Source organism: Bacillus rossius (genome assembly GCF_032445375.1).
Source record: "Bacillus rossius redtenbacheri isolate Brsri chromosome 4 unlocalized genomic scaffold, Brsri_v3 Brsri_v3_scf4_1, whole genome shotgun sequence".
NCBI lineage: Eukaryota > Metazoa > Arthropoda > Insecta > Phasmatodea > Bacillidae > Bacillus > Bacillus rossius.
In genome coordinates this window covers 14,957,968-15,030,056 of record NW_026962010.1, presented here as the reverse complement: position 1 = coordinate 15,030,056, position 72,089 = coordinate 14,957,968, and positions in this window count along the sequence as shown.

The following is a 72,089-nucleotide window of genomic DNA, read 5'->3' as shown; positions in this document are numbered from 1 at the left end:
TTCACCTATTGCTTTGAAATATTAACACAACGTTGCATTCGAAAACGCGCAAGATTTTATATACCTATGTCACACCTGAGGCCGGTAAAAACATATTTAAATGTATAGATATGTAAAAATAGATATGAATTAATGTTTGTGTGTTCGTCTACTGTTTCGTAAAGATAAATCTATAGGTAGAAAGATGTAGACGTAGAGAGATAGAGAGGTAGATATAAGGATATATAGATGTACTAGCTACAGTACCCGGCTTTGCCCGGGCTGAACACCGGGTGATATATTGTCCGCGAGTTACAGCAAAATGGATAGCGATATGTCCAGTGTGGTGGACATTAAGAAATTACACATAATTACTGTTTGTGTATCTGTGACCAATGGTTTTCTGTTTACCCATGGCGATCGGTTGAAAGGTTTAGAAGTTGATGCGCTACAGCGCCATCTAGCGGCGAGTTACAAAAAAAAATTGTTAGCATAAAAACCTTCTCCATGATAAAAACACTTCGATGTGCCAACTTTCATGGCGATCGGTCAAACGGTGTAAGAGTTTATCGACGACATACATGCGAACATCCAATTTATATATATTCTTATATTTCGAAATTTTAGGGCTTTCACTTTTGCGGAAAATGGATGTTCAGGACCTCGAATGGTTTGGAACACTCCATCTCGAAAGAATAGATATTTGAAATTCCTGAAATTGTCGAAATTTTGGGGCTTTGTTCCCAGAGGGGGCCGGGGAGTTCGAGGACCCTGAATGGCTCGAAAACACTTAAAATCGAAAGAGATAGATTTTTCAATTTTTTTAAACTTTCGAAATTTTGGGGCTTTAACCACCTGGGGGGGGGGGGGGGGTTAGACGTTGAGGACCCCGAATGGCTCGGAAACACTCCATATCGAAAGAGATATAAAGGAATATAAGAATGTAAACATTTACTGTACTCCTATCTACCATAATAACAATATTGACAAATAGAAAGCTTATTACCTACCTATTAATAATTATCTAAATAAATTAATAAATAACTCTATGTTTAAGTATTTACGTACATACATAATATTAAACTTCAAACTATACACACCAAAAAAAACTAAGGATGTTTGTGACACTATATTTATTTGTCGTAAAGTTTAAAACATTTGTAGGATTTCTTTATATGTAAAACTGTGGTGTCAATATTCCGCTTATACAAAGGAGTATAGAAATTAATAGAGACATCACTTCCTGTACACACCACAAATCTTTGAATTAAGTATAAAAAACATAGTCCAAAATGAAACAAAAAGTATAAATAACAACTAATTTGACAAAAAAATTATACAACTGGAATGACAATGTTAACATCCGCCTGAAATTTAATAGAAGTAGGTAGGTAATAATATATATATACAAGAAATTAAATGAAATTGAAACATGCATAAATATAATTATCTCACACTCAACTAAACATAATGTTTAATATGAAATAAAGGAAGATGGCAATTACACGTAACTATTCTAATTAATAAAAAAAATCAACTTTCCTGTAATAGTTAAATTCAAATTTTTCAACAATATATAACATACCCTATTGATAAATATTTCTGGTCTTCGGTCTCAGCAGCCCTAAGACTCTTGACGCTGAGCAGATAAATTATAAACACTAAACCAAACTCCTTGCAAATAAGAGGTAATTTAAAAAAAAATAATAATATTGACAAATAGAAAATATTAGTAGGCCCTACCAACCTATGAATAAATTTCAAAGAAATTTATAAGTTTAAGAATTTATGTACCTACATAATATTAAACTTGAAACTATCCACACAATAAAAACCTAAGAATGTTAGTGAAACTAATTTTTTTTATTTGTCATAATAACTAAAATACGTATGTTTACAAAATGAAACAATGTATAAATATTGACCAATTTGACAAAAAAAAATTGTACAACTCGAATGACATTGAAAACAAACATGTGAAATTTAAAAGAATTAGGAGTGCCCTAGGTAAGGAGGAAAAATATATATAGAAGAAATTAAATTTAAAAAATGTGTGCGTGTACTTAGGTACGCGCATGTGAAGTTATACTTCTTTGGCATCATTAAAAAATAGTTTTTAATTGCATGCAAAAATATTGCGTGGACTCCCTCCGCGTGGAAGAAGTGAAACTTCGTAATGTGGAAATGAAAATAGGAAGGGGTAGAAATTGATTTTTAGTGAAATCATATTGTATCAAATCAAACTAAATAAATAAAGAAAATAAATTTGTAACGATTCATAGATTGATCTTCAGAGAGAGAGAGAGAGAGAGACACCTATTCAATGTCTATAAAACTAACTTTTTTATGAGAGCAGATTTTCATGAAATAAATCATGAAATCATTCAACGATAAAAGCTGTTTATTTAAGTAAGCGGACGGGTTCGCCCGAAGGAGAAAATTGACGCGGCGAGACCTCGTGGACATAGAGAAATGACACACACTCACTATTTATGTGTCTATGAAACATTTTTTTTTTCTGCAATTTAAATTGTAATATACAAAAACGGTACTAAAAATTGAAACAAATATGGCGACACTACAAACTGTCAAGATCTTAATTTTTTTCTTACTCTCTACTTAGTTCCTTACAATAGCAAAACGTAACGTAATGGCTTAAAACCTATTGCTCGGCAGTCATAGAGGAATGACACTAACAGTTTGTATATCTATGACACACGTTACATTTTTTAGTTTTTTCTTAACTCATAATCGAGATAAAATATCCAATTGTAAATATAAACCATCCTCGAATCCCCGTGAACTCACACAAAAAATTTCATCAAAATCGGTCCAGCCGTCTAGGAGGAGTTCAGTGACATACACACGCACACAAGAAATATATATAAAGACTAGCTGCAGTACCCGGCTTTGCCCGGGCTGAACACCGGGTGATATATTGTCCGCGAGTTACAGCAAAATGGATAGCGATATGTCCAGTGTGGTGGACATTAAGAATTGACACATAATTACTGTTTGTGTATCTGTGACATATGGTTTTCTGTTTACCCATGGCGATCGGTTGAAAGGTTTAGAAGTTGATGCGCTACAGTGTCATCTCGCGGCGAGTTACAAAAAAATTGTTAGCATAAAAACCTTCTCCATGATAAAAACACTTCGATGTGCCAACTTTCATGGCGATCGGTCAAACGGTGTAAGAGTTTATCGACGACATACATGCCAAAATCCAATTTATAGATATTCTTATATTTCGAAATTTTGGGGCTTTCACTTTTGCGGAAAGTGGATGTTCAGGACCTCGAATGGTTTGGAACACTCCATCTCGAAAGAATAGATATTTGAAATTCCTGAAATTGTCGAAATTTTGGGGCTTTGAACCAAGAGGGGGGGGGGGGGGATGTTGGGCGTGGGGTTCGAGGACCCTGAATGGCTCGAAAACACTTAAAATCGAAAGAGATAGATTTTTCAAATTTTTTAAACTTTCGAAATTTTGGGGCTTTAACCACCTGGGGGGGGGGGGGGTTGACGTTGAGACCCCGAATGGCTCGGAAACACTCCAAATCGAAAGAGATATAAAAGAATATAAGAATGTAGGCATTTACTGTACTCATATCTACCATAATAATATAGAAAGCTTATTACCTACCTATTAATAATTATCTAAATCAATTAATAAATAACTCTATGTTTAAGAATTTTCGTACATACATAATATTTAACTTTAAACTATACACACCAAAAAAAAACTAAGGATGTTTGTGAAACTGTATTTATTTGTCATAATGTTTAAAACATTTGTAGGATTTCTTTATATGTAAAACTGTGGTGTCAATATTCCGCTTATCCAAAGGAGTATAGAAATTAATAGAGACATCACTCCCTGTACACACCACAAATCTTTATAAAACATAGTCCAAAATGAAACAAACGAATAGATAACAACTAATTTGACAAAAAAATTATACATCTGGAATGACAATGTTAATATCCGCTTGAAATTTAATAGAAGTAGGTAGGTAAGAATATATATATAAGAAATTAAATGAAATTAAAACATACATAAATAAAATTATCTCACACTGAACCAAACATAATGTTTAATATGAAATAAAGGAGGATGGCAATTACACGTAACTATTCTAATTGATAAAAAAAATCAACTTTCCTGAAATAGTTAAATTCAAATTTTTCAACAATATATTACATAATTGATAAATATTTTTGGTCTTCGGTCTCAGCAGCCCTAAGACTCTTGACGCTCAGCAGATAAATTATAAACACTAAACCAAACTCCTTGAAAATAAGTAGGTAATATAAAAAAAATAACAATATTGAAAAATTGGAAATATTAGTAGGCCCTAACTACCTATGAATAAATTTCGAAGAAATTTATAAGTTTAATAAATTATAAATTTAGAAGAAATTTATAAGTTTAAAAAATTATGTACCTACATAATATTCAACTTGAAACTATCCACACAATAAAAACCTTAGAATGTTAGTGAAACTAATTTTTTTTATTTGTCATAATACCTAAAATACGTATGTTTCCAAAATGAAACAAAGTATAAATAATGACCAATTTGACACAAAAAAATTTGTACAACTCGAATGACATTGAAAACATACACGTGAAATTTAAAAGAATTACGAGTGCCCTAGGTAGGAAGGAAAAATATATATAGAAGAAATTAAATTTAAAAAATGGGTGCGTGTACTTAGGTACGCGCATGTGAAGTTATACTTCTTTGGCATCATTAAAAAATAGTTTTTAATTGCATGCAAAAATATTGCGTGGAGTCCCTCCGCGTGGAAGAAGTGAAACTTCGTAATGTGGAAATGAAAATAGGAAGGGGTAGAAATTGATTTTTAGTGAAATCATATTGTATCAAATCAAACTAAAAATTAAAGGAAATTAATTTGTAACGATTCATAGATTGATCTTCAGAGAGAAAGAGAGAGGACACCTATTCAATGTCTATAAAACTAACTTTTTTATGAGAGCAGATTTTCATGAAATATATCATGAAATCATTCAACGATAAAACCTGTTTATTTAATCAAGCGGACGGGTTCGCCCCAAGGAGAAAATAACGCGGCGAGACCTCGTGGACATAGAGAAATGACACACTCACTATTTATGTGTCTATGAAACATGATTTTTTTTTTTGCAATTTAAATTGTAATATACAAAAACGGTATTGAAAATTGAAACAAATATGGCGACACTACAAACTGTCAAGAGCTTTTTTTTCTTACTCTACTTAGTTCCTTACAATAGCAAAACTTAACGTAATGGCTTGAAAGCTATTGCTCGGCAGACATAGAGGAATGACACTAACAGTTTGTATATCTATGACACACGTTACATTTTTTAGTTTTTTCTTAACTCATAATCGAGATAAAATATCCAATTGTGAATCTAAACCATCTTCGAATCCCCGTGAACTCACACAAAAAATTTCATCAAAATCGGTCCAGCCGTCTAGGAGGAGTTCAGTGACATATACACGCACACAAGAAATATATATATACTAGATAATGCCCGGCATGCGTTGCAATGCCTCAATCAATTTTTTTTGTAATTTTTTAAACGTATACTAAGCATCTCTCTTTATCTCTTTAATTCTCTATCTCTCTATGTATATCTCTATAACTCTCTCTATCTTTCTATTTATATCTCTATCTCTCTATATATCTTTCTAGCGGACCCGACAGACATTGTCCTGCCCAAATGTACTTTTTGTGAGATATGGATATGGCGGTAAGTATTTCTACGCTGGACATTTTGTATCTTCTCATTATACATACCCCTCCTCTTGGGCACGCCACTGCCGTTACCAAAAACCTTTCCCATGCTTACGCAGAAGGCAACAACAATGCAAAAGCCCGTTGCCATGGAGGCTAATTATCTACAATGCTTAGTTTTTTTGCTGTTAAAGCGTGTATTTTTAGTTTTTCTTAACTCAGAATCGAGATAAAATATCCAATTGTGAATCTAAACCATCCTCGAATCCCAGTGAACTCACACACAAAATTTCATCAAAATCGCTTACAAACAGACAGACAGAAAAAGTACTGTTTTATTATAGTAAGATAGATAGATTATTCTTACATGTTCGCATCCATGCAGTATATGAAAAATCAGCATGCATAGCCCCACACCTATAACTATACGTATCTGCTGCCCATGACTTTTTCCGCATAGAATTTTGTATTATCTTGCACCATTTAGAAATTTAAACATTATAACATAACAGTTGATACAGTTGTAGTAGTTTTCTTATGTTCAAAATGATAATTTTTCTCACCTCTATTTCAGTCTTTGCAATAAAAATATTTTACTACCTAAATTTTGAGTAAATATGTTTCTACTTTCAAATGTAATGACGGGAAGACACTTCATAAAATGTCTTTGTAAACCACATTTACTGTTTTTTCCGTCTCGAGCTAGAATGTAAAGATTGTCTGCATTACTGACCCGCGAGCAAGCTACATACATTTCAGAGAGAGAGAGTGAGAGAAAGACACCTATTGAATGTCTATCTAACTAATTTTTTTATGAGAGCATATTTTCATTAAATAAATCATGAAATCATTCAACGATAAAAGCTGTTTATTTAATTAAGCGGACGGGTTTGCTCCAAGGAGAAAATTGACGCGGCGAGATATCGTGGACATAGAGAAATGACACACACTCACTATTTGTGTGGCTATGAAACATGATTTTTTTCTGCAATTTAAATTGTAATATACAAAAAGGGTATTTAAAATTGAAACAAATATGGCGACACTATAAACTGTCAGGATCTTTATTTTTTTCTTACTCTATACTTAGTTCCTTACAATAGCAAAACTTAATGGCTTCTAATAATGCGTTGCAATTTTTGCTTTTAAAGCGTGTTTTTTTAGTTTTTATTAACTCAGAATCGAGATAAAATATCCAATTGTGAATCTAAACCATCCTCACTATTTGTGTGGCTATGAAACATGATTTTTTTTCTGCAATTTAAATTGTAATATACAAAAAGGGTATTGAAAATTGAAACAAATATGGCGACGCTATAAACTGTCAGGATCTTTATTTTTTTCTTACTCTCTACTTAGTTCCTTACAATAGCAAAACTTAATGGCTTCTAATACTGCGTTGCAATTTTTGCTTTTAAAGCGTGTTTTTTTTTTTTTTTAGTTTTTCTTAACTCAGAATCGAGATAAAATATCCAATTGTGAATCTTAACCATCCTCGAATCCCCGTGAACTCACACACAAAATTTCATCAAAATCGGTCCAGCCGTCTAGGAGGAGTTCAGTGACATACACACGCACACAAGAAATATATATATAAAGATAGATATAAGGTATATATAGAGAGATGTAGAGAAATAAAAATAGGGAGATAAATTGAGATGTAGATTTAAACATAGATATATACTGATATAGAGAGATAAGGTGATGTGGATATTTATATACAGTGGCATAGAGGGGGATAAAGAGATATAGAGAGATGTTTTGTTTATGTGTACCTACTTTAAACAAATCACAAAAAAATTTAATGTGTTATAGTTTTGCATGCTGGGCATTAGCTATTTATTAAAAGTTTTAAAAAATTACGTACAACTTTCTCACCCCTTAGGGGTGGAATTTCGCAAAATATAAATTTTTGTTTGGTATTTTTTGTAGTTTAATTATTGGTACCCAAAAATAACTAAACGCTCAATTAAATTTGGTGTTATATTAATAATCCTGCAAAAATATTTACCACCTTTCGGAACGTAGGGAATTAATTTTGCAAAATATAAAAAAAATTCAATGGGAATTTTCTAATGCTTTTACCGTGACACAATATATTTTATAACATTTTTAATTATCTAATTACAAAAAAAAAATTGTTACTACGCTTGCTGATTTAAAGTGTGTTATATTTCCAAAGAAAAAAAAATCATAAATAAAATATTAAAGCCACTGAAATATTATATCTCAAGTTTTCAATAATTGAAACATTTATTGAAATGCCTTTAACAATAATAAATGGATACATAACTGTAAAACTACTGGACGTTACAAAACATTCTATATACAGTTCAAAAAACATTATATTAGCAATAACATATTTTATTACAAATTTGATTACCTTTAAAAATATTGATACGCTTTATAATGTTCGCAGGCTTTCAACGCCATTGTCTGAAGTAGCGACTGAAAATTTCGACCTAAACGTCGGTGAATTATTCGCCAAGGACGCAGCTGCAACCCAGAAAGTGAAGCTACTTTAGTATACGCTTTATTAAAGTCTACAAAAACATGGCTCATATAAATGTTTTTTTAAAGAAGACTTTACTAACATCCCGTGCAACAGACTGTCGTTGCACTGCACCTGTCCGACACAGTGGGTCGAATCAGAACAACACTCGCCTCGGCTCGCGGGCCTCGCGAATGTCGTCGTGCTCGGCGAGACGCGGACACTCCGGCCGCCTGCTCGCTGGCCGGCTCTCGAAGGGAAACGACCGTGGTGTGACGGGGACGCACCACAACGCCGAAATACCACAACGCCGAAATGCCAAATTGACCACAATGCCGAAATACCACAACGCCGAAATGCCATATTGACCACAACGCCGACAGCTAGAAAACTGCTGTGTACCACAACGCCGAACTACCACAACGCCGAAATACACTAACGCCCAAAAATGTCATTGCAGGACTGAAACATAGGTTAGGTTAGGTTAGACTAGGTTAGGTTTGACTAGGTTAGGTTAGACTAGGTTAGGTTAGACTAGGTTAGGTTAGGCTAGGTTAGGTTAGACTAGGCTAGGTTAGGTTAGACTAGGCTAGGATAGGCTAGGGTAAATTAGGTTAGGTTATATTACGCTAGGTTATGTTAGGTTAGGTAAGGTTAGGTTTGATTGTGGTAATTCGGCGTTGTGGTACACAGCAGTCGGCGTTGTGGTCAATTTTGAAATTTGGCGTTATGGTATTTCGGCGTTGTTGTAACGACCCCGCGGTAACTCGTCATCACACCCCGAGTCGAGCACCGTCCTCTCTCGCGCTGGCCTCGATGGACGTCCTCTGTTTCCTGCGCATCAAGCAAACTCCACACTGCGCAGATTGCTTATACCGTACGTAAACCGACAATACCAAGAACCTACGTTTTTCACGCAACACCGAAAAATAGTTCACCTGCTGACGTTCCTGTTAAGTTTTTCTTGAATAGTGTTATTTCCTCTCATAACACTGAGTACTGACAATTTTGCTGCCTGCCACTTTGCCCAAGCGATCTTACTTAGCCTCAGTTTTTCATTATTTCCTGACCAATTTGCGACGTTTTTCTGACCTCGCTATTGACAAGAAGACTTTCTTTTGGCACGAAGTTACCTCTACAACGCTATTCTGTTCTAACGGTTTTACTATGATACTCCGATTAAAATGTTCCTTACTTCATTTATTACGGAATAACTTCAATCACGGTAACCACCATTGTACATTTGTTTGGTAACTAGTATAACCCGCTCTTCATGACACTTATTACCTTTGACGTTGATCCGCTCTATGTCCTTGAAAAAGCAGTCCTCCGGTTTGGAGGTGGGTTAATTCTGTTTAGTAAATAATGCATCGATGCGTTACCAATAAAGAGGCCAAGACCAGCGGTGCTTGTTCCGGCGGCGTGGCCTAGCACGGCAGCGGGTCTGTGGCGGGCGGGGCAGCGTGAACGCAGCTTCGAAGACAAGGCAGCGCTATCTGCAAGTCACGGGGTGGTGTCCAGTAGCAGGTGTACAGCAGGAGGCAGGGCGGAGCAAGGTCGAGCGGGTGGGAGACACCATCCGCCCCTCAGAGCTCGGAGAGTTGGCCGCTCGGTCAAGTGGTCACTCGGACAAGTGGTCCTTCGGAGAAGTGGACACTCGGGCAAATGGTAGGCCCCCTCCAGGAGCTAGTAGACTCTCCCATTGGGATGATGAGGTCCGTGTTCATACCTCCAGCACGGGCAACGGACTTTAACTCCTGGACAGTTCTACATTGTTGACACCACATCATCACGGGATGATGACGTCAAGCCAAAAGCAGGCAGCCAACTTCGGAAACTAACGGCTGGTTTGCGGCGGCGCTGGTTTGATGTAACGGGAGGCCCACCAACAGGTGGCATAAGCAAGCAGGTAGCCTGCCACCAGGCGGTTGAAACAGGTTGGTAGCCTACAACCAGGTGGCAAAAACCAGGCGGGTAACCTGCTACCAGGCGGCAACACTCGGCTAAAAACGAAGTCTTGTCCAAAACATTTTATGAAGGAAGTTTCGCACGTAACACTCTTATAAATGTTTACATCCGTCCGAGCATTGCCACAGAACAGTCACATTACCAAAATTACATAAGGTACCACCAGTCAATATTGCGAAACCTTGATAGCTAAAGCTTACGATGCATTAACTTAACTCACATGTAATTATGTATTGCTCTTAATACGTTATCAGTAGTGCAAAATAGGGACAGCTGTGCGAATTTTATTCTTATGGGTCTATCCTCTTGAGATATGCTGTTTTGAATGTTAAGATTACACACAAACAATAAGTATTCATTCAATAGTAAACTGACTACAGTATTAAAAGTATATATAAAAATTACTGCTGTTCTAAGCTTATATATAGCTGATATGTTATTTTGATGTCAGTACTTAAAAAGAAAAAAAAATATTAATCGAAGCCTACACAATTTTTAAATTAAATATTATCTCTAACCACTTTGGGAAGGAAATTAATAAATGTTTTCGCATAGAACATAACTTTTTACAATACACTTTTATATTTTTTCAGATAACTTTTCTAAATTAAAGGTGGCGTTTAACAAAATATTATTTTAATACTCAAAATAATTTTTTTTCATGGAAAATTTACAATGCCATTTTACTTTTTAAGAAATATCCCCGTTAATTTATCGCTTGAAGTAAAGAACATTTTGCAACAATAATTACTGCACTATTGTTGATTATATTGATTTTTACAATGTAATTATTGTACCCGGTCAAAGTGAAATGTCAACGTTCTCTACATATTTATTTTTCAAATTGATTATATCAAAATAATAACAAACATTTTCTTTGGTGCACGCAAAAAATACAACTAAATATTGAAACATCAGTTTTTTTTGGGAAAAAACAATGGAATTAATTTTTTTTTAAAAAATAATTGGTTAGTTAACTCTGGAAGAGTTTATTCTCTCACTTTTATTCTTATTTTGTTTTTCTAAACAGGTGCAAATTCCTAGTCAAACTCAATAAGTCGGCAAGCATGAGAAATAATCTCGGATTTATTCAATGTGTGACTTTATATATATTTTCTTGGAAAATTACCATTGGAATATAACATGGAAATTAAATTTTCTACAAGACACAATTGCAATGCTCATTTTCTGGATAATGAGTATTAATTTTCGCAGATAAATTCCGGGACGGTAATGCTCAACTCTATTCAAGCTGAAGTGAATAAAGGTGACGGGGTGGAAGACCCGGAGGCTACGGTAGGCTCGGATGAATAAGGGGACTCGGGCATCGAAAGTTGGGCGATTAGCAGGGTTGATCAATAGCTTCGCGCGGAAAGTCGGACGGGGTGCGATCCTCCCCTGGTGAAGGAGGGGAGGGTGGGGGAAGGGACGAGGTTACGTCACCTCTGTCCCCGCGCTGTCAGGGAGAAGCGTTGCAGGAGAGTCGAAGCGCGTCGAGTTTTTTTTTTTTTTTTTTTTTTTGCCACTGGATACGAGACTGCGACAAGAGGGATGAAAAAAAAAACATTTGAAATGTAGATTTTTCTCGAAATGGGGAGGGGAACAAGTAGGTCACAGTTCAGAAGAGTTTTTTTTTTTCTTTTGGTTGGATTTTTCCATTCAGTGATGAGCAACGGAAAAAAAATAAAAACCTAACGCGGTGATGTTTCTTTTCAGACACAGCGAATGAATGCAGGTTACTTACTAATGCTTTCAGAAATATTATTTTAAATATTTGACATTTCATTTTAAATTCAAATGTTTTCCTTGGAATCGTGAAGCGAAAATAAAATACGTTTCATAAACAATTTCGAAAACAAAATAGTAGCATGAATCTTAATCAAAAGGTTTCGATTGTCAATTTTCATGAAAAAAACATGTATTCATTACATTCACTTAGCATAAATAAAAATCTCAGTTAAGAATTATTTTTATATTTATTACCTATTTATTTAAACAGAAGTATATTTGTAAATAAATTTTGTTTTTTCCAGAAAGTTTGCTAGTATTATATTAATATAAAAAATGGCACGAACTCAGCAGTTTGCATCCAACAAGTTTCTAAGTTATATAATGGAAGGCTCAAAATTTACTGAAGATTTTCATATAGGAAAATTTTAGAAGTAATATGAAAGTCGAAAATAAATTATATATAGCGTGATCACCAGAAATTTAAACGATCTTAAAAATATTTTTTAATCAAATTTCTTTACAGATTAGGCCACGCATTACTGAACAAAATATTAAACGACAAATAAGATCACATTTTTAGTAGCCGTCTCAGTGCTTTGCATTTATGTGTAGCTACATTGATGTTTTTACATATAACTACAAATCAAAAACAAAGATAATTTTTAAATCTCACATTAAAAATAATAAAGAACTTTCACAACATTAACATTTTTATTGCAGAAAATTAAGGATAGTTCATGACATATACCTTCCTTAATATTAAAAGTTCATCATAATTAAAAATGTGAGTGAAAAGTCAAAGTTAGGTCCGTGCAGTTCTGTTATTATTCTCAAAAAAACTCGGGAAAATTCTAACACAATTGGCATTAACAAACAGATCACAAAACTTTTCTTTAAAATCGTTTAGAGGCTGTTAGATCATAAGATTTCAATAGCAGTTATCAACAAAATTTTATTGAAAATTAGGATAAATTTTAAATGAAATCTTGAATGTGCCTACAAATAATATTACAGACAAACAAAATTGTAATATTAGTTACAAAAAATTCTTAGGAAAAAATTAATAAGCTTTATAATTAATAGTTCTTGTCACTGATTCGTCACGACTACTCAGTGAGTACTTCATGAATGAGCTCCAATAATAAAGAAACTGCAGAAACCTTGAAAAGTGTTATAGTTTAGAGAGGGCAAGTGCAAGGGGCAAAACACCGGCAAGGGAAGATCTCTGTCATGAGTCGTTCACGCTCGCTCTCTTCTAAGTCATTACTGAGAGCTATCAAAATAACTCATACCATAAGTTATTGCAATAGGAGATTTTCAAATTAAGTTGTTGGTAATGTGCTAATTTTTTTTTCTCGCAAAGAGATGTACGTACTCCATTTAATCTTAAATTCTGTACATACAGTATAGGAAGTTCATAAAACTGAGAGAAAAATATTTTTTTAATTTATGAATTTCTTTCTAAATATTCGCCATTTTTGGTGAAAAATATTCTTTAATATTTTACTATAAATTTGGTCATTAAATAGACTCCGGAGATATAAGTCATACAAAAAACCTCTGTATAATGTAGTTTTTTGTTGTTTTCAAAAATGTTTACCTTAAATTTTCAAATTAATTTTGTTGGCTATTAATCAAATTGAGTTTATTCAATATTTAATGTCAAACATCAATTGACCTTATTTTATGTTTCAGTTTTTTCTGCGAAAAAAAACTATTTTTATTTTCTTTAAAAGTATTAAGAGTTTTAACATGAATTTTTAAAATGTAATATTTTGACGGATAATCAATCATTTTTGATTATAGGGATTTTATAAAATGTAACGAGAGTTAAATAAAATAATAAATGTTTAAAGCCACGATTGCATTTATTTTACTGAACTCAATACTACTATTGAAACACCAATTTCATCGAACGTATCCAGAAATTATATTACAGAATTGTTTTGACATTTAAAACATTTTAATCATGGTGGTCAAATAAGTGCGTTGAGATGTAATGGGAAAATAACAAGCACTAAATAGGAACAAACGAATAATGCCATTTTAATTTAAAGAGCTATGACATCGAAGAGAGAGAAGTATCATTAATAACACGCAAGCAAAACGAATGCAAGTAATGAGACAAGATAACTGTGCGGAACCGATATCTGTATTCAAAGCACAAACGAAAAATTGCAGGGATTAAGGAAACTTTTTAATTAGAAGAATGTAAAATATATACGCCGACCAACAGCATGTCAGCGTATTGTAAAAAAAAATTGTTTTAATATGAGATTTCAGTTCGTCCTTTCAATGAACTGAACTACGATCCCAGAGCTCTATCAATAGCATTGCAACACCAGACGATCGTTGCAGCATTGAGTAGGCCAAGAACGACCATCTTGGCGAATTCCGCAACTGAGTTAAAAGAAAGCAGCAGGGAGGTTCTTAAAAGGAAAAAAAATACACTCGAAAATATTCCCTTATATTCTACGTGCCAAATAAAACTAAAAAAAAGAAGACCAAGAATAGGGAATTGAAAATTAACAGATACAAAATAATATACATATGTTGTTAATGTTAAAATATCAGCACTTACAAAAATTTGGAACTTTTATTTATTTAAATATCAAGACATTAAGTACAATCAACATTTATCGGTAATGTTTTAAAGTAGACCATGAAAGACACCAAAACATTAAAATTTCATTTTAAAAAATTTGAAGAATGATATATTAAATAAGGGTTAAACTACTTCTAAGTATTGCTGTTCCTTGTGAAAATAAAGTAAATGTGAAGAATCTTGTGCAAGCATGTCATAGAGGCGATATAACTTGTCCCTGTTAGTAGTCGGAAGTGTTTCATAGCCTGCAAATGGTCACGCGAACGAGATAAGGCGGCCACCGTTAAAGTGACCGTGCGTCACACCACTACACGCGAGGGCTATAGAGCGGGTAGTATCTCAAATTATTATTTATATTATAATATTTTGTGATTAAGGACATACAAGTCTATGTGGCTACGAAACTACTTGGCTCTAACTGTCTTGTACTCCATTCAGCTACGCAAGTTAATTTATTTCATGCAAAGGAACTTGTTCTAAGTAGACCCGATTCTTGCCAACAGGTGACGCAACGTGTTGCATGTAGGTAAATATTATTTATTTAATTTATGTGGGTTGCGGGATGCTCACTTACGATCGCAAACGAAGGAAGGCTTCGCTTGATACCAAGGAGAAGGAAATTCCTCGTTCATGATAGTTTTTCCCAGCTGTCTTAAAGCATATTATTTGACTAAATAATGGATGTTTTTTGATTGAATTACAACTGATTAAAAAATCGTAAGGACTGATTTAGTAAAAGGAACTCAGTAATTTATACAAATCTCTGAATAAAACTACATGCGTTATTAATTTAAACTTTTAATCATGCCAAAATTTATTTTTCAGAAATATCTAGAAGCACTCGCAGAACATCAGCAGATGTCTAGCCAGAATTAATAAGGATCACTCGGATAAATACATTAATATAGTGTCAGAAATAATCACGAGCACACGGCGAAAACTAAAGCACATTTTCCTTAATATCAAAAAATCACAGACAAAAAAAAAGTAATAATAAGAACGAGAACAGTAAAAAATAGCAGAAAATAAATAAAAAATTACAAAAATTTCTGGTTTATAACTTACTAGAATTCTATCCTTGCTCTACAAGGAGAAGTTCACTAGCTGACAGAAGCAGTTTTTTTAATTTTTCATTCGTTTTAAATTTTTTTATTATATTTATTTTTTATGGAGGGCGTGTAAAAGAGGAAAAGAATGTTTTAAATAAGAAATGTGTCTGATTAAAATTATATTGTATTTATAGAAAAAAGAAACTTAGGAAGAACAACGTGCATGCAAGAGTATTTACGTATTGCATTTTTTTTTTTTTTAATAAACGAAATTCTTCTCTTCCGGGGCTAAAGGGGGTGAGGTTTGTATAATTAAAAAAAATATATTGTCTAGGAAACTAATAAAGTACGATGAAAATTATAAATATAGCAGGCTATATGTGCACTACATGACACTAGCTCTCTTATTAGAAAGTACAGAAAATAATCATGTTTGCTTAGCTTCAAACAGGTAATGCTATTTTTCCATCAAATCAAAAATAATTAAAAGTCCAAATATGTGTGGTAGTTTTATATACTAAATTAAATTCTCGGTTGGTAAATGTCTCGAAGGTCGTGTGGTCAATGGCATATGATTTCCAACATGGAGGTATGTACTGTCATGGTTAAATAACCTTGCTTCCAATGTATTTTGTATCAAGAATTAAATTCAATATGTAGATAAATATTTGTAGGTAAATGGACATCGAACTTATGTGCGAGAGACAGATCGATACTAGTGCAATCTAGGAACGAAAAACATAAACGGAAATTTTGTAAACCAAGATGATAACCTCCAGTAGAACAAAAAAGATAATTGTGGCGCTGATTTAATACAAGATAACGGTCTCCAGCAGACGAAAACAAGAGGACGGACGTGACAACAGAATTGAAAACTGACATGTCATTCAAGATGAGCGATTATCAACATACTAAATCAAGATAGCGGCTGTGACGTCATAATCCAAAATTGCGACCTCCAGCAGAAGAAAAAAATATGGCGGACGTGTTTTCATAATCCAAGATGGTAGTGGTGAATTCATAATCCAATACGGCGAACGTGACATCATAATGCAAAATGGTGGAAGGTTCTACCGTAACGGAAAGTGCAACATTTGCGTGTGGGGTGCTTGATATCAAGATTTCGGAATTCATAATGATGTAAAACAAATTGTGGAAAATGGTATGTTGGAGTTTACTTACAAAATGCCGCGGGGTTTAAAGTCAAGTTATAAAGTCAATGTAAAGGTCATTCAAGAAGGCCACCGTGACATCAGATGGTGCTAGGTTATTGACCCAATCCACAATATAAATCCAGTACCCAGCGCCCGGAAATATTTCACTCTTCTAATTGCACTTTACATTTTGTTTTTCCTAACAAAATCAAACCTAATTTAATAAATTCACTAAATTTAATAAATAAACATAACTTAATCTTTCTTTTACTATGTAACGATTTCCGAAACATAATTTTTAAGTTACAATAGGAATGAATATTATTAATAAAATTGCAATAAATATATATTGTCCACTGAATCAGTGTTGGCTGGATATTATACATATATCTAATATTTTTGAAAGTTTACGGAAAAGTCTTGTATATTACATGTGCATTAAAAAAACTGTTTGGGATTCCGTTTTATTGTGATAATGTACACCGCCATATTTACTAAATCCATATTTCTGAATCTGCACATTGTCATCCCTGTGGAAAAAAAATAGAAATGAAAAATTGGGAAATTGATTTAATTATTACTAAGTATAAATAAGTAAAGAATTTAATAGTAATCAATTATTTAAAAAAAAGTTTTAAAATTCTCTAAACTTTGTAGTTATCTGTAGTAAGATGAAATTTTTGAAGTATTATAATAGCTTTAATCAAAATGAATGAAATTGTAAGTGTAAAAATGGTATAATAATAATTAAAGGAAAATAAGCACGTAGGTACTTCAATATTTTTTCCCCAACTTCATAAAAAAGAATGAAAGAAGTGTGATTTCATCAGTTTAAAATATAACCTCAAATACATGAAAGAAAAAGTTATAAATTGTGCTCTTTATCTACACTAAAAATTAAAAGTCTTACGCATAACCACTTAAAAAAAATTAACGGTTTAGTTATGACTTTATACATTAATACAACTGTCATTTTATTGTGTCTATTTCGTAAGTAAAAATTTGTGGAATTAATCACATACTTTCTTACAAAATTAAATATATGCATCACCCTGAACTGCGCGAGCTAAGCAGCGGGTTTGTATCTGGTTAAGTAAATAAAAAAAAATATATTTTCGTTTTTACCCAGAAAAAATTTTTCTCGATGTTTCTTGGGAAAATCATGATTTTGAAAGATGTAGTAAATTATGTACTAGAAATAAAGAGTTTAATTATAAAGGCTACATACGAATGGTAAATCGAAAATTGTATACAACTGAAATTATAGCTTTTAGTTTATACTATGATTGAAATAATTATTCGTACAGAAAAAAAACATTTTAACTTTTAAATAAGGACTTGTTTAGTAAAAATAAACAATTTATAAACAATTAAATATGGTAACATCAAGAATATATATAAATTTTATTTAAAACACTTTCTTGGACATACGCCAATGCAGTTGTTCACTGTTTGTCATGGGAAAAATTCATAATTAAAAATAAAAATAAAAATGAAAATATAAACCTACAGAAAAAAATGCGCTCATATGAAAGAGATAAACCCATCGATGGACCAAAACAGCTAATATGGATAACACAACGACGACAGCACAGACAAACACATTCATAGTTAAATATCAAACAGCACAAGTATTCAAATGAAGTTATTTAGTCATAAAAATAAATGAAACAGCCCAAACGAACACATAGGGGTAACAACGAGATAGTTTCAACATTAACGGTAAATGCAGACAGAAAACAAAACCTGTCAAAAGTATGTCTACTTCTACTGTTATTGAATTAAATATTAGGAAAACAGGTTTACTTTCATAAAATACAATGAAGAGCCCGTAAAATATATATGAAAAGTGTGTAGACAAAATTGGTATCAAATAAGTCTAGATTAAATATTCTATAAGTTATTTTCTTACGTATTTGATAGCTTTAAGACTAATTAATGGTAAAAAAACAAGTAAAAATACCCAAAGTTTTATCTTATATCTTTCATCGGAGTAAATATTTCCTTCAGAGATTAGGAAAGTGTCTTAACAGAACTAAGTTTATTGGTTTATGCCTTAAATATTGCACCATAAAACTAAAGGGTAACCGCCTAATGTCTCATTGAGGCCGGTTATCGACGCGAACACTATACGACAGTTTAGTGCCTAGAGCATAGAGATGAAGATGTACGTAATGCGTGAGTAATTATCTCTCTAAGCGTACCCTCTCGCAATAAGAGCTGGTGTTCTCAACCAGGCAGCACTCTTGAGGGCTTAAGGATACTCCATATTTGTAGAAATGTACGCTGTGCAGAGCTAGAAGAACGCACGCGAATTTAAAACTTCTCAAGATAAATCAATGTCATACTTAATAAAAAAACAATTTAAGAATATGTTGAGGTCAGAACTGTAATACTGTTTTCATATTTCATTTTTGTATGATATGTTCCAAAAACACTAAAATGTCTTGCAATAAAAATTTATCTTCATTTCTTCACCACTGAAATTATGGTTACCACTAAATGTCATAGCTACCCCTTATGTGACGTAAAGACTGTGTGCTAGTTCACTGTAATGCGCTTAGAGACGATACCGAACTGGAAACTTCAGAGATCGCTGAACTTATAACTCTGCAACACAAATACTCCGACTATATGCGTCTGGCCACCACCTGGATGCGCCTTGCCAACTACTGGAAATGCGTTCCTGGCCACTGAATAGACGAGCTTGGCCATCGTTCTGGGCGTACCTTGCCACAAACTGAACTTGCTAGCCTGACCAACTGACTGTTCGTGCGTGTCTGGCCAAACGACTGGTGTGCATGCCACCAACTTGACACGAACAGCTTGCATCAAGACGCGCCTGGATGTGTCTGGTCGCTAGCCTGACCAAACACTGGAACTGCCTAATCACCAACTGGACGTGCTTGGTTAATCGACGGTCATGCGGAACTGCCCTTAAAACACATGTAAAAGCATACAAACGACATACTTCGCCTTCTTAGAAGACTGCAGAAATTGAGAAACGTTAGTAATTTGACTTTTTTTTTTGTAGTTGTAGAATGTACGTAATCACTTTTTAATTTTTTTTAATTTGGTTGTTTTATTTCTGGAACCTGTTATTTGAATTGTAAATTTAAATAAATATTTATTTTCCTGAAATGAACTTTTTTTTACATTGTCTGAGGCTCGAACCAAGGACAGGAATAGATTAAATGAATTAATTCAGTAATTATTTTTGATTTTTAGAATTTTTACAAAATTTCAGCTAAATAATTACAGATTTTCAAGATTGTAGTCTAAATATCTTAATCGGCTTCCTGGAGGCTGCTATATAAGAAATTTAAGCCTCTTTGAAGATAACTCACCATATTTTATTGAATATTTTTTTTTACAAAAATAAACGTCTTTTAGCATCGATCAAGGATCAAACCAAAGACCGGAATAGATTTAATCAATCATTACTTTAATAAATGATTTTTTTATTATTTATAACATTTTAAAACATTTTTCGAATAATAATTACAGTTTTTTTCCTTCAAAATAGCGGAATAACAAAATAGTGGACCGAGCGTTTTCCAAGATGACAGCCAAGGTTCCGATTTTTTTTCTAACCTAGCTAAAAACTAACTGTATTTGTAGGAGGGGTCCGGGTTAGGGACTGAACTAAATGCGTCTCAGGCCGAAGCTTATATGCCTAGTGATGCTGGGATAAGCCAAGCAGGGAAGGGTCGCATGCGTCGTGTGCTTTTTTTGTGGATTGGCTAGGAATGGTATTGATTGGCGCCATGAGTATCCTCCCAAAACTAGCTAAAAACATGCTAAGTGGGCCCAGGTAAAACCTGCATAGACACAGGGAAAACCCTGGGGACATGCAAGGGCATGCATTAATAGCGTAGATGTACACAAGATGCAGAAGATGGCATGGATGAATAGTTGGACAGAGTAGAAAAGAGTCGACCATGTGTTGGGAGGGGGGATTTAAAGGCTAACTAAAATATTAAAACAAAAACTCTTTTATTTTTAACTTAACTCTAAATTGCAGTTTTGTCACGCATGATTGCAGTGAAGAAATGATAATAAGAAATTATATTAAATCTTTAAATTACTCAATAAATAAAATTGTATAATTCTAACAAAAATGGTGAAGAAAGACCCTTTTTAAATATTCGTATAGACGTTTAACTCTCTACTTTATTTGTTAAGCAGTATACTTGTTCTTCAAACGGTATATTTAGAGTTAAAAAAAACTCTAGGACAATGAAACAAAAAAACTTTAAGTAGCATATAAGACCCCCTGGAGAATTTTTACCAAATTTCACGGCTGTTGGGCGCTCGCCTGCGCTTTAAAACGTTGCTGACCATGAGCTTAGCTCCCGTAAAATGAACGCTCCAGCTAATTCATGCGAAGAGTTTTGGTAAACTACACTTAGTGAGCACCGAGGGCGCTACTGCTAACAGTTCTAGTGCGGCTCACGAGTCGTTGTCAGGAACCAACTGGTGACGAGCCAGGCCAATTCTTCTGCGTTACTTCGTTTCTGTTCGATTGGATTACATCCTAGAGACCTTTGAATCTCTTAGTAGAAATTTTTTTACTCAATACAATAATATTAATAACGAAGTAAAATAAATTAACGTGTATATTTAAATGCAAAAATTATATTCACGGTTAGTTATTTAATAATTTTCATAGTTTGATTTATATTTGAATTTTTATGTTGCATTTAATAAAAACCATATTATTATGGCAATGAGTTAAATAACTCTAGTAATATATAAGATCATGCAACCAAATTTGATTGTTCTTATATTTTTAAAATCTGTAAGGAAAAATAATAACTTTTGGTTTTGAAATATAATTATAATATTTATTTAATGTAGACAGACAACAATCAAAAACCATTTTCAATTATTTTGGTATCTAAAATAACTGAAAAATAAAGCTATTAATAAATAAGTTTTTAATGTTTATTTTAAACGGATGCCTTATTGGTTGTATTGATGATTTATACATCTTTTAAGTCATTTTTAAGTTAAATATTTCTATAATTTTGATATCACAGTAAAATCCAAACAATCTAGATAACATATTAGGCAGCTAGTAATTGATATATCAGCGTTTTTAATGTCAAAATTTATAATATTACTCCTCTAAATTTTTAGTAAAGTAATTGCTAATTGAATACTTTTACAGAACATTTCCGTGTTAATTAGTTCCACGCAAAGCCCTTAATAGAAGCTTTTGCTCACATAAACACGCACGCTAGTTCAACAAAACCGCGTCGTGAGATATGCCGTTGGCTGGCAGGGTGCGATGACCGTAACTCCCGCCACCTCTCCAGCATATTGTTTTCCCGGGAAAAAATAGGTCACGAGCTTTGGGCTCCATTCGTGCGCCGAGTGGCCCGCCGTAGATTAATATATGCAAGGATAAGACGCACTCGGGAGTTATCTCATGGCGAAGGGTGCGAACCTGGCGGCGCTGGGGAGAAGCGGGACTCGAGTGTCTCCCTCCTATTAATTCATCGCCTCGCACAGAGAGCACGGTGGAGGGAATAGTGCCCGGGTGGTTTTTAGAAAGAGGTAAGGGGGAGAGGTTTAACCCCGCGATGCACTCAGACATTAATCTCGCAGTTTGCCTGTCTTCGTAAATTGTTCCTCGGGGCGTGTTTACCTCCACGCTCTCTCTATTCTGAATGGACCACGCGCTAGCGGGTGGTCGCGACAGTTTGTCATACGCTCCGAGCCAACACCCCCTCCCCCCTCCTCCTTGACAAAAGCACACTGCGTTATGGAAGGCCAGGAATCTGGGCCGGAAGATCCAAGAGCACTGGAGATAAACGATGGGAAGGGGGAACGCCGGGAAGAAGATGCGGCTGCAAAAGGAAAGATAATGGAGGAGAATGAAACAATCCTAGCTCTGCTCTGGAGGAGGCATTTCGTCTTTCATGCACCGTCACAAAACAAGAGGTGCGTACAACGAACCAGCCTTCGGGGGAAAAAAAACTTACTAAGGACATTGCCGTTTACCGTACACGGTTGTACCTATATATATATCTACACATTGACATCAAAATATAAATATTAATAAACATACCAAGCAAGTATGTGATCGGGAGGTACATTTTTAACGCACTTAGATGTTTGAATTAAAATTTAGTTTCGTAATAATTTTACAGGTAAGAGTAATTTTAATAAATATGAAATCACCACAAAAAAAGAGTATCCCTCTTTTTGGTGTACAGACTAATATCATAGCCTAATTTAGTATCAAAGAACAACGAATGTAGAATAAATGTGACTAAGTGAAGTCACACGCAAAAGTCTAAAAACGCCAGCCGCACAGTTGACAGACTATTGGATGTCCTTAATAACAAAATTAGTTTTGAAATGGCGTCAGAACTTTAGTCTTCGCGGAATATCCATATTCAGACAGTGAATAACTTTCTCCCTTATTTTGTTTAACTTTAAGCGTATTAATGCCAATGTGCTTTTTATCGTGGAAAAAATTATTCTATGGGCAATGTAATTGGTAGAATATGTTGGAATTCAAACTTGAAATAACGTAGAAATTAAGGTATCCGGCCTACACTATATATTAATTGCCGACGTGCATGAAAATTGGGCTATTTTTTATTGTTTATTTTAATCAATTGTTTCGCATAGGTGCACAGGTTATAGAGGCAAATTTAACTCAAGACATTCTGTGAGCTATTAATAATTCCAATATCGTTTCGTTGATTAATGTTAAATAAAAAGAGGAGGAAGTAAATGCAATCAAAACATTGATCTTCATAACATCTGCCAAAAATAAAAAAATAAAATTAAGATTTGGTTACTCTAAGAGAAAAATGTTTCTTTGGAATTCCTTATTTGTAAATTAAGTTTACAATTTCAGGAATCAGTATTAAATTTCTAGTTGATTGTAATTTTATGGTTTTCTTTTGGTATTTTATCCACTAGTCATCTTTTTCGAGGTACTCTTTTTTTAAATGTTGTATGGAATGTTTTTTACAGTTAAAATCGTGGTAACAGTTTTTGGTTATATAAGTGAGAATTTGTTGTTTGTAAACGTTATTTTTGCCCCATATGGGCAAGAAAATGCAGAAAATTTAAAAATTCTGCCTCTAATCATCAATACATTTTGAGCAGAGACTTAATGAAGGCTTAGAGTCCATTAGGGGATTCATGGAATCAAAATTTCTTGCTAATAATTTAAATAAAGTAGGAAAGCTCATCACTGGAAACATTACTTTATCAAGTAATTTGTAATGGAAGTAGTGTCAGGTGTGTTCATAAAGACTACAGCTACCCACACAAATATAAACTTACACTAAAACCATATATTATATTATTTTTGCCTGCATTAAGGCTTTTGAATAAATTTCTACCAAACAAGTCAATCTTTGTTATAGCCTTTGACCAACAGGATTATAGGTATAACTTGGCTTGTTCATTGCAAATAATTATTATCAGTGTTGTAACGTACTCACCAGCATAATAACGTTTAACTGAGCTATCGAGTGCTTAAACTCATCTTTGTTTGTTATCTTTTATAATACAAAAATATGACATTGTGATTTTATATTCTCGGGATGCGGGTAAAATATTAAAATGATATAAATGCAGAAATATTTACCCTTTAATTGTTTTCTGGAACTACAACTATATGATATTTTTCATCATTTTAAAATACTTGTTATGATGTTTATTAAAAACTATAAATTTATGAAAAAAATATGTATATAATTGATGCGTGATTTTTGTTGTTTAGGTGATCAAATAATACCGTAATTGGTTTCTATATAAAAATAATTGTCAGAAAAATAAAAGTTTAATTTCATTACAAAACTGGTAAAATAAGTTTTAAAGGAGTTATGCGTAGTGCTTCATAATATTTAATATAGATTAAGTATATGATATTAGAAATTCTGTTTTAGAGTTTTCGTGAGTAGGTGCTGTTACGACCTGTGTGGGGAAAATTGGGTTTGTAAGGGATAGCCCATTTAAGTTTTATTACAGTTTTATTAATTACTAATATTTACATTAATAATATATAATTGTTCATTAAAATGTCTGATCACAAATCAGTGGCACTTAAAAAAAGTTTTTTTCTCAAGTCAGTCAATGTCTGTAAAGTTCTCCATTTCGCACACCTCGCTGGAGCTAGGCTCAACGGTAGTTCACCCTTTATCACAACCCTGTCCACACACACAGTATCTCGCCACTCAGTCGCCGCATTCACACGATCTAGTTTAACTCCGCATCGCACCATGCTCAGGGGGGGAGGGGGGGGGGGAGAACTATCACCCGCTTCGCCGATGTCGCACTTCCCTTCACTTGCGGAACTCTCGGAACTCCGGAACTGTCGCGGAACTCGCTCGGAACTCGCACGGAACTCGCAAGTATCTACCGCAGTACACTAGCGGCACTCCCGCGGAGGCCGGCGTCACTGCTTTAGTATCTGTGGTGCTCTTCTCGAACCGACGACAACGGCTTTGACGAGTCGCGTCATCCCGGGCCGACCTGACTCCCGAAACATCGAGAAGAACGAATTTCATTCGCGCCTCTCCACGCTGCGGCCCACGGAATTCCCAAGGTCGCTCAGCGATTGGTAAAAGTGCCGAGGAAGGACAATGCGTAGGGAGTGGATGGGTGTAGCGACGACCCTTGTAATCCGGCCAGGCGCGCTCTGCATGCTTTACGTCAGTGAAGTGCACGTAACACGGCACGTGACGCCAGTGGCCGTGCAGGGCCGCCAGCCAGCTGCGAACCTGGCATCGCAGTCTGGTCTCTCGCGTTCGTAACATCGCACTGCCTTAAAACCGAATTCATAACTGTTTCGTTTCATTGATTAACTTAACGGTCATAGTGGTCACGGTGCTTTATATAACCATTATCTGAAATACTTTCGATCAATTAAACACTTAAAAATATTTAACTTTAAAAAATAGTTTTAAAATCTAACATTTATTAAAATTAACTTAAAATTAAATTTTTTTGACTTATTAATTACGTAGTAAACCCATGACTCAATATGGTGTTTATTAAAGTTATTACATTATTAATATACAATTTTTTTTTCATTAAATTATTAATACAATTTCCATTTTTTTCGATTATTATTACTGAATTTTAAGATGGCGGACATAATTAAAAATGGCGGAATTAGTTTTAATAAAAAATTATTAAAATATTATTAAATAGATTATTTATAAATTAAACATTCTTCCCGTTTTTTCTGATAGTAATAACAGATTTTCAAGATGGCGCCCAAACATAAAATGGCGGAATCTGTGTGTATCAAATGAAATTATTTTCATCAGAACTGAACAGGTGCGTAAAACTTAAGCATTCTAGTTCAAGCGGAAGTGGTTGAATTTAACTTGTAAGATTCAAACTAACATAGAAGAATGTGAAGTTTATCAAAAGCTTGTAAAACAAAAACCCCTGTTTGTAGAGGATTGCTGCGCCATCGGGGCAAATTCAAGTAGCGTCACTCACATCCGAGTGGTCGGCATTGCTTCGACCAGAGGCGGGGGGGGGGGGGGAGGGAGAGAGAGAGAGAGAGAGAGAGAGATAAAGAGAGAGAACTTAAAGGATGGAGAGAAACACGTCTACTGTCATGACAAGAGGTCTGCTGTGATCGCGAACGTGAGAGATTGTTAAACATCTAATATGAAAATACAGCAAATTTGAACGAATATATCATCTTAAGAAACAAATACATTTTCATTTATTTCAGATAACTAAATCTTATAAAAAAAACTATTGTGAGCTCTGACTTCCAAGTACTGTCTTCCACTTCTAACAGGAAAAAAAAAACCTGCCAATTCTGTGGAAGAATGGTGTTCTTTCTGTGGAGTCAGCAAGTGTTTCAAATGTTTTGGTTGGTGCCCCAGTATAATTCTTATGAACTCGTGTTCAATGTAAGGGGATGTCAGTACCCGAAAATTTACAAAGCCAACAGTAATTTTGACGACGATTCCTGAATAATTTGTAACCAGCATTCTACTCGGATATAAGGTGATAATTTTTGACAGCGTAGGCGTGTGTATTTGATAAAAATGTGCTTCGAGTACTAAATAGTATAACAATGATATATTTAAGGCAAATTTTTAACGATCAATGTTTTGGAGCAAAGTTAACCTGTTCAAGATATAAAAAAAATGTTTAAACAACTGTTGTAGATAATTTAATCCTCTACAATATTTATAATAAATACAAATAGCATAAAACCCATAGGAAACGAGACATTTGCAATGAATGTGTAAAAAATCGATTTTTTGACCTTTAACCTTGGAATATTTGTATTTGCGGACACCCTACGATACGTAGGTTGTGCGAGAAGTTTCAGGGTGTCAAAATAAAGTTTCATACAAGTTTATAGCTGACTATCTGTCATTCCGAGGTGAAACCGCAAATATTCCTGGACTGTTTTTGTTGTGCAGCCCGGGGATTTCTGGACGTTGGTGAGGCTCCAACTGAGCACACAGCAGCCTCGCTCGCGCGCCCAACGGCACTGCGCCAGACGACGCGGGGATCCACGGAGGATCCGCGCCGGCAGGGTCGGTCGATCCATCTCCCGCGAGGTCGATGGCGGCCCGGCGGTCCCAGCTGCGGCAGTCGAGTGGCGTCGAGTCGAGGGCGCCCCGGGCGTGTTTCTGCCTGGCCCGGGGTGAGCGGGGTCGCAGTTCCGAGAGGGGGACATACATCTGCCCAAGTTTCTGTTCCAAGGGGCGTGGAGCTCGGGGGAGGGGGAGGGGAGGGAGCTGCCGAAGTAATAAAACTCTAATTCGCGCGCACGTGGCGGCCTCAGCGGGGAGGCGGGGACAACTCCTGGGGTTCTCCCGAGTCCCCGCCCCGCGTGCCCTCCTCAGCAGGACGATGTTCCGGTGGGCTCGGCCTCCCCTAGTTGTCTTGCTTCTTCGCAGTCGTTCGCCTGCCATGCTCACCCCTTCGCACCCCCTCGTGGAACAAACAACACTTCCAAACTCCCAGATTCCCGCCGTGAAACAGAATCGAGTTGATACTCACTGCGGGTGTCGTAAACATCTTAAAGAATATTTATTAAATTTATTTTGGGGGGCAACTTGTGTTTGAAAAGCTCGTGGGTTTTTAGTTGAATTTTAGTAACGATGTCCAGATTTATTTAATAATTTCTTCTCGAGTAATGTGGGACCTGATGAAGCTTACTGATTAGTAACCTAATAATAGCTCGCAGAATCTGTTAATCCAATCCGTACATTTTTTCCGTAATATCACCACACCAATTATTGCGTCTTCATCCGTGGTGGGTTGATCCCTGTCTGCAATCGGTTCACCACTGGTTATTATAAAAATATAGTTACTTTTTGTTGATAATTCAGTATGTATTTTGCAAATACTTCATTGACCAAAATATTATTTTTTTTTTTAATTCTAAGGATACTTGCTCACTGATATTTAAACAAAAGGCTTTATAATTGCTAATTTATTTAATGAAAGCATTGAGAAATGTTTAGTAATATTTTGAATTAGTGTTTTAAAAAACAAACAATTCTGTGCTGTAAAATTTTAACTCCATTAAATATATTCTTATTATAAACCGGTTTTTCATAAAAATAATTTACTATTAAAAAATAACAATTCTAATATTGTCTCAAAATATTTTAGTTTTAATTAAGTCTACAATTTTATCAATTAATTTACATACACTTAACTCCAGGCATGGGTATATAAAATGTAACATTAAATAGTGCCTATTAATATAAAATATTAACTTTAGTAATATTAATTTAACACGATGCAAAATATTTAGTATAGTTACAACCAGCCTATGAAGAAAACTGAAATTAGGTTTTGAAATGGTGCACCAATTTGCTGACATGAAAAAAAAACTACGCATTTGCAGTGACAATAAAGCACCACCTGTATTTCAGTGTCAAAGCCTAATAAAAGTTTTTTTTATAGTTTAATTTTTAAAATTATTAAACATTAAATGTATAGAAATACTTTACTCATTTTATTCTCGAATTTAGTAATCTTTTGATATAGGTCAGCGTAAAATATTAGACCTTTGGTTTGAAATAAATTTTCCCCCCTATTATTTTCGGGCGATCCTACTTCTAAGTAATCAAACTTAATACATTTCATATTTTATGTAATAAAACTGAATTAGTATTTTAAAAATAAATTTTAAATACGGATTTTGAGATTGTTACATATTAATAAGTTCTATGAAAACTATGTAATATGGTTATTAGCACAGCTGTTTGAAGGATTCTGGCCCTAGCTGGTTGTCCATGAATTAGTTTAAAATACAGATTCCCATTTTAAGTATCATTGAAATATCCAGCAGTCGCGTATACCCAATAAAGTTTCTTTAAGTCCATTATTATTAATGTTGCAACTATGCGGGCAAAAATTTCAAGTTAGAGAAAACATGTGTAATTGTTTGCTATTGCTAGTGTTTGAAAACGTTATTCCACTTTATTTCAGTTACTCGTGCCGAGTTCAGGAGCGCGTGTCGAACAGGCACACCGCACTGAAGCCGCGTGCGGCGAACACAGATTGCCCTTGTCCAATTTCCGCCGCTGCCCGCCAGAATGCGCTGCCCCCACCGTTCCCAGTTGGTCGCCATCTTTGGTCCCGCGAACAGCGAGCCGAACACAAACACACACTCACACATACGGCGCAGGTGTGTGACGTCGCGCCTCGCCTCGTGTGACATCGCCCTCGGGCTAGCACCTGGCTCTGCCCGGATGCGGCGAGGCTAACACCGTCCCAACGCGTCCGGCCTCGGATTACGGAAATCCCCGAGCGCTGTTGTCCCGCGACCGCTCCCATTAGATCCGGCGTGCTTGCATCACACCTCCCCACCCCCCTGCTTGACGTTCACGTGACCTCTTTCACGCCATTATTTATTCATTCGTCGTGATTGACATCCCCTGGCTGGGACGGTTAAAACGCCAGTCGGCTTTCGGACGATTAATTGATCTCTGATGACCCTTTAGCGGCAACACTATCGTTATTTAGTCACAGCTGTTGGCTGTTACACAGCCGGCCTACAGACTTATTTGGAACAAAATTAAATTATTTGATTAATCTCCAAGTGGAGTAAAATTGAGCTTCACAGCAACTAGCGGTGTTCGATTGGCCATACAGGAAATATACATAGGTAATGAGAAATTGTAAATCCTCAGGGTCCAGGCTGAGCCCACTTTACAAAGATGATTTGTAACATTGCAAGCCCGAACAATTATAAGTGTGGTTTTTCGACTGTTTATCAATTATTTACCATAATCGTGTTAAAATTTTTAATGTAAATAAAATCCTATTTTTATTTCGCACAGAATATTCGGCTCTATCTATGCAGGTCTAATTACCTAAAATAAAAAGTTTTTGTAGAGTATTTAACAAATTTAGTAATTACTCCTTTTAGATGTGATATATATATATATATATTTATATATATATATATTTATATATTACTAAAGAAAAATAAACCTCTGGTATTAAAACAGTGAAAAATAATAAAATCGGAATTATCGAAACATAAATTTTTTTAAGGTACTTGTGAAGTACCTATAAATTATTATAGATAAAAATATTTCATTTGATTTTATAATTAAAGATATAAATTATGGACTTACTAAAAATGGGTGATAAGGAACTGGGCATAAATAGTATAAACAAAAAATAATATTTATACAAAATTTTAGCGTTTGTAAATGTCCATTCTTAATGAGGTGTAAGAGGTAGTGATTTAGTTTCATAAATCTGACAATAATTTTTAACCCACTAAGTCATGTAATCATACAGTTGAACTACAAAATTAATATTAAAATATAGCTTTAAGCTTAATTTCATACCTGGAATGGTGAATGAGGTAATAAGTAAATATTATTTTGTAGATATATATTACCGTGTAACAAAAACTGAAATTTAATATATGCCTTTCATATTTTATATAAAAAAATATTACAATTTTTTTTTCTTATTATAACCTTATAAGAGTCCGTCTACTCGGTCTAGTGGCTAGAATGTTGGCTGGTAGGCCAAGGGGCCGGGTTCGATTCCCGGTTGACAGGTGATTTTTCAAACCTCCTTGGGTTCAATTCAATTTAATTCAAGAGTTTTTATTTACATATAGTACCCTTTACATTGTTTTGTGCGATACTTATTGACAGGCCAGCACTCTGTGCTCTATCGCCAAGATTTACATTTGTTACTTTATATTTATATTACATGGATAGAAACAAAAAATACAATTTATTAGATGGAAAATTTTAAAAAATCTTCTTGGATTCAGGACTGGGTGTTTGTGATGTCTGTTTCAGTTTCATCCCACAAAGGTAAAACCTTAATAGTTGTTAGCTTAGCATGTTGATAAATTTATCGAAATCATACTGTAAATGGGGTGAAAAGGGTAAACGGTTGGTTCTATGAAACCCCGTATCAGCAAAACTTATCCACCGGGAATATTCGGTATTATTTAAAGTCATACAAAACTTACTAACACGTTTTTGAAATTCCACATTTGTCATGGTTGAAAAGAAGTTTAATTATAGTTTTACATACTTATTAAAGAATAAAATTGTATACATTTAAGCTTAAAAATTACAAAATTTAAATAAACAAAATACAACTGCTTTCTATTAATCATGATTTTTCGAAATTAAAAGTCTAGTTGTAACAGGTGTGAATATGGTTTTAGAAAAGATACTGTAGCAAATCCACTAAATTAGTTTAAAATAATATACGAGTGTCTAGTATTATGTAAACAAACGTGGAACAATTGTAACACCCCTCGTGCCTCAAACTTGAATTATTTTAAAAGGAGCCTTGTAAACTGCTGGGTAAGAAAAATAAGTTAAATAAATTGAATTACCAGAGGCGACACGAGGTGGGGAACAAACAAAATTTAGGAACTTCCTGTAACATGCAAGGAGGAAGAGGGTGGATCGTTAAAATCAATAAATAAAAACTACACGATTAACTTGATCTATAGTTTCCCTGTTTTATTTGCCCTGATAAATTATCTTGTTTCCATTACTTTGCATACAAAAGGTTTTAACAAGTTTCAAAGATTAAAAAAAAAAACAAAAAAAAACGAAAAGGGGCCGGCCCGCGATTATTTAAAACAATTTACATTCTTAGTTTGAAATATAAACATTTGCATTATGAGTTTCACATCCAAAATTGGATGGATCCGATGATTACATTGATAATTAGTTCTATTCGTTCTACATGTTCTTGAGGAAAACACTGGTCGCTGGTGGGTTGGTCATCCGCTTAAGATAGTTCGTAGCTAGGTAAGGGGGAAATGTTGAATTTACATTACCACCCGGGGTCTTCAAACGATCACGTCGGGTAGTAGAAACGTTTCTTCTAATGTGACCCACGGAACAGGAGGAGGGGGCCACGAGATGGGAGCAATCAGTCTCTCCCTGTCATCGACCCTGTCTGCAAAAGTCCAAATCAAAACTGATTAGAACTTGTATACAGGCAGTCTATGGGGCAGAAAATGCCCAAAAAAAAATTTAAGGGAAAAAAAGGGGGGGTCGCGAATTATCACTCACCAAAACAGGGGAGTTGCCCAGCACGCTGCAGTCGTGGAGTCAGCCAGGGTCTGGAGCTCGCGAATTGCGCGGCAGGACGCGGATGATTTCTTCATGATAATATTTAAAAGAGAAAAATTTCGAAGGCAAATAATTAAACTATGCAGACAGACTAATCTACTAGGATTGACTTGAGGGATAGCATCCCTTATACAAAGCGACTACATGGTCGTTAGCGGTCGGATGAAGTCTTGCAGAGTCTGCCGATTCGCCGATACTCGCTGGAGATCTGTCTGCAGACGCGACGCGAGTTGATCTATTTCGTGGCAAACCGCGTCTCGTAATTAAAAGTGGCCGCCGGCTCTAACAGGTGGAGGGGGGTCTGGGCCGCCGAAAGATTCCGAACTTGTCCGAATGCGGGCGGAAAAAAACTCTGGCAGGAGATTTGAAGTTGGCATCACTGGGCGACAGTAGAGAACTCTGTCGGAGGGGTCTGAGTTGAAAACAATCGACTCGCCCACGGTGTCCATATAACTCAAGGGAGAGCAGGTGCTGCTCTCTGGCGCCCTAGAGAGTAGGCTAGCGGAGAAGTTCGCGACTTGGTCGCTAGGTAGCGCTTGCAATCAGTTTTGGCGCACTCGTTTTTGCGAAGAGACCTTGGGGACGGTCACTGTTGTCCAGGGGGTTACGACCGGTCATTGGTCTTACTTGGAACTGTGAAGGGGGGGGGGGGGTGAGGGTAAAATGCAACGCTGCTGGGAGGCTACGTCCCGTCGTGGCTGCAGAGGAGCGAACTTAACACTAATACGTGATGGAAAAGGCCAATCTCAGCTCGTCTCTGAGAACTGGTCGCCTGCAAGCTACAGGCTTGTCTATGCAGTTAGGGTCACGAAGAGAAATGATATTACAGGCTTGAGGCGTGACTGAAGGCGGGGGAAATGGTAAGCTGTCTGCATGTCAGGGATTAGGCCAGCTAAATATCCGATACGCCGATGGGAAAGGGGCTTCAGAGCACTGAGACAAAGTTTAACTCAGAGGAGTACACCAGACTAACAAATTAAAATCACACTATAGTAGAGCAAATAAAATTTCCACACAAAAAATTTAAAATCATAATAAAAATTTAAAATATATCGTGTCGAATTTACTAATTAACGGCACACAATTCAGGGACATTATTGCTATCACTGCGGCGTGACCTGTGCTCATGAGTATCACTACTCATCATCAACATCATAAATGTGTAACAATTTGTGAGTACGTTTCAGTTAATAACTGCATCGACTGATAAGATAATTTATACGTTAAATCATACATTTATTTTAAATGTACAATAATTTTAAACATAAAATAAAATTAATACCTAGAAATGGCTTGAAAATGAAGTTAAATATTATATTTTAATAATAAATCTTAGTTAAATAACCATTGCAACTGCGTTGCTTCAACCAATCATCGAGTGCCTCACTCTTCGGTTGCAGGTTCATCACGACAAAATAAGTTGAAAATCTCTATACGGCTTATAGCCTAGTCTAAAGTGTTTTCCTAGGCTCGTACAAATCTTTGTAGTTGGAGCTGAACAACACTTTTTGTGTAAAAAAACAATGAAAGTGTTTAAGATAGAACACTAAGCGTCTGGATTATGTTTAATGTTATTAACTTATTTAACCACCACTAATTTTGTCACTCTAGCAAGATTAGTTCATAGAAATAATTTGTGGTAACACGTTTATTTTCCATATATATTGGTTCAGTGTTAATAGTATGTTGTTGCTTTAAAAAAAAAAACACATCTCAAGAGTTCTTGAAATATTATTTATAACAACTCATTTTTTTTACAGAAACCAAGTTATTGTGAACAATGTGTATTAAAACCGTATATATTGTTTGTTTGTTTTTTTCAGAAAAAATAACATATTTACTCTGTGCGCAAACAATACTCTGTAACTCCGTACCAAAAGGCGCCTAAATAGCAATTGAGAATATTTACAGAAGATTTTAAACACTGGTATTTAAATGATGTTTTTCTCATTAACCTCCATATGCTTGTGACCAATAAGAAGGATTTTATGATTGAATTATTTCAAATGAGCTAATTGAAGGGTTTGGATAAATTTGTATGTAAATCCACTTTAGAAGGTTTTGGTGGAACAAAGAAAAAACTAATATTAAAATGCATATTTATTAGTTTGATTTATGTAATTTTAGTAATTTTAAGAAATGTAGTACAATGAGACGGATCTGTAATACTCCAAACATATAGAGAAACTGGTTCCACAGAAATAATTTAAAAACGGAAAATCAATGGTTTTGATTCCGACAATTCCATTTTTCCAACACTCACAGCTAAATACCACTTGTAATGGACTTACATCTTTATATCTATGGTTTAACTAAGGATTAAGACTAAGAGTCTTATAACTCCAGAAAAATGCTTAAAAATTTTATTTTGAATGTCACGATGTAATATTTCGATGGAAAACGAACATCTAGGGCCGAATTTGCAACTAAACTGAAATTCCCACGGATTTGACTGAGGATAAATTTTCTCTGAGGTAAAGATGAAAGAACAAATGTAGTCAGACATTTAGTTCACACTTAGTCAAATTTGTTTTGTTTTCATCCTCGCCTTGTCGGCAGCCATCTCGGGAGGCACGAAATCACCGCCCGCGGCCGACAGTCAGAGATGCCTGGCTCCTTCAAGCTTTCCTCGCGATGTTCCTTAACCGTGATTCCCGTTGAAGTCGAAGGCGACTTCCACTCGCGAAGGAGCGCTCAACTCGGCGCCTGCCTCCTGCCGACATTACCACACCCGCACCCCTCGCGCCAACGTAGTTCCTCTCTACACTGTCAATACTTACACACTTGCGGTTAGGAACTGAAGACACTTCTGGAATTGCAGATCGTGCTACAAAATCAGTCACAATATTTGAGTTTAAAATATAAATAATAATTTTAAGTAAAAAACATTTTTCAATTTCACAGATTTGTTTTTGTACTTTCATAAATGATAACATTTGGAAATCAGTTGTCAAGAAACAAATTTTGATGCCACAAGAAAAGAATAACTATTAATTTGTACAACACCATATAGAGTATCAATAAAAGAATATCCAAATTTCAATGGTTTATTATAACTGCTTCAATTATAACATTTACAACAATTCATGCATCAAATTGAAGGTGATTTAACCTGGTTTTTCTTACGTATGTTCAATATGTGCGCATTTAGATATACGACACACATCTAACCTAAAGTTAAATTTTTACCACAGTTTGGTTAGCACGTCTGTAGTAATGGAAGCAATAGCCATATTAATTTTGTTACTCAACTCTGGCAAATCATTAGGTATCGTTGGAACGTCGAGACGAAATTTTATAAAGCCCCAAACGGAAAAATCGCATCGTGTTAATGTCAGGTGAACGTGGAGGCCAGCCAAAAAGAGCTTTGTCGTCTTGACCATTACGACCAATCCAACTGTCAGGGACTTGGACGTTCAACCACTCTCGTACAAAGAGATTCCAATGGGGAAGGGGCTCCATCCTGTTGCCAAATAAAGTTTACAGGTTCACTATTATTTGGGGAATACGCCATTCTTTCGCGCTGCAAGCGAGAAAACAACAAAGCAGTATTCACACATGTGCTTATCTAAAACTGTTTGAGTTACTCTTTAATTGTGACCTAAAACCAACCTTTACAACGCTTACAGTTGATACTATTAAATTTTATATCTGGGAGATTCTTTATGGTCATACTGTACTATGGTACCTTTTTGCATAAATTTAACCCGCGTGCGGAAACAATACTGAGTATTTCTTATCGTGCAGTAAAAAATAATTGCGAATTAATTAATTTTAAAATATAAACCTATATTTAACAAAAACACATAATTTTTGATTATTCTTGATAAGGTGTGCATTAAATACTGGAAAGCTTTTCAAGAAACGGTTCACAAATGACTCAGTATAAATGAGAAAAATTTTTGAAGCGATATAGTTTATTTAACGTGAATGTAAAAATTTACCGAAATCTGTAATTGAATATAATTATTTCATATACAAATTATTTCCAGTGTACTGACCTGTAAACTAAATTACACGGTTGATAATTTATAGTTCTGTATGAATACAAATTTATTGTATATTTTGTTGCCTATTTTTCCTAACTTTTATATATAAAACAAATTTGAATTGTTTTGTGTGTGTGCCAGTTCTACAAACTTTGAAAAAACTTATAATTGAAATCGATTATGCTTGTAATGTACGAGTAAAATCTTTCTCGCAAGTATATGTAAAAAATGACTATCACAAGAAAATTGTTTCCTAAGTTTGTTCATTACTACGTTTTGTCTGAAATATAGGTATAGTGAATTAATTTCCGCAAACCAATTAAACGATATCAAGTCTGATGTTTATCATTCTGTAAAAATATAACAACCAAAAGTGGTAAGCTTACATAGATTCGACGCCATGTTAAAAAAAAAAAATAAAAACAATTTCGTAATGAAAAAATACTGTTAAATCCTAAATGCTGAATTACTTCAGTAAGGTAAGGTATTCTTTGTAGGAGGCACTTACAGAATGATTTATCTCTTTTAATCAAAACCAAATATACATTCATATACTTAGTTTAGAAATATGTGTTTTAAATAATTGAGCTTAATTTGGTTTTTAATGTATCTAATGGAATGCAAATTTAATTTGAGAGATACTTTTAAGATAGCGCTGCGTTCGTAACGCTATAAAGAACCAACACAATAATAAATATTTGTGACGAAATGTTTGTTTCACAACAATATAACTGGCTAATAAATAACAGGTATTTTTTAAGTGGTGATTATATATTGTTATGAAAATTTAAGTTCACAAAATGTATTTCAGGATAGTTTCACTACCCTACAGCTTCCTTTGGCACACCAATACGCTTAGTACATTCACCGATGTTCGCGAATGTTAATATATTCCTACGGGTGCATTTTTGTCACACGTGGGACCGTCATCTTGACGACTTCGACCTGAGGCTAAATGTTTCTATACGCATTCTCATTGGACTTTCCTCCTGTTAAACTTCCGTTGTGTGATGCGCGCTTATTTCATTGCTTTTCTGGTGGATACTAAAACTTCACCCTCAACCAACGCTTCATAAGAAGTATAATGTCAAAAACGCAGGCGAAGATAATTCCGATCTAGGAAAAAATCTCACAGGTTCTGCGTTGAAGTATTTAACATGCAATGCGTTCGGTCCTCATTTTAATCGTCCTGCTCTGAATCGCGGTACCACTCTGGCCACTTACCATAACTTCCTTCACTCATCATTTACACACCTCTGAAAGCACGCAGGGGCAGTGGCTTGCATTCAGCACGCGGTGGCGTAGTGGTTACATTTATTTACTTCAACTATGTTCCGGTAACGTCTGTTAGATAACGATGGAGCGGTGTGACAGAGTAGTAAGTGACTGGGCTCGCATTACAGAGACATCGTATTCGATTCCCGAACCAGACATTCCGATTTATTATTTTTTATATTTTCTGAAACCATTCCTTATTATAGATCATGACTGATGTATTCCCCAAACTCTCCGATTTTCGATTTTAACATCTTAGCTCTCAGAGAACGGCATTTGGCAGGATTAATTTTACCTGAATGGAACAGAAATTTCTAACTACGGTGCTACAATCTGTCAGGGATAGCTCGAACCAAAGTTCACCAAACCAAGGGAAAATTTATAGGTTTAATCTTTTTGGTGAATTATAACAGGATGGGGAATATTTTAATAAAATTCCTTCACAAAATTCAGGAAAAAAAGAAGGTTTTTAATATTATGAATGTTTAAAAATCTTACCTGTCTTTCGTTATATGGCATACGGTAGGAGTAATTTCGTTGATGGAATGGATTTCGCATGGAACAAAAATTTGTATATGTGGTACTGCCATCTGTGGCGGGTGACGCAAAACCAAATTCATTGAGACAAAAGGAAACTTAAAAGTATAAAATGTTTAATGAATTTTGAAAATGTATGCAGTATTTTGATAAAATTACTCGTTGAATATCAGGTCTAAACTGATGTTCAGTATTTTTTACAACTTTTTTTTTGTTTTCATCGGAGCCGTTTTATTGAATAGTTTAACATTTTGCTTTGCAAACTGAATGTTTCGATAGTCGACTTAGCTGCTCTAGCAATAAATTCTAGTAGCTGGTGCATAAACTACAGGCGATAAGCTTCCAAAAATATATTTTAATTTTTTTTGTTTATTAGTCATGCTCATCTTTGTTTTTAAAAAATTCTACTGTATATTTTGCGTCCAAGTTTAGTATCATGCGTGTATTTGCAAAATAATACCATACGAATCCACCTGTTGCCGAGGATAGATTATTAACACATCACTGGGGAGTACTGAATGACTAGCTCACATTTTTTGTAGTCAAATCCAGAACATTTATTCTTATTGGTTTCAATATTATTTATAAAACTTTGCTTCTGAATTGAGGCCGCCTTGTCCGTGATAAGATATGAGTGCCCAAAGTTGTTTGTTCCAGCTACCTTCGAGATACCATTATCGAGTTGGCTTCAAAAAGGAAGAGCACATTAACGGAAGTAGGTTTTGACTCTGGACTCGAAAGCCTACTATCTGTATTTATGTATTATATTATTTGTGATATACCTATTACAAACACAAATTTTTATTCCCATACTAATTCTTAAATGTAAAAAAAATGTTAATTTATTATAGATCATTTAATTTACGCAAATGTTGTGTTATTATGGTATTATTAAAAGTATTATCGTATCGTATTATCGTATTATATCGTATTAACGTATTAAAATTATTGTTATCGTTATATTAAAATAATAAAACAAATTAATTGTAGGTTTCGTGTATCTTTCATAATTAAAGTGGTACACTTGGATGGTTATGCTTCCGTACTTTTTAGTCAAGTTATTTATGTAACGGAAAATGTTAATTTTCTGACGGTGTACCTCCGACGTCTTTCCCTTTAGCACTCATTCCCCAGCTCTTGTTTCCTCGTCTTCTTCTCTTTCATTTCATTTCCCGCGGCATCTTCCGGCGCATCGCTCCGCCGGGCAGCGAGTGTATCTCCCTCGTCCGCCCGTTCCTTGTTTTAATTAAAAATCAACTGTTTCCTTGTTACGGGCGGCGGCCGCTCCTGAGCGGCAGTGTTTGCGCGCATCTCCTTCTCTCGAGGAAGAGAACATCTCTCCGGCACAGGAAGGAAAAAAAAGAAAAGAAAACCACTAGTCCTCATTATGCATAGAACAAGTCCAAACGAGCTCTTTATTGAAACAGAGTAGCCGTAATCGCGCAAGGAAGCGTAAACTTACCATTCATTCCTTCCTGAGGTTAACTGTTATTGTTCTTCAATGAACCTTACTCCAAATGAAGTATTATTTTTAAACATGTCTGCAAATTTTCTTGGATAATTTTTGTGAATTTTACGTAAGTACATGAGAATTGCTACCTAAAGTGTTAAAAGATTTATTTATTTATTTCACCTTTGTATGTACTTGACGGTTCTCTTAAGGCAAATTTTTTAATAGGCTGTGAAATTGATGAACACTAGATCCAAAAATTAATATTAAGTAAACATTTTTTGACAATTAACCATCAGAAAAGTTAAGTGGAACATATTTTTACTATAGACAATTAAAAATACTTATTTCTAGCCTTCACAAATTTGTACATTTAACCGTAGAACTTATTTGGCATTAGAGAATAATAGACTCATTATGGTAAATAATCACATATAGCGTGAGTTGACCGCAAGGAAAGACAAGATCATTACTACACCACATAAAAGCGAAGTATGAAGTTTGTCGTTTGTGTACTTACCAAATTGCTACTCTACGTCAAATAAGAGCACAGATATTATAATAAGAATAAATTTTTATACCAATAATTATGAAAGAATTTATCCAACGAGGTTTGAACAACGAGAAACTATCACCATTGTAGACAGGCTGATTATGATTTGCTGGGTGTAGGTTTCTTTTATGTGGCAGGAAATGGCAAAACAAGCAACGTTTGTTCAGGAACACATGTCCGGAAACGAAACGTGACGTCAGAGCTCGGTCGGCACCAGGCACTACACCTTAACCCTTTGTCCCAGGACATTACAAAGTATACTACTAATGACTTGATGTAAGCTTTTGGACATACGCCATTGCTAAGCTTTTATTCTGTAGAAGAAAACTAAAAAAATACCCAAAAGACAAAAAACACAAATTAAGCAAAAATTGCTGTTGTCAACAGGATATAAACACCACATAATAATCCATAACAGGAATATGGTCAACAGACAAAGAAAAACAAAGGCAAATGGACTAAGAGAACGAAAAAAAAACCACAAATGATGACAGCACAAAAATATTGAACCCAAAAAATTTCAGCACAACAGTTGAAACGAGACAAAAACACGACAAAACTAAAAGACGAAACAAACACGATAGTTTTCCAAAACAGAAGAGATAGGAAAAAAAAAACCACAAATGATGACAGCAAAAGAAAAGTCATCATTTGTGTTTTTTTTGTTTAAGTACAAACATTTCATAAACTTGGGAAGATCTTATAAAAAATTTGGCATTTAACCACAAACATTTTGGTGTTTGCTGACGGGAAGCCTAAGATGTACATCAAGTTCTGTCCCTGCCCGGAAACGCCCGAACCTTCAGCAAACCTCGGGTTTATTTATATATATTTATATTTCTCTGTTTAATTAAATGTAACTATACTTATCTCACTAACCGTCCATAGTGTTATAAAGTGTTTTAATGTAGCTAACATAACCTACCACTTTTAAAATTTGAATTAATTTTTCCTGCGCAAAAATAAAACAAATCCCGAGGTTGGCCAAAGGTGAATATTCGGGCGGGTTCGGGCAGGGACAGAACTTGACGTACATCTTAGATTTCTCGTTTGCTGACTACTACACACTTCCCCAGAAGTGTTTCCTTTGGCGGTGGAGACAGTGTGGTCCTCCACCAGCACGCATTAAGACCCATGTAATCGCGATCTTCTTCACTGCAGGCACATGCCGTGAACATCAAGCCAGCCATTCTCCTACAGGGAAGGGCTCGAAGCCCTTTCTATCGCTGCCACAGAACTAAGAGCCATCACGGCATGGGATCACCCGCTAAGACGTATCTTTTGGTTTTGGCCAAATCCAAATTTTATTTTCGATTGCTGCAAAAAAATAAACTTAAGAGTTACCTAATGTGTCAGAAGCGTCGTGGTAAAATATAGATGAACCAGGTTTGAATCTCGGGCTTGCCATTCTGTTTTATGTTATCCTTGGTTTGTCAAACTATTCCCAGGAAAATGCTAAGTTTGTTTCTTACAATAAGCCATGGCCTACTCCTTCCTCAGTTTCCGTGAATAGTTTTATTCAGTTTATCCACTTTTTATGATACCAAGGTCGATGGAAAGATAAACTCAAGTTATGAAATATGTTTAATTGAAATGGTTTGTGTAAGCTTGTTATCAGTGTCCCGGCACACTGGAAAACTTAACCCCAAATACGTAAAATATTTCGTTCTCCTGATGTGTTTACCACCAGCAGCACTCCGGGTGGCAATGTGAGATGTCCTGTGAGATAGGCCACCCGCACGAAGATCCAATACACTAGCTCAGAAGGTTCTCCATGCTGAACGATGACCCGTGACCCGTGACCCGATAACCTGATCTTGGACGGTGGCGAACGAGGCTATGATGGAATAATCGAGATACGTCGAGTCTTTACAGTGAGAAGTAACCTATAAAAAATACCTTGACAGCTCTGTGCTGCACGGCAGAAGAACTAAAGACCGACTGAGTACCACCGACACGCCGCCGCCGTCGTCACCACACCTCTGTATGTTCCTGTGACGTCATGCTATCCAAGCTTTTGCCGCTGCCTACGACTGACGTCACTTAGCTGCAGTGGTAAGGAGTGTAGCTCCCGAGGCGGGACATTCAGATAATGAGGGTGGTGTGTTGTCAGCCCGGAAGTTTGGACTCGCGGGACGAGTAAGCAAAACGCTAGAGGAGTGTGCGAACCTATTACCTTAAAAATTTAGTCCTCTTCACGAAAGGTAAGCAGTATAGCGATGACGCAGTTTCTTTCCATTTCTGACAACCAACACCCAGAATAATCGGAGCAGCTGTACTTACAGTTTTCCTTCGTGGGCGCACCGCACACACTCGTAGCTAATTCTCAAAACAGGCATTAAAGAGTTCTTGCTGCCTGTAATAGTTAAGTCTAGTCTGACCCCGACAGCCGAGCAACACGTGCTCGAGGCTCAACGTCTTTAAGTCCAGGTATCGCGAACTTTTCCACTCCGCGCCCGAGCACCGCTCTACAGCCAACCGATGGGTGAATTTAACTTCGCGCGCGAACGGAGCGCCCGGGAGGTCTGCTATCGACCAGCCACGGGCTCCCAGTGCCAATGTATTTGCAAAACAAACACATACACACACGGGAAACCTACGACTCACTCGTCCTTCTGGACATACCCGAATACTCACGTTGGCAAGCATTCTTTCAACAGACGAGAGAGCCAAACGTCCGATCGTGCATCTTCGGTTTTTTTGTTCATTGTAAATAAAAATACAACTCATGATAACTAATGGTCAATTAGGTTAGGTTACCTACGTTATAAATACTTTAAAACATTGTGGATGGTTGATTTGGTTAGTATAACTACATAAAAGATACTGTGATATCATTTAAACGGTTTCCCCCCAATAAATACACCTGTTGTGGTACGAAAAAAAAAGCTAGCATGAACTTCGGGGAACTTCGGGTTTAGCTCTCTCGTCTGTGAAAAGAAGGCTTGCCAACGTGAGTATTCGGGTATGTCCAGAAGCACAAGTGAGACGTAGGCTTCCTCAAACACACACCTTCTAGCACTTCTATTACCAATTGTCCCGTAAAGTCAGTACTCGAGTAAACTCGTTGCGCACTCCCCACGCAACTGCCCGGCGATTAAATAAAATTAACAAGAGCATTAATTAAATAAACTAAAAAATAACTTTAAATTAAAACTAAACTAGCCATTAAAATAGCAATATTTAATAGTTAAAAAAAGCTATTTACAAAAACATATTTTGGCCAGAGGCCTGGCCACAAAGTGCAATGAATATTGTAATGAGCTTTTCAAGGTATGAATATACATATATGTAAATTCTTCTCAGCTCGAGTTAATCTGCAATTCAAAACTCCTAATACTAATCTGACAGAGAAAAAACAAGAATCAGGACTGCCTTTTGAAGAAATGTCATATAATGTGTACGGAGTGTGTTTGTTAAATAAAATCGTATCTGACACTGCATTCCCCGCCAGTTGTTCTGTAAGATGTTGAGGTTAGGTTCACCCCCACCCAACAAGGTTTAAAAATAATTTGTAGGCCGTAGTAATCTGTACTACAAATGTCAGGAAATAAATTTAATTATTAAAATTAGCATTAATTAAAAAATACTGCTGTAGTACGTATTATGTCACACGGGAAAATTTGCCAAAGAATAAAAATCCATCACCGGTATATTAAATTCCTTATTATTTGCCTCAAATAAAAAAGTGAAAAAGGAATTTTTAAAACATAGCTAAAAAAATTCGTGCATTGACTGACTTATTTATTACTGATTTCAAAAATTTTCTAACTTTAAAGCATGTTTTGTATCACTAAATCTAACCACGGCTTTAACTTTGTATTCAGAACACATAATTTTTTTTTCTGTTTAGTTAATGTTTGGCTAGATAACATTTTATTTCCAAAAAGAAAAAAAAGGAGTTGCATTAAATATGGGTTGCTTTATATTATATAAAGTTTTCAGGGTGTTCAGTGAATTTGAGGCTTAGTAAATTGATAACTATAGTCTGAAATATTTTGAAGTGAAACTTCTTTGCTGAGGGGGTAACAATTTTAGAGCATTACAAAAAATTCCGTTCGCATGAAGGGAAATAGCTAGGTATGTGGTGGGACAACCGGGAGAGAATGGAAATAGGTAGGTCCGTGGTGGGTGAACCAATAGAGGAGACGGCAGGGAAAGGTAGAAATGACGCAGCATACTTGCGCTCTTGCAATCTTGCTCACTTACGCTCTTGCTCTCTTGTTCTCTTGCACTGTGCGCTCTTGCACACTTGCGTACATGCGCACTTTAATGTGCGCGGTGGTATCGCGGTGGTGGACGTCGCGCTATCCCCACTCCGGGGCCATTGGTGCGGTCGGTGATCGCTGGAGCAGCCTTGGGCGGGCTCCACGTGGCGGCGTGCGGCTCAGGTTGAACCCCGCCATGCTGCAGGTATAGGCGGGTTATGGCGGTAGGGACCCGCCGGCGCCTGACGCCACCCCGTCTTTAGGGAGTATTTGGGCACAGGGCAACACAACGGGGTTTGAGCTTGTTGTTGTGCACAGTACCACGGGCCATATACGAAAGATAATATTATTCTTTCATTAAAATAAGTATTATTAATTTAATTTCTTGTGTAAATCAGTATTGTTAACCAGTGATACGTGAGTATTGTTTTAGCTGTGTAACTTAATATTTATGCTGGTATAATGTGTTTCACGCTTTAGTTGGACATGGGTAATTATTTATTTAACGAATTATTATTTTATTAACTAAATCACAACCATATTATATTATTATATGCGAATTTGTTAATAGGTTAAGTTCAACTAAAAGGCGTGAAATATTCTCGATTGGAGTTTGCTTCTGGTTGGCTGTGGCTCAACAAAGTAGCATTGAGCTAGATCCTATTCATATTACTTGTAATTTTCACATGCCAAATCCTACCTCAGACTACACACATCCTTTTGGAGAATTATTTAAGTGGCATAAACTACCTAATTACTGGCAAGCTTCAAGATTAAGAAATATTTAAAATCGTAGTTAGTTTTAATGCACGAGAAAAAAAACAAGTACATTTTTTCAAAGAATTTACAAATTATTTACTTTTGTGAAAAATAGTTATTTCATTTGAGATCATACCCACGTCCTTACTATTCTGAATTATTACCTCTTGTTTTATTAAAAAAATTATAAGTAATTTATCTCTATCAGTAACTAATTAGCAAGAAGTTTCACTTTTGTCGCGCGTGGACTGCACGCACAAATTCTTTTTATTGTAAAGATAAAATTTTTACCTATTTGTTAGGGTATTTCATGTAAGTATTCTTGTAATTAACATTTTGTTGTGTTATACATTAATAATGAATACTGAAAGATTTTAAATTTATGTTACATTGGAACATACGTGGTTTTAAATGGATAATTTATCAAAACAAAGTTTAACACCATAAACTTTTTTAATAATAGCTATAAATATTTACAAATATTATCTTCTCTTTGCTACAGATGTAAATACAATATTTTATTGAATTTAAGAATTTAAATTTTCAAGAAACTGCAAAAAATTTATTTCAAATACATTAATTTAATAACCGACATTCACATTCAATGAAGCCAAATAAATATAAACATATATACGAAAAGGCGCCGCTTACAGCCAAATAAATATTACTTAATTAATTTATTTAAATAAATATTATTTTCTTTCTGAAGTTCCCGGCGATGCCCGGGATTTAGGCAGAGATATGAGGCTCCAGATGTAGACGAAGCTCTCTCTAGTTTCTCCTGTCCTAGACTTACTCTTCAATGCGTCCCTGAGGCAGAGGAAACTACTGTTGTTCACTTGTTTATGAAACCCGGATATCTTTATTGTCTTTTAACTGTAGAGGCTTTCTAATAAATACTCGTTCCTGTCTTCATTGGCATTTCAATAGTTAGGAATAAATATCTATCCATCATTAGATTATCTGTTGGCATAAAGATCTGAGTTTTTCTTTGTCACCGTTTACTTATTAAAAACTGTCAATGTCGGTTTAAGTCTACATTAGCTTCCACACGCGGTTTCACTCCCACGGTTCTAAAAAAAAATGGAGATATTTTTCAATGCAGCACCAATCCTCTGTTTCCATGATTGGTGCTCTTTTGACGAAACCTACAGAACAAAACTATAGAGCACTTGTCGATACCCGCTCGCTTCACAGATAATTACGTACTATCAGTTATAAATAGAATTGGTTGGTTATGAATATCATCATAAGATGATAGTAGTATAAAATACAATCGCAAAACAAAAACAATTCGAAAAAACCAAAATCGCCAGATCTATTACAAGTTCAAGTCGGTTATGTAACCATGAGAAATTGGAGTATTTTTATTGTTTATGATATATAGCCCATACTTTGCGCAACCACGTGTTATTACTGCATTCAAAATTTCAGGACTATCGGTCAAGCCATTTTTGAGTTATAAGCACACATAGAGACAAACAGACGGACAGAAAATGTTTTTAACATTTTCAGAAATGGTATCAGTGAGTCATGAAAGGTTTATTTCACGTAAAATTTGTGAAATTATCCAAGAGCATGCTTCTGTATACAGCTTTGTATGTTAAGCTTTTGGTATAAATAAACCTTTACGAAAATTGCCAAATATTACACATTACTTTTAAATATAAATGTCATTAAAATATAATGTTTACACCATATGGAAAAAAATATGCACAATTATTTATCTATAGCTTTTTACCTGCGGCTGCGCTCTCGTTGTTGTAAGGAAAAATAACTGTTTTTTTATTCAATAAATGACAAATCCAATACTGACACACCATATATATGTATATATATATATATATATATATATATATATATATATCTTAAAGACATGCATATCTGAAAGAAATTAAGTGACAATAAAGAGATATGGAAGTGTGGATATAATTGAAATTCAAAATTGAGTAGATTTATTAACTAATCGACAAATCCAACCCGAACTGCAAGCAACCGATGAAATGGCCGTTGCCATGGAGACGCAGAAGGTATCAACAGTGCACCATGGATACAAATAAAGCTTTAAAATGCAACAGCAAAATCCGTTTAATAATTGTAGCATGAAGAGAATTAATTCCAGATCCATCCCACAAAAAAAAGTGGCTTTTTCTGGGATAAATTAGCCTGTTCATTAACTATTACTATGCAAATAATCATGTCTATCCGAAGCTCTGTTGCTGCGTGAAAGGATAAACCAACAAACACAGTTTCACAGTTATAATATTAAAAACAATATTAACTTGTCACCAAATAAAATTGTTCCATAAAACGGAGAAATGTGTAGATTTAAAAACATATATCTTTGAGCTGAAGTAAACAAAATTGTTTGTTTGTAAGTTTTCTAATTATTTTGTAAAATAAGTTAAATTTATAACACCAATTAAAAAAAAATAATTTTAAAAATTTTACTGAGTATGGGCAAGTCTGGAATAGAACATGTCGTCTTCAGTTAACCTTTAATGGGATTTTTAGGCAAAACCGTGTCCTGTTTGTATTATGGCAGGATGTTTGTTAAGAGGCTGAAGAAAGAGAAGGGAGTAGGGATGACGTCATTCGCAGAGCCGTTATGAAATTCAAAGCTTCGCCAGCTTTCCTTACTTTTTAATTATTCTTTCCCCACGCTGCCCGTTTTCTGGGTGTTTTTCTTGCGGCATCAGACTTTTCATGCGCCGGGATGGTGGTATGACTATTTAATGAATACAAAACAAATACTTAAAAAATTAATATTATATTTTGGACCTATGAATCAATATTTATTCATTTATATTTCCCTAGTAGGTTTTAATTCCTTTTTTTTTTACCCCCAATGGAAATATTTTTATTTTAGTTTTAATAGGTCTGAAAACACTTCTCACACTAAGGGATCAAGAAGACAGATGCCATATTGGATTTGTGACATAATGGCCACCATCTTTGATGTTATCATGGTTGCCAATTTGGATTACTTTTACCTTTCACTTTGACTTGTCATTTTATAGTTTTTCACCAAAACAATATCTCTAAATTTACCCTAATTTCGTTTTTTTCCTAAGCAAATATCTACTTTATTAGGCAAATATTTCGTGGCTTTAAATTTTATTTCATTTTCAAATATAAGTAAGAGTTGTTAGAATAAGCATAAGCATTTTCAACTCCATCAAGCCCATATACTTCGTCCTAAGTATTAACATTATTAATCGAATAATTAGGTTCGTCCTCGTCATCAGTTTACTTATTTGGTCTTTTAATATGCTTTCAAAATATTTTTTTTTCGGCAAAAATATCTATAGCACTGGCTGCAACTAATTTGTTCCTGGCCATGACTTTATATTCACTGAACCCTTTCATGGAGCTTCTCAGCATTCTTTTAGAAGATAAATGTCTTGCTTTAATAACAACACCGGTCCTTCCGGAACCTCTTCAGGTAACATCCCAGAATTTATATCAGCATTTAGTGCAGCAGAATTCTGATAGCTTTTTATGGAAATCATACCATTAAATATGTATTTGGGTATAAAACATCTTTAAAGAAACTTAAATGTTAATTTAAAATGATACGTGGTCTTTGAAAAACGTTTGTCCTTTTAGAAGCCTAGATCTTCTCCATCCTAAAAAAATGAGTCACTGAGGTGAACCAGAGAAATGATGAAAGAAATAAGCTGATTTCCTGAACATCGTGCGCTTTACGGAGCATTGATGACGGTGAACGAAATTTCATGAGTATTCCATAAACACTTACGGGTGATGATTGGAAGATGTCGGAACCGCCGTGTCTCGGTTACAATAAAGATAACGAGGATGGATTGTGGCACTGGAGCGGCGAGCGCCTCGTCTGAGGCCCGGCCAAGTGCACGGCGCGCAGCCCATGTCTCATCCGGCCGGGCGTGCGGGACCCAGCGCCCCGGAAGACCAGGTCAGTGAAAGCACGAGGGTAATTGTTTCCAGGAGGAGCTCCCTGCGAGATACCGCTCGCCCGGGAGGTGTAGTTGGCCATCGACGGGGGGTTGATGCGGCTGGAGGAATGGATGTTCTCGAGGTTGAAAGAGCGGTCTGGACGCGGGGAGAGGGTGCGGCATCTTCACTCCTGGCCTCGTCCTGACGCGGAGACGGTCCCTAACGGCCCCGTGCCGCAAGCCAACCAATGGTAGGGCGCCAATAAAGCAGGGCCGAGTAGCCGCCACCTTTTGGCCGCTCCTTATCTCTCGAGCGGCCCCCGTCGTGGAACCGCGGTGAAATAGCGCTGGGGTCAATGAGCGCTCGCAGATAGTTGCAATATCGCCTCTACCATAAACTTCCGAGACCTCCGGTCCCTCCCACCGGCCACCTCGTTCCGCCGCCAACTGGACGCGATGAGTTTCGTAAGTCAGGGAGGGAGAGTGTGGGGAAAAAAAAAAAATGAGATTCCTCGCTCCTATGACAATTCCATTACGGCCGCCTGCGGTGGATGTTTTGCGGACGGAGAAGAGGAAACCTGGAAGGGGGAATGTGAGACTCTCGGCCTTCCGTGTAGCCCCCGGAGGACACAAGGCCCAAGACTGTCAACTTTGCAGTCGCGGTTCATGTCGTCGGCTCGGGCAGTAAGTGTCGCGTCGCTTGTACTAAAACATTTTGTGAATAAAAGACTTATCTAGAATTAGAGCAACGAACAAATAGAAATGAATAAAGGTCGAAAGACTTTTGAAATAAATTCTTTAGACAAATAGTTCGTAGAGAGAATAAGTTTTTACAAAATATTTTAGATTAAATGGTTTTAAGGCAAATGATGTTAGAAAATACTTCCAAATGCAATTCGAAAAAAAAACTACTTATGATAATGTACAACAAATAAATGCAGGACAACTGATTGTAAATGAGAGGCTTTAGGAAATATTCAAAATAAAAGTTTTTGTTTGTCTTCACAGACGAATTTTAATTATCATTACGTAATATGAGTTGTTATATCATGGTTGGTATAAACCATGTTTGACCAAACATTGTCTATTCTAAAATTATTTGTCCAAACCTCCTAAAATGGTAAATATTTTCATAACTAAGAAAATAGATTTGTTTGAGTTCTCTGCTTAGTTTCCTTATCTCTGTGAAAAAATGACGTCTTGAAACTGGAAAAAAATAAGGAAAATGATAACAAACACATTATGAAAATTATTGTTTAAAATCGGCTTGGAAATAAATATTTAGTACATAACTTACTTCTCATAAACAACTAAATGCATTTCCCTTACTATAAACGGGGGGGTGGGGGGGGAATTAATATGCTGTCACAAATGAATGAATTATTATTTAAAAATATTCCAAATATATAGTACGTAAACAATTTAAATCTTATGTATCGTTTACCCTGTAGCAATAAATCTCTGACTTTTATCAAATACATTTCAGGTGACTCACAACTAGTAACAAAGAAAAGAAATTGGTGCTGGCGAAAACAAATCTTTATCTAATATAATTAAGTAAATTTAATTTCATAGTGAAAATTGCCCATTTTAAAAATACATATGTTAAGTTTAAAGGTAATTATTTAATTTAAAGGTAGGTGTGTGTAAAAAAAAATTATGATAAGAACTATTTTGAAACTTAGGCAAATATATTATTAAATATTTGAACACTTTAAATTATATAAACTTGGTTTTAAAAATATGTTTGTCGTTAGTAATATATTTGAAAAGTAAATAGTGTTTTAAAAGGTTTTGTTTACCATGATTACAAATAAAAATATTTTGTCGAAAGTAAAATATTTAATACTAAATTGTAGTTTAAAACAGTTTTGTTTACCAAAACTGAATTCTTATATGGTTAGTTATCTTCGTCATATATAAATAAATAAGCAGGAAATAAAAAAAAAATATTATCAAACGTTGCAGCATCAATAGTAACATGAACTTGTAGCTATTCATATCAATACACAGGAAAGGAAACCTAGTTGGTAAAAAGCTGTTGGAAATTAGAAATTTCTATGTGACGTATTTAATAAAAAAATAAATGCCTACGTATTTTTATTTGAAGATCTTTATAAACATTAAAAATTTTAAGTACACATAACTCAGTATAAGATCAATGTAAAAATAATCACGGTAGCATTATTTAGACACGTATACATTTTGTATGAATACGTATTTAAATTAATAGATTGCACCATACAATATAAAAATAAAATGTCTTTCTAGTGCCAACTAAATTTAAGCTAATGCCATTTAATAATATACAAATACATATTTAACGAACAATCATAAGTGTGACAAATATTTTGAGGTTCTGTCAAAGACAACATCAAATATATAAAGTTATTAACGGAAGATTTTTTTTGTTTATATGGAAATAAAGTAAAAAGATTGCAGTATTATTCTGTGAAAGTTATTTACAAAACTTCACCAAGGTTATCTCGAGGATAAGTTTGTACGTTTCGTTTTCGTTTTTTTTTTATAAAGGACAATAACAAGTATCTACTTCGTGATTGCACATGTTCTGTGTAGACAGAAAGCAGTCCGTTAAATATATGTCTTGCCTGGTCACCAGCTATGGTTTTAAATATCTCCAAACCAATTATATTCATTTTTATTTCCTATCTTTGATGTCGTAGTCCGCGGATGAAAAGTGAGCAATGCGTCATTATGGGGAGTTTTTTCCTGATCGAATTCATCATGAGAAGCTCTTTGTACGAATGAGAAACATAAAAACATTCCTACTTTTGCACTACAGTATCGTTATTGTGAGACTTTTGGTTTTATTCATTGTATAGTTCTGTTTTAATTTTTTTTTACTTTCGAAAAAAAAAGCATTTTTATAATAGACGGAATTTTATCATGTGCAGGTATCGAGCTTGGTACTGTGAAAAGCATAATTGTAGTTCGTGCGTGTATTAACCCGTCTGTATCGCTGTTCGTGAAAATTGAATCCGATATAAAATAAGAAAAAATCGTCATTAATGGTACAAAATAGAACATGACCGGATGGTTGAAAGCATTTGCCATTGTTCGCTAAAGCTTGCTCACTCGTGTCCAATTCTGTTTATTCGCTCCTCTGGTACGAAACAAGTGTTCGGTCGCGTGTGTGTAGTCATAGGTGTGTGTGTGTGTGTATATGCTGTTCCAGAAATTTTCCAAATGTAAATAAACTCCTCCCCGCGGAAATTTGTTTGAAAGACATACTCAGCATTAACCAAATATGTCTTATGGTCGGAGATACTTGGCCTAAATGCGTGCATTTTTAAGTATTTTAGTCGTATGGTCTACCGAATACAGCCTATATGATAGGCGTAATAATATTTAGTAACATATTTATTCATATTGGCAGTTATATTGTATAAAATCATTGTTTGAAGTGAGGATATACATTTTTTTAAATAATTTTTATTTATATTTTTTATAACTGATTTATAACCAATCCAATAACAAAAGTGGATATAATAAATTTATTTATTAATAGGTAAATTTTAAAACGGTTTAAAAAATATATTTTTTAATATCAGAATAATAATAGATTATCATTAACGTAGACATTTTACTATCTCAAATGACGAAATCAAAAATTGTGAATGATACAACATCTAACGGTCTCGTGATTGACACTAGTGCACTCTAGCAGGTGTAAATTAATCCAATGTGGTGGCAGAAAACCTTTTTGCAGACAATTTGTGCAATATGTGACATTAGCAATAGCTACACAGTTATAACCCTCAGCCTTCATTAGGTGCTAATATTAATCCTTCATATTAAAAAATTACAACTCCAAACATGGTTTAATTATTATATATACTTATTTTATTTTGAGTCTTGCATATTTCTCGATGGTTGTGTAATCAAAAGTGTATATTTTCTACATAAGAGATAATGTCACAGTTCAAATCACCTAGTTTCCAATGTATTTTGTACGAAAAATTATATTTAATATGTTAAAAACGTTTATAACAACACAGGTAGGATAGGTAACATGAACCTTACGTGCATGAGACAGAGCGTCACTGGCACACTCTATATTTAAACAGCAGAAATAAAGACTAAAACAATATTGCAGAAATTTTGTCACCCAAGATACTGACTTCCAGATAACGAAAATAAGATGACGGCCTCCAACAGACGAAAACAAGATGGCGAAATTCACGAAAGTTGGAAAGTTCTAGAGAACTTATGGTGGCTGTCAGGTCATAATCCAAGATGGCAGCCAGGAGTATAGGTAAAAGGTAAGGTCAAAGTCAGTGGTCAAGTTCATTTAATATAGAGGCTATTACATTACAAACCAAGATGGCATACGGCAAAATCACAATCCACACCCTGCAATCTGCTGCAGAACGTACTATTATACTCTACTTAACAGTTCTCTTATATTTGCCCAGATATATACCTTTTACATACACGTAAACTATTAACCAACGAGTAATCAGTAATTCTAGTCGACCCGTGCGCAATTCCGCATTGCGCACCAAATCGTTTTGAGTGGCATTCCATTCTTTAAAAATTTGGGAGAAATGACATTTTGAAGAAGAATAGAAAAAAAGTAAACGGGTGTTGGAACACATGTAGACATGTAATTGAACACATCAGTACAAATAGCTGTTACACATTTTTTACAGAAGTATTATATTCAAACATACCAATAATATACGCGTTTACAAAACTTCTTTAAATAAAATGTTGGAAGTGATGGTGTGATCATCGTTCACTTTTAGGTTTTACGTATCTTCAATACTAACTGATGCTATGAAAAGTAAATGTAAGAGGTTATGTTTGTAGGTTATGTTTGTGAAACAAAATATCAACAGTAGTTTCAAAAGTACTTACTTATAAGAAAAGTCTGACGTGCCAGAAGTTTTCGTTAAGTGGTTTTTTGGTGGAATTTTTTGGGTAAGTTGAAGGATCCTCTAAGATTTATTTATCATAAGTTCTGTTTATTATGATGGAAGTGCAATTTAAAAAAGAAATACGTAAACGCTGATGTTTCATGTAGATATCCGATTCGATATTTATCGGATCCGATTCGATATCTACCGAAAAATCGACGCATCCATTAAAGGACCTCTTCTAAGATGATTTTATATCTCAAATTTAAGAGAATCGGTTTATTTTTAGACCGTGGGTCTGTTTTTTCTCATTAGCCGGCGGTATAAGCTTTAAAATGAGGGGTAAATCATGGAATTTGATAAAGGAATAAGGGAGATCTCGCGGGCCGACAGAAAAACCGGCTATAGAAATAATATATAATATGGTAATGAAAACTCTTATATTAAAAAAACCAGAAATTAATATTATGTATTTAATTTAATATTGTTGCAAATTATTTATTCAAAAAATATATTAAAGGTTTTTACTAGATGTGGTTTTCAAAGGTTTAATTGTTTTAATGACAACATTTAAGGTTTTTTTTTAGAATAAACTTAAATATAAATGACGGACATTCCACGACAGCCTTCAGTCAATGCGAGATTTTCTTTTATATTAAATAGCACTTTAGAAGCTTTACCTTAAGAGGCCACTCCAGTGTTTCAGGGGCACTACGCAACCCGCGTTAACCTCATAAGATTCGATGCTATTTTCATTTTGCTTATAACTTATTAACTAATATAGATTTCGAAATGATGCTTGCTTGATATGTAAGACAACGATGCTCTTATCAAAGCCCCTTTCTTCAAAAACGTGCATAAATTATGGTTTAATACTAATCTTTACTAATTTGAATAAGTGTATTGTCTAGGTTTGAACCATAATTTATGCACATTTTTTGAAGAAAGGGGCTTTGATAAGAGCATCGTTGTCTTACATATCAAGCAAGCATCATTTCGAAATCAATATTAGTTGATAAGTTATAAGCAAAATTAAAATAGCATTGAATCTTATGATGTAAACGCGAGTTGCGTAGTGCCCCTGAAACACTGGAGTGGCCTCTTAAAGCCGACTGTGCAAAATCTTATCTAGTTTCTTTGGTGACTCCTTGTTAAGAAGGCGACACTTCCTATTGTAAACATTGATGCTGATGGATGGAACTTGGACAGGGAGTAGAGGTTATTATTTTAATGTCCAAAATTAAAGTTGTTAAAAGGTTTCTATAGTCATTCTTTGAATCCTTATTGTAATGGTCCAAGGTTCTGACACCACCAGTGTAAACATTGGAAGGAAGGAACTGAAGATGGAATGTGAATTAAGTAGGGGAAGGTAGGATAAGTTCAAGATATTTTCGGGTGGGTTACTGGGTCTCTGGACCTTCGCGATTCTTGGTTAAATATTGGCGTTATCTGGGGATTTATAAGATTTACTCAGTTATTATTTCTAAAGAATCTCTGCAACTATCATATCTCTACTCTCGCTACTGACATAACTATGCGTTCCTCCGTTGCTTCAGCACAAGTCACCTACACTCAGGCCAGCACACGATGCCAGTCAGAGCGACTCCTCCACAAACAGAGAAACAGATGAATGACACAACACACGCCTCGCACAATGGTTGCTTGAGGACCGAAGAACTCAGAGCTGACTATGGGAGTACACACACACTCGCACGCCCAGACAACCTTAAAATATAACCAAATTTTAAGTTTCCTCACAATATTCAAGTTATGTTTATGAAGAGATAAATTTTTTATTCTTTTCTCGTGAAAAAGTATATACTTATTTAGGTTTTACTCTACTGATGATTGTTGTTGCAGACTCGACCTAACATAATTCAATTCTCGCCAGTGAGCAAGGCACAAATATAAAAAAAAGAAAGATAAAAGTTGGTTATGGTGCCAGCACGTTTTTAAGAAAATTATAAATTGTTTCATAATAGTTAGGTTTTAAATAGTAAGAGTGATTTTCAAAGGACACAAACATACATTTTTTCATAAACATGTTACTCGACTGCATGGCGGTAAACAACAAAAGGATAAAAAATGCCTTTAAGTTAAAAAAATTTAATGAAGCAAAAAATATGCAAGTACCAAGGAAGCTAACATTTTTTTAAACCAATATTATTTAAGCGCTTGTAGATAGTAAGAAATCCTTTAGATACAAAGCACAATATCAAACAGGCGTTAACTAGTTACAGAGGCGTGTTAAGAAAACAGCACACGAAACAATCTGAATGTCATTTACAAGCCCTATGGGCAAAAATTATGAAACATCTCAGAATAAGTAAAGGTGGATATTAAAACAAAGATTACAAGAAAATGACTAAATGCTTTTAACTATGCCTTACAAGCGTAAGCGTTTACGACTTAGATAAACTGTGGGCGAAAAAAAAGAGGGGATAAGCATTGCGCTGAAGCACTCACGGTGGAGGTAGTCATACCAGACATGGATTATAATATATTTACTTTGCATCAACCACTGAAGCAAACAAATAAAAACTAGGTGTAAGACAAAAATGAAAGGGAAAAATATATATTCCCTAAAAATTCAATTTTCTTGAGTGCCTCTATGAGGAACCTAGGGAAAAGGCATGGTGGGCAAGATGATGGCGCGCAGCCAGAACAACAGTTAAAAAAATAAATAAAAATTTTGAGTGTGGCGGACGAAACAGGAATTCGGAAGAGGAAAACCAAGTCCAGCTACATACTTAAGGCGCGGACACAACACACCAGCAACAAAACTCTAAGTGAACAGAATGCCAAGACTCACCTGAAGAACCTTCGTGTTTCACTCGCATACGGGTTGACACTCGAATGTAGGATGTCCATTGGCAGCTCGTGGTTCTTACGCCCTCAAAATTATTTCTCAAAAAACAAGCCTAAGTGAATGCGCGAAGATCAGTGGATGGGCGCTAGGGGAAGGAGTATAGGGGAAGCGAGGTATGTCCGAAGTGTTCCGAAAGAAAAAAAACAAATGGTGTCAAGAAGGGAAGGAGATGCGAAAACCGAAGCACACAGATGTCTTTCAAATGTTGCGTAGCTTATTGCACTAGGGCATATCTTTAGAAAAAAAAGTGCAAGAGGTATCCAAAATCATTTTGAACACTAACGCAATTAGTTTTGTGTCAGGGAAGTTATGTTTCGTTTTGTAATAAATTAATTTTCTTTTTGAAAAAAAAAAACATTAATTTAATCAATTTTTTTAGGTTAAGTGTAATTTTTTAAAATATTATAACTATTTGCATTTAAACATTTTAAGAAAACATTGTATGCAAATACAGAAAATATGGTAATATAAGTTGAAAATTTGATTTTAAATACGATTAAAAATTCTGGAACAATTGAAAAAATACAATTGAATGAGCAGCAACATACAATATAGAACAGATAGCTTCACAAATTACGAATTTCGCTCTGATATGAATGCGGGATGAGGGAAGAGAAACATCTCGGTTCCAATCATCATTAATCTTGGGAGGGGGGGGGGGGGAAGAAGCACGTCTTCCACTGAAACCACGCAGGAAGCGAGCTGGACAGAACCAGCTCGGGCGAGGGAAGGAAGTGTCTTCGAGTCGCCCCGAGACCCGGGCAATTAGCACCGGGGCTCCGCCGGGTGTCGGACCCACGAGTTGGCCTTCCAAGAGGGGGTGGGGTGGATACTGTAGAGTCCCCGGTTTAATTACCAGCTTGGGGGTGCGCGTCGACGAAGGGGGGGGGACTCGTTCTCCGACAGGGAGGGGTTGTCTCCGTCGATTGAGTGCACACGTCTTCAGGAGCCGTGAGGGCGGAAGGGGGGGGGGGGCGAAGACAACGGGGTTCCCCCACCTCTCCTCGGAGATTTCATTTCCGGAGATTTCCCTTCCCCGTTACTCGGGAGCGACATGTCTTCCTGCGACCCGCCTTGTCTTTGGGAGCGCAACGCGACGCCGCCTACACAGCGCGCATTTGTCAGGATCGACCCCACCAGTGAGCTCCGTCCTTCTTCCGCATCCCCTCCCAGGACTGGGCGCCGCACACGACCAACACGCTAAGCAAGAGGAACCTCGGGGTAGGAATTTGTGTTGTGTTGTGTGTGTGTGTGGATCCATACGTGCTGCCCCGGCGCGCTCCACCCGCGCGGGGAAAGGATTGGAAAAGTTTTTTCTGCACTCGCGACATTGCGAAACTTGGATGAAAGCGGCGCGTCGGAGAAGGGGCTGAGAGGTCATTTTCCTTCCTCCTCCTTCTTGCGCCTCGTTCCTTCTCTCTCGCCGGCCGCGCGAAGGAAAGTTTCCACCGGCTGGGGTGGTTGATCTCCGCCGACCCCCAATCCGCCCCCCTCACCAGCCCTCTGTTGGCCCTTTGATTGTTTTCGCCCCCGGAATCGCAGCTGGAAGGGTCAGGGAACAGGGCGGTTGCCTCGCCACCTCCCCCCCCCCCCTCTCTAACTGCCCCGGGCACGCATTACGTTCAGGAAGACGGATCGAGGTGGAGCAGTGTTTGGGCGCCGGAGTAGCACTCGCAGTGTCCTGGGTTCTGATACCTGGCATGCAGGGTTCCTTGATTGGTTTCTCGTAATCACTCGCCAGATGCTGGGCGAATATGCTGTGGGCGGATGAGTACATCTGATTCCGTTGTTTAAGATTTACTTTTAGGAGTGAGAATGGCTAAAAGAAATAAGTGTTTTCAGAATAATTTTTGGGCATTAACACCCGGTACAGGTTCTTGAAAGCACTCAAGGGACTTGCATTACACCTTTATTTTCATTTCTGCATCCATATAATGTTATTGTTTCAACTCAAATCTCAGTGTTACCCTATGCGTGACGTTGGTGATACTAAGCTTGTAGCATCTTTAATGTAAGTCTAGAACCATAAATCCGAGATGTTCAATACTAAATATTTTAAGAATGTTGTGTGATTTTACTATTTGAAACTTAAAAGATGTTTTTCCTTTTTATTTTTGAAGCTTCAATGATTTAATATTTTTAGAAAACTATATATCATCATCTACGACTTGTGAACGAAAGCTGTACAAATATGACCCTTGGAAACAGTGCGTTATTTCAGTGTCGCTATGCAATGATTTTATGGGGGCTTTAAGTGTTATGGCAGATATATTGCTTTATATTTGTGTGATATTGTTCAAACACAAACATTATCATTCATTAATATATAAAAATATAAAATTATTCACTGATATTTTCTTATCATTTAAATATATATATATATTTGTGTGTGTATGGGAAAGGGTGGTTTCCTTGGTATATATGGCATTGAATAACTTTGACATCGTTTGACCGATCACCATGAAAGTTGGCACATCAAATTGTTTTCTTTTAATGGAGGAGGTATTTATGCTATCTATTTTTTTTTTTTTTGTAAATTCACCCCCGACAATCTCGGCTAGCTCAAAATTCGGTCTGAAATAGACTTATATAAAACACTTGTAAAAAAACATTTGATCACTGAAAACTATATAAGATCTCGAAAAATGTTACTATCGTCGATTTATGTATTGGAATAATGTCTCTCAGGCACCAAACTGAATTAAACTTATTTTTATTGATAATTGAAGAAAAATCATAGTCTATTTGTCCGCAATCTTGTGACGACGCAAAGCACTACATTGAGAGTATAAAACATTTGAACATAACGTTTTTCCAGGCTTACACAATAACACATACGTTGACTGTTCGCAGGTACCGAAAGACAGTTCGCACTAACATACCGTTGTTACACGCGAACTCAGGGTACGAAGCCCCAGGACTTCGTCCTTGGGACGAAGCCGCGATCAATCGAGCCTTATTTTCGGACGATACCTAACCGACGACTGTGGTCAAAAATTCTAATTGCAAAGTCCAAATGATAAATGTACACGGCGGCGCCTGGACCACAGCTGCGAAATATTCTCTAAACTCACAGAATCTTACAATTTGTGAGTCACTGCACAACACGCGGCCTATCGGTACCTCGTCCAGACAATGACTGATGAAACTCAGCACATCACCAAGCTTGCCCAATATCTACTTAGATGTGGACTTCCCCGAAAAAAACTACCTTACCATTGGCTACAACATTTATTCTTACAATAACTATTTAGTAACTATCCTCTTTGTAAGCTTCCCCTCGCTCTGAAACATGTCTCTGTCCGTCTCTTACAACTGCCGTCTATTTACAATTAGACACAGAAATCCGGGATTTCCGACAGATATTCCCAAAAAACCTACACATGTACCTACATCCCTTCAAGGATGACGACACTTAACGAAACGATTGCATCAGCCAACAGCCTGCCCTCGCACAAAGAACTTACTATCCTACAGAAATGACAATTGAAAATTACGTTATCGCACATTTTACGAACAAAGACAAATAAACATTACTGAAGAAATTTATGAAAAAACCTAAAAACTGAAATTAGAAAGCCAACCTAAGTAAAAAGCTGGTTCAACGACTTTTTCATAATCAAATAAACTATCAGAAACAATAAAACAGCATGAAACTATATAAATTTTATTAAAAAAACAATTGGTAAACACATCAATGCTTCTTATAAAGAATAAAACACTGTTACTTAAATTAAATAAAAGAGAACAATAACCTTACTACAAGATAACCTGATAAATTGTAAATTAAAGTATGTATCGATTGGGAAGGGCAGTAACCTTGGTTGCTACAAAATTCTCCTCTAGATGGCGCTGCAGCACATAAACTTCTATTATGTTCAACCGATCGCCGTGGGAAAATTAATTTTTATAACAACAAATTATATGTCATAGAAATACAAACGTACCTACGTGTGGATTATTTCCTTTTGTCCACCACACAGTCATATAGTAAGGTTGGGAAACTTTCTATCCTTCTTCTTGGCGAGACCCATACGTTTAGCGGAGCTCGCGTTGGCTAGCTATAAATATACATTGACAGAATAACGTCTTCCGGGTTCAGCCAGTGATAGTAATACAATTACTATCTACATTTGAATTCGAAAATGTTTTCCTGTCTCCAGCTATGTCCAGCCTGAGCAATGCCGGGTAGAGCAGCTAGTGTAATAAATAACATTAAATATTATCACCATTTGAAGACGCGGTGTACCGTCTATATAATTTGAAACTGGGCAGTTATAGAACAAAAGTGAAGTTCTTGAAGTATTTATTTGAATTGTCAAAGTTACCGCGTCGATGGGAAAGGCGGGGGGGGGGGGGACTGGTTGTAAACAGCCACCTGGGTGATGTCTCACCCCGGAGCTGCCTGCCCCTCACCGGCTGTCAGCTGGCGCGGCGGACGGAATAAGTGATTCCGCGAAAACTTCCCCGCGCTTAACGTCGCGAAGATAAATGGCGCTGCGGATTTTCGGAGTCTGTTGGCGCCATTTTTTATTTTTTTTTTATTTTTACGAAAGTGCAAAAGGGAAACGAAACTTTCGAACGAAAATCGTTTTTCTTTTCGTTTGGAATTCCTGCTCGAACGTCCCGTACGCAAGTATTTTCCTTTGACGAACGATCCAGAAGCGAACACCAGCGATCTGGAAACTAATTCTTGTCCTACCATTGAAAACTACTGAACATATTTCAGTCACAAAAATTTAGAATGCTGGAAATAACTATTTTATAAACATGCAATTAACAATTAAACATTTTTAAATCAATAAAAAAATTCTAAGCTTAAGTAATTTTACCATTTAGAATGAATTAACTAAGTGATTTAATTTAAGTGTCACTATTAATTCAACTTTTTAAAAAGCCTGAATTGTGCTGTGTAAAGATTGTTTTAACTTGTCAATATAATAATTTTTTTGGTAGTTATGTGTAAGACAAATCGAAGAGTGTCTAAACTTGACCATTCGTAAAAGTAAGTAGATAAGAATCCTCACCCGTTGCTGGTTCTAAGACGGAAGTGGCATCAGCGGAGGTCTGACGCATGCGCAGAGCGCCGAAGGAGAGAGAGCAGCGTGACCGAGGTTATTCGAGTACAAATCACGAGGCAGACAGACATGTACTGACGTGGTCCCCAACGGAACTGTGTAATGTTATCCCTGCATTGAAAGCCGCATTCTCTGGTCGTCACTTATCAAAAGATGCTGAGGTGGGGCAGGCTGTGCGACAATTCCTTGCATCGCAGAGCACCGAGTTTAACCAGAGTGGTTACTGCTCTCTACGACAAATGTCTGAATGTCGGGGGTGACTATGTCGAAAAATTGTACTTAATAGAGCCATGGTGTAATTTTTTTGGCAATAAAGTTTCGGCATGAAAATAAATTATGAAACCTACTTTAGGAACTTCCCCCGTACCTACTTATTCTGGAATTGTTTTGGAAACTTCTATAAATTTCTGGAACATTTGAAAAACTTAATGTATTTTTTTCATATTTAATGCAACAATAACATATATTTCAAATATTTTTAATTTCCATAAATGTATGGTTGTAACAAAAAATATCGTTTTGGCAAAAGTTTTTGATTATATGATTAATATTTAAACTTAATAGCGTGCCTACTAGTGGGGCTAATAAATTTTTTGTCCTTAATTCCTTGTTTTCTTCCACCCCTTGCTGTAATTGTTGGTAGTATTCGTTTTATCTAAAAGGATAATCAAATTACAATAAATAATACATTAAATTTATGAAATATATTATTTATTGATTTCTCAATACTATACACATGCAAGTTCCCACCCAGATTACTGTAAGATTTCGAAATCTTTGACGTCGAAGCTTCTTCATCTTTTTCAAGCTTCCTTTCAAAAGTCCATAATTTCTACAAAGTTAGGAGGATGTACTTGAATTTGGCTTTAATGTATTATGATTAAGTAAATCTCTGTATATCTGTACTCTGCATTTTTATTACTATTAGCCAAAGACTAGCCTATAATTTGTTTGATAACATTTCCATTTTTGGCTCGACATCTTGGGTAAACAGAGGGGTTGATTTTTTTGAGCTCTTAAAATTTTTTTGGTATTTCATATTTTTAATTGTATTTACCCAGTGTGTGTCGGGGACGCAACTCCCCTTCCATGTTGGACGGAAGGCGGGTTACATGCAGAACACTATTCTTTACCTATATTAGTAAATCCATCGCTGTCCTCTAGCTTGTAAGTAGGCTTGGCGGTACAATTTCTGTCGTGTCTCTTTAAGCTCTTTCTCTTCGCATAAATGACTTGCTACAACGAACATAACTTAAAATTTTGCGTAACGGATTTTTAACAAAGTCATTATTTTCGTGTTGTTTACCAATCTTTCGCCAGATAAATTTCTTGCTGCAAAACTTATACCTGTGTTCTTTCGATACTTTGGCAGACACCGAACAGGTATTAATATTATTTAAAGAGCGTTTTAAATGGGAAACATTACTTCAATTGATTTTTTTTAATATTTAATGAGTGGGAGTAAATTTATTTCATGAAAAATAACTTGTTGCAAGTAGTTCCGATTCATGCTAACATATGTTGTCTCGTGTTGTGTTGAAGTAAAAATTATTATATATTTTCTTTGGAATGCAGTTTGCTCACTAACGATCGCAAAAGATGGAAGGCTTCACTAGACAACAAGGAGAAGGAAGTTTGTCTTACATGTTAGTGCTTCTCAGCTGCCTCAAGGCATATTATTTGACTTAGTAATACAAGATCATTGTTAGAATTCCACCTGATTAAAAATATTTTGAGTGATAATTTGGTAGCAGATATTCACAATTTAAATATAACTCAAAATTAAATAACGTGACTCATTAAAAAAAATAAACATTTTCGTGTAGAGATCGATTTCTCAGAAATAACCAGAAGCACTCGCAGAATATGGGCAGCAGTCTTGACAGGAATTATAAGGAGCACAGGAAGAAAACCTTAAAAATATTAGCTAAATCAGGAACACATGGAGATACTAAAACACATTTTCCTTTACACCAGAAAATCACAGAAAAAATAAAAATAAAAATAATAAAAAATTAAAAAAAAATCAAATGAATCAAAAACTACAAAAAATTCGGGCTTAATGCTAGAACTCTAACGTCACTCAATACAGGAGAAGTTCACAAGCTGGCAAGTGTTGTTTTTGTAATTTTTTATTCAATTTTATTGTCATGATCTCGGCAGCTTAGAGTGGCTTGTTGATGGGAAATTTATGCCATTTTGGAGAATTTTGAAGCAAAATACATTTTTAAGGACTAAAACGGAAATTTTTTCTCAAAACGCGAATTGTTCCCTCGAAATAGGAAAATTTTAAGGAATTGATCCAATTTTTAGTAATTATGGGGGAATTTTGAAGGTCAAGGTCATTCAAGATGGCGTTAGTGACGTCACGATACACAAACTGAACGCAAATAATAGATTTACAGCCTAAAGCCGGTACCAGTAGCCCCATTTATATACTACTAGCAGAATATGTTCAATCAGTTTAATGGTGAAGTAGAAACATATATGACCTTTAAAATAAATGTTATGGCTTTAATGTGTATATGGTAAACCACATCCTTTGAAAGAGCAAGAGAAGAAGTGCGCATTTAGGACTATGAATACTCACATTTACAGTTCTCTCAATGCAAAGTAATCTGTTAAGCACAGTATCGATAAACTCTGTTGAGAAGAGGAAGACTATGTCAGTAAAGGATCTGGCTGGTCTCTGTCTTCAGCATACCCATTGGAGTTGAGAATATTATTCAGGTGAAGCCAATGCAGTAATAAACGTTTATTAGATTGCTAACTTTCGCAAGTGTTCCTGTAGTAAAGTATAAATTATTATGAACTAAATTTTTATTCGTAGCAGATTTTGTTTTTTTTTTGGTGATATTTAATCAAATATTTTTGTTGCATCTAGTAAGGATTGAACCAAGTATGAGAATCGATAGATTCAAAGAGTAAATTAATGTGATTTTTTGATGATTTTTGGAATTGTTTCGAATTTCTAGCTAAATAATTACAGAATTTCAATATGGCGGTCAATATGACAAGATGGCGGGTTGCCTGGCAATCAATATTTACTGCATTCCAGTGGGTAAAAATAAAACTTATATTGCTGGATCTTTCTCCAGTAGACGAAAACAATATGTCGGATCCAAGATGGTAACCATGAAATCACACTGGCTGACATAATATCTGCCTTGTCATTAGTGGTGGGAGGTCAGTCTGCCTGTGGCTACCGGGGAGGAGGATCTGTCCCCATTTGTAATCGAATGACCTTAGCGGGTTTGAACTGAGGACTCCGTGATATAAACGTTGAGGACTCCCGGATATAAACGTGTTTTTCATCAAAATTTTATTAATAATATTTTTTTATTAATTTTTTTAATTCACCAATTTTATAGATTAAGGGTAACTTATTTTAAATTTACAGCCGTAACGAAAAGTGCAACGTTCTAGTAGACAAGATTGGGAAACTTTTTCATGTTGAAATTTTGTTAGTTAAATAAATTCCATATTTTCTAGTTTAAAAAAAAATTACTGATTTTAAAGATGGTGACTGTAACAAAAATTTCAACGTTGGTGTTTGAGGTCAAGGGCATGATATCAGTGGCTTAGGGAGGCATTTCCATAATGAATTTAAGCCGCTTTGGGGACATTTCAAGCCTCTTTCATTTTTGGGTAATAAACTGAAATATTTTTCTTACAAAACGGCAATTTTTCCCTCGAAATAGGGAAATTTATAGGAATTTTGAGAAATATTTTAGGAATGATGGCCACCGTGATGTCAGAAATCCAATATGGTGGTCGGCACCAAGCAGCAAACTTGCACTACTGGACCAGCTCTTATATACTACTTATATTATTTTCTAAAGGTTGAAAAGTAATAAATTATGTTTTACAAAAAAATAATTTAAAAAATTTAAAATAAAATATCTTAATAATTAATATTGTTATAAAAAAATTTAAATTTTACTTCTATATTTTCCTAAAATAAATTTTAATTCAAATTTTATTTTATCGAGCAATGAGGTAAGTTCTGACATAATGTTCAAGTATCACAATCAATAATGTTTTTCAATCGTGAAATTAATATTTTTATCGTTGGTATACATATGTTCATATCTAAAACTATTAACTGTGGCTTACTTTAAAATAGTATGGTAAATATAAAACTCTCAATATTCTGAGTAACAAGTAGGAAATATAACGTCAACAATTCTATTGACAATGTTAGAACTACATAGTGGATATTGGAAAAATAGAAGTATACTTTTAATATAATTTTTGTCATTTATTCATGCAAATGATATATCTTCCATTTTATTTATAAATTTAAAACAAACTTAAATTTATTTACTCGTGTAAAATGGTACCCAGACTCGTCATAAATGTCGCCAGCAGTGCTGTACTAAATTATACAAAGTAAATAATCAAACTTTCACAAACCATCGTATTAGTAAATATGTCAGCAAGTGAGTTTGGTTTGGATACACTACTCACCACATAAACTGTCCTATTAATAGTTTTTAAGATTCTTGATAAAAATTTAAACAGGAGAGATTGACAATTAATGTGTCTTCTTAACCATTGAAACATAAGTGCATTGTGAAAAATTATGTTTCTTAACTCATATTGTAATAACAACTGTACAGTTTATTTGAGAAAAAGTAAGTACGTACTATTTAAAACAGAACTAGAGTATCGTTATTAAGATACGAATATATTTTTGACATTAATATTCCGTTTAAGTTTGAGCATTTATTTTACTCCTTATGACCATACTTTTAAAATACTATTTATAATAGATACAATGACTCAGTGTAAAATAATTATTAGTGGTGCTAGATAACGTATATTAATTTACTTAAAAACAAAATGAGTAATTTCAAATATGAGTCTTGTCCTTAAAATCACATTAACCTTTAATATTCTAAATATGTGCGAGTAACGATAAGAAATAAGATAAGTAATAGTTAAAATATCATTCCTTTCGTATTTCACATACTGAATCTTAGGAACTTTAAAATAAAGTAGTGTATACTTACAATAATGTTAATGCAGTTTTTCTACGGAAAATCTTGCTTAGTACACATTTTTTGGCCAAATTATTAATTCGTTAAAATGAAGGCCAAAATAATTTTTTTTATGAAACCAACAATGAAGAGAGTTTTTCTCACTGTTAACCAACGGATATTTTTTCCTACAAGCCGCGGAAGCCCTTACGTCACCTGCTTGCCTTTAGGTCAGAGCTTACGCCAACAAAACATAATGAGCAATAAGACCGTAGCGCGCTGGCGTTTTCATAAGGTGACATGGACTGCTCGTGTTCTTGTGTATAACGTCCTCGGAAGACTGTTTTGAAATCCTGATTGACATTTGTTGTGACTACAAGACTGATAGATCGTTGGCACGGAAAGAAATTGCATAACTTCATATAAATTTTTTTTGTACATGAATGGTAGTTATTGCAGTTTTTTTATGATAATGTAGTGTTTAACCATAGTTAAAAAATTTTGGGGAGCCAACAGTGTTAATAGGATAATAATTTTTGAAGAGAGATTTTTTCACCAATACACTAAAGAGAAAATAAACATTTCAAACTAACTGTGATATTTGTGTAACGAATATAACATTGAGAAATGCAGTGCGTTCGATACGTTCGTCTGTATACTCAAGAACTGCATTCGCTTAAGTATAGCTTACAAGGCGCCCGTTGGCCATGGCTTCTATACCTGTCCAGTTTTATGGGCGAGAGGACTACGACGTTTTATTAATAAGATATAAACGTCACCGCCGAGTCTACCAGACAGCCTGCAAGGAGGTGTACATACGGAAACTGCTTAGCTGGGGAACGAATAACTCGCCCTCGGAAGGGAAAAAATACCGGTAATGCCTTAAACCAATCCGCAGATCAATGTCCAAGTTCCCGCCCCTTGCTTAATAGCTCCTTTCCGCCCCGACCAACTATTCTTCCTGATCCATCCTTCGGTTTCCTCTAACCAACCTGCTTATTTTTTCACCCCGCATGAAAACGCCCAGTGTTTTCCCCTTGTCTTTGTAGATTTAACAAGGGTCTAAATTTTCTAGTTTTAGTCTAGAGTTAAGAGTGAGCCATGGAACCAATCGCTGATATCGCTGGCCAATCCCCTCCTTTCGTACGTGATGAATGATTAGGCGTGTAGGCTTCGGCCTGTGACGCATTTATAGTTTTCCTTAGATTACTGCCAAACTTACAAATACACCAAGTTTTAATTGAGGTTTTAATAAAAACAACCACCGAGATCAATATTTCGTGGTGACCACATTGCTAAATAGCGCTCGGCTACTTCGCCAGGGGGTTCATTGCATCCCGAATACACATATCACTTTGAAAGTCACATCTTTGAAAGCCATAATCTAAAAATTATTTAATAAATACCCCAAACCTAGAAAGAACATAACTTAGAAAGACACAAATACAACAACACAGAAAAACATAACTCTCATAACTTAAAAACATACCACTTAGAAACACAAAACATAGAAAAACTGCGGCCAGCACATGGGTTCCATCTCTGGCAATAATATGGATCCTATCTGTGACTAGCATATGGGTTCCAGTGGCAAGCAGCACATGGGTTCCAGCTGTGGCCAGCACATGGGTTCCAGCTGTGGCCAGCACATGGGTTCCAGCTGTGGCCAGCACATGGGTTCCAGCTGTGGCCAGCACATCAGTTTCAGTTGTTACCAGCACATGGGTTCTAACTGCGGACAGCACATGGGTTCCAGCTGTGGCCAGCACATGGGTTCCAGCTGTGGCCAGCACATGGGTTCCAGCTGTGGCCAGCACATGGGTTCCAGCTGTGGCCAGCACATCGGTTTCAGTTGTTATCAGCACATGGGTTCTAACTGCGGACAGCACATGGGTTCCAGCTGTGGCCAGCACATAAGTTCCAGCTGTGGCCAGCACATGGGTTCCAACTGTGGCCAGCACATCGGTTTCAGTTGTGACCAGCACATGGGTTCTAACTGCGGACAGCACATTGGTTCCAGCTGTGGCCAGCACATGGGTTCCAGCTGTGGCCAGCACATGGGTTCCAGCTGTGGCCAGCACATCGGTTTCAGTTGTCACCAGCACATGGGTTCTAACTGCGGACAGCACATGAGTTCCAGCTGTGGCCAGCACATGGGTTCCAGCTGTGGCCAGCACATCGATTTCAGTTGTGACCAGCACATGGGTTCTAACTGCGGCCTGCACGTGGGTTCCAGCTGTGGCCAGCACATGGGTTCCAGCTGTGGCCAGCACATGGGTTCCAGCTGTGGCCAGCACATCGGTTTCAGTTGTGACCAGCACATGGGTTCTAACTGCGGCCAGCACATGGGTTCCAGCTGTGGCCAGCACATGGGTTCCAGCTGTGGCCAGTACGTGGGTTCCAGCTGTGGCCAGCACATGGGTTCCAGCTGTGGCCAGCACATGGGTTCCAGCTGCGGCCAGCACATGGGTTCCAGCTGTGGCCAGCACATGGGTTCCAGCTGTGGCCAGCACATGGGTTCCAGCTGTGGCCAGCACATGGGTTCCAGCTGTGGCCAGCACATGGGTTCCAGCTGTGGCCAGCACATCGGTTTCAGTTGTTACCAGCACATGGGTTCCAGCTGTGGCCAGCACATGGGTTCCAGCTGTGGCCAGCACATGGGTTCTAACTGCGGCCAACACATGGGTTCCAGCTGGACCAGCACATGGGTTCCAGGTGCGGCCAGCACATGGGTTCCAGCTGCGGCCAGCATATGGGTTCCAGCTGTGGCAAGCACACGGGTTCTCTGGGATATTCTAGTGTCAACGCGCTGCCCTTCTGGCGGGAGTCGCCGGTGTCTTGGTCGCCCGGACAAGTGTCAAGTCAGTGGAAACGGAAAATTGAAGAAGATAATGCACCCACAATTAGTATATCATTATAGGTGTAGCTTTATGAAGCTCTGCTTCCAAGTGGAAAAAAAGAATAAAACAATGAGAAGGCCTTTTAGTAAGAAAAATCTGTAATTAATCGTCAAAAAATATTTTGATATTGTTTATTATTATTAATAACTTATGGTTCCATGGACCCTCTAACACCATGAAAGATGTTGGATTCCAGAAAAAGTTTACCCCATTATTATTCTTGAATCCAAAAAATTATATCCCCATTTCCCCCAAATTAGTTTTTGGTTTAGTACGTCATTGCTATGTATAAAAGAAGCGAATACAAATACAACTATTCTCATCACCAGCACGAGTAGAATAATTTGTGACCTTCACTATTCTCATACTGTATATTAAAGAAGGTCTGCAGTGCTGACGACAGGAGAGGCGGCCTGAGCGCCAGCGAGGTCCAGATGGCCTTGTGGTGTGGCACCAGTGTTGCCAGCCTCAAGCCTCGCAATTTGGGTGCACTCACGTCTACGTTCGGGTACATTCGGTCACAAGAAGTTCTCCATACGGGTGTCATTCTTTTACCTACCTGAGTAAAATATGAAAACAAAATTTTACGGTTTTCTTTAATAGAAATATCATATACAATGTTATGGTAAATAATATTATCTATACTATTATTATAAAGCTGATGAGTTTGTTTGTTTGTTTGAACGCGCTAATCTCAGGAACCACTGGTCCGATTTGAAAAATTCTTTCAATGTTGGATAGTACATTTATCGAGGAAGGCTAAAGGTTATATTATACTATCAAAAACATTAGGGATCCTTACTAAAAGTCCAATTTAGAATCAAATGCGTTGGAGGGGGTTAGATACAACATGCAGTACACGTACGAAGTGTGTGTTGACAATGCCGCAGGCGCTAGAAGTTTATTTCTATTGCCTATTAACATTGTTGCCACGCACTAGATGCCTTATCATTTTTAATTTTTCCATACAAGTAAAAAACACCCGTGTGATATTAACAACGAAGCAATCAGTACCCTCATAAGAGTTCTATTTGTATTTAAATACTTTTTATCACCTTATATCGCAAACCTAAACTATTGTTTTTTTTCCTCTCTCTGTGTTTAAATTGTTTTTTTTCTTTAACTAGAATTATTTTTATTATTTTTAATTAATTTTAATTTTTCGGACCATCAATAATTTTCCTTTCCCGTTACAATTCTGACAAGGACTTGTATATTAATATATATATATATATATATATATATATAAGCGAAATACCACTCACTGACTCACTAATCACGAGATATCTAAAACCATACACCCTATTGACTTGAAATTTAGCATAGTTACTCATTTTGTGATGTAGACGCTCACTAAGAACGGATTCTGCGGAAATCCGATCCCAAGTGGATTTTCGGGGGCGTTATATCAAAATTTCCAGTTTTTGGTAGGAAATCACCATGGCAACGGCTGTTGCTTTGTTGATGCTTCATTCGTTTCTATGGCAACGACTATTTCTTTGTTAGTGCAGTCCTCATCACCCTTGAAATTTTGCGGGTACTTTTAAAATCAAAAATTGCCCCTTTTTCAAGTATATATATTTTACAGACTTGAAACTTCATAGTAATGTTCCTTATGTTACGCAGGATGACATTTTCCGAAAATTAGATCCCATTAGTGGTTAAAACCAGGCAACAGTGGGTACTTTGTCTGCATGAGAACAGGATTTTGCATTGTTCATGCCTTCTGCGTCTCCATGGCAACGGACATCGTGCGGCAGTGGCGTACCCACAACGAGGGGCATGTATTATGAGCGGTGCAAGAGTGATCTGCCTGTAGACTGCCGTAGCGAAGTACGGGTACATCAGTTGTACGTTGCATGCACAAGTCGGGAAACCATCGGTGCTATTCATTTTCTCTCCGGTACATTATACAGCATTGTAATAAATTTTCACTGAATTTTTTTTATTTGCCAATACTGTAAATGGGAGATGTGGCTTAGTTTTTTTTCCATTAGTATAGCCTTGCGAAGCCGGGTCGGGCAGCTAGTAGTGTAATAAATTAACATTTAATTTTTTTAATGTAATATTAACCGCGCGTAGTTTTTAAAAATGCGAATATGAGTGTTTGGTGGGGGGGGGGTGTAATAATGTCAATTTTCAATATAACTATTCCAGCCACATGTGAAAAATGGTACAGGTTAAAGTTTGGTGTAAAATTATTGTTATTAATTTTTTTTATTAATATGTAGTCGTATATTTGTGTTGTGCTTTGATATTGTAGCCCATACTGTGTTCTGTGAGAGATATCTTTCATCATGTCATCATAGCCCTACTGTTTATTTGATACTAGCATTAAATGAGTTATCCAGAGATCCTTTGGAACATA